The sequence below is a fragment of the Varanus komodoensis genome, unplaced genomic scaffold, assembly GCF_004798865.1.
Source record: "Varanus komodoensis strain SLA01 unplaced genomic scaffold, ASM479886v1 scaffold4, whole genome shotgun sequence".
In the NCBI taxonomy this organism is placed as follows: domain Eukaryota; kingdom Metazoa; phylum Chordata; class Lepidosauria; order Squamata; family Varanidae; genus Varanus; species Varanus komodoensis.
Window position 1 is genome coordinate 12,182,050 of NW_025335941.1, and position 71,083 is coordinate 12,253,132.

At 41.1% G+C, this 71,083-nt stretch overlaps 5 protein-coding genes across 7 annotated transcripts; 3 read left to right on the forward strand and 2 right to left on the reverse strand.

The window, feature by feature from the left end:
• Nucleotides 1-6,922: 6,922 nt before the first annotated feature.
• Nucleotides 6,923-36,455, reverse strand: LOC123029096 (SH3 domain-binding glutamic acid-rich protein-like). The gene is made up of 7 exons (XM_044441675.1): nt 36,253-36,455; nt 24,198-24,383; nt 16,711-16,791; nt 13,061-13,135; nt 11,921-12,022; nt 9,137-9,252; nt 6,923-7,395 (listed from the first exon to the last, which is right to left on the reverse strand). Exons 1-6 carry the CDS (start codon nt 36,295-36,297, stop codon nt 9,172-9,174), a joined length of 570 nt encoding a protein of 189 aa, XP_044297610.1. The 5' UTR covers nt 36,298-36,455; the 3' UTR covers nt 6,923-7,395; nt 9,137-9,171.
• Nucleotides 36,456-41,773: 5,318 nt separating this feature from the next.
• LOC123029095 (lebercilin-like protein) lies at nt 41,774-43,020 on the forward strand. The gene has a single exon (XM_044441674.1). It carries the CDS (start codon nt 42,140-42,142, stop codon nt 42,827-42,829), a length of 690 nt encoding a protein of 229 aa, XP_044297609.1. The 5' UTR covers nt 41,774-42,139; the 3' UTR covers nt 42,830-43,020.
• A 936-nt stretch (nt 43,021-43,956) lies between these two features.
• LOC123029127 (lebercilin-like protein) lies at nt 43,957-52,793 on the forward strand. Its single transcript, XM_044441743.1, has 6 exons — nt 43,957-43,965; nt 44,988-45,125; nt 45,283-45,376; nt 48,989-49,086; nt 51,057-51,186; nt 51,918-52,793. The coding sequence occupies exons 1-6, from the start codon at nt 43,957-43,959 to the stop codon at nt 52,592-52,594; spliced, it is 1,146 nt and encodes a 381-aa protein (XP_044297678.1). The 3' UTR covers nt 52,595-52,793.
• Nucleotides 52,794-54,296: 1,503 nt separating this feature from the next.
• Nucleotides 54,297-60,324, reverse strand: GET1 (guided entry of tail-anchored proteins factor 1). Of its 3 annotated transcripts, none has more exons than XM_044441679.1 (6): nt 59,545-60,324; nt 59,192-59,313; nt 57,651-57,816; nt 55,932-55,999; nt 55,011-55,125; nt 54,297-54,624 (listed from the first exon to the last, which is right to left on the reverse strand). In XM_044441679.1, exons 2-6 carry the CDS (start codon nt 59,309-59,311, stop codon nt 54,551-54,553), a joined length of 543 nt encoding a protein of 180 aa, XP_044297614.1. In that variant the 5' UTR covers nt 59,312-59,313; nt 59,545-60,324; the 3' UTR covers nt 54,297-54,550. The 3 variants fall into 3 exon arrangements, with proteins under 3 accessions (XP_044297614.1, XP_044297613.1, XP_044297612.1); XM_044441678.1 differs by having other exon boundaries at nt 59,192-59,387; XM_044441677.1 differs by lacking the exon at nt 59,545-60,324 and having other exon boundaries at nt 59,192-59,527.
• HMGN1 (high mobility group nucleosome binding domain 1) lies at nt 59,949-69,674 on the forward strand. Its single transcript, XM_044441744.1, has 5 exons — nt 59,949-59,963; nt 60,557-60,586; nt 60,675-60,725; nt 65,033-65,164; nt 67,981-69,674. The coding sequence occupies exons 1-5, from the start codon at nt 59,949-59,951 to the stop codon at nt 68,026-68,028; spliced, it is 276 nt and encodes a 91-aa protein (XP_044297679.1). The 3' UTR covers nt 68,029-69,674.
• Nucleotides 69,675-71,083: the final 1,409 nt, after the last annotated feature.

A 71,083-nucleotide genomic window follows, 5' to 3' on the forward strand; every position in this document is an offset into this window, starting at 1 on the left:
CGCGCTCTCTCTCTCTCTCTCTCTCTCTCTCTCTCTCTCTTGCTTGTTTTTGCATCTCAGACTCCAGGTTGGGAAAACATTCTGCCAAGGAAAGGCAACCCTGCTCATGACCTAAAGTTTTATTCAAATGCTTTCCATGGCTCCTTTATAACTGCTCTGTTCTCAGAACCTGAGTTCTCCCCATTCCCCAACAGAGGGACCAAAACGATGCATGGATTAAGGCTTTTTTCCAAACGTGTATTCTGACTTCATTTTCCCCTTTCATAAGAAGAGCCCTGCTGGATCAGATCATCTTTCCTAGCATTCTGATTACATGGTGGTCAATCAGCTGCCCATGGGAAGAACTAAACCCAGAACTGTACACAGCCCATAGGAAAACCGCCACATGACTACAGTAATGCCCTCCCAGTCATGTTCTCCTGGCATACAAGGAACGCAGCCTGATAGTGGAAGCAGCATAAAGCCATCAGAACCAGTAGGTATTGATAGCCTTATGTTCCAAGGATTTGTCCACTTCATTTTAAAGCTGTCCAGATTGATGCTCCTTGCTACATCTTATGGAAGTGAATTACACAGTTTAACTAAACACTGTGTGGAGTTCTTTCTTTTGACTGTCGTGAATCTCTCATCAATATACTTCATGAGATAAGCCCATGTTCTAGTAATATGGGAGAGAGAGAGAAAACTCCCTATACACTATTTCTGCACGGAACATAATTTAATAGTATTCTATCATGTCTCACTTTATTCTATGCTAAAAAGTCCCTGATTGTTACTCCAGAACCCTGATAATTTTAGTTGCCCCATTTCCAACTTCATATTGAACTTTTGTAAATGTGATTACCAGAACTGCACACAGTATTCCAAAGTTTAGTCACAGCATAGATTTGTATAAGGGTTACAAACCTTGCCAGTTTTATTTTAGCTTTCTTCCTATTTATTTGTTTGTTTCTATACTTCCTAGCAGCCAAATTACGCCTAACATGGAATTAGCCTTCTATACAGCAGCTGCACACTGAGCTGGTATTTTCATTGAGTTGCCTGCACCTACATTGTGGAGGATGCAATCGCAGCATAAGCCGTTAGGAAAAAAGAAAGGAGTTGTGGCTCTTTCCGCCTTCTTTCTGTCTCGTGCTGCCCAGTGATGAGCTGCACCTGTGAGAAATGGGCAGAAAATTTTCCTCCCCCTGCAGAAATTCAGTGCAATTGTTCCCCCGTTTCTCTGTTCGTAGAATGGAATATTTTGAGAGGCTGTTTCAACACAGCTCTAATATTTTTGTTAGATCAGCAATTTCACAGTTGAGTTCTTTAAGAACTCTCCGGTGGATGGTGTCTGGGCCCAGTGATCTGGTAGCTTTCAGTCTGTCAAAAAAGGCAACAATTCAACACTTGCCATTCTTAGTCTCAGTTCCTTAAAATCTCTTCTTGAAAACATCCACTCAGGCAGGAGAATCTTCTCAATTTCTTCTGTATGAAGAGTGACAACAATAATGCATTCAGCAACTCTGCAATCTTAGTTCTCCTTTAGTACTCCTTTTTCTGATATATGTATTTTAATTCATATATGTATTTTATATCTGTATAAAATACATAAAATATATGTATTTTAATTCTTGTTGTTTTGAGGAACCTCAACGACTTTGGAGAGGGTTGATCCTCTTGATTTACCCTGCTTCCTGTTTCCTACAGAAATGGGGTATATGTCCCACAATTTAGAATTCTTCCTTTAGCTGAAAAAGTTAGACACTTGTGAACTATGGATTGTTCTGTTCCTTAGCAAGTAATGGGGCAGAATTCAGTGACAATTAGTTGTCCCATTAGCTCAATTTTTCAGCTGACAATTCTAGGGTAACTGACATGGGATGCTCTGCTCTCTGTTTTGAGATCAGTCAATTTGATATGGGAGATCCTTTTTGGAGGAGTACAGGGTGTGGCAGAAATACCTCCGACATTTTAAAATTTCACCTACGTGTTGCTAATTAACTTATGCAAGTGCGAATGATGTCCTCATTTAGCTTATGACTTCCCTTTTTTTCATATACCCACATCTAGCAATATGGTTTGGACTGTTGCATAGTGTGCTTTTGCTGTAGAAATGTTTTTGAAGAATGGGGAATCTGTAATTGCAACACAGAGAACTTTTCGAACTCATTACATGTTAGGTCAGAATGCTGTTCCAGATAGAAAAACAATACTGCTATGGGTTGCAAATGTCAGAGCCACAGGTTCAACACTTAAAAAAAGCCACCTGGAAGACCTCGAAGCACTCAAACTCCAGAAAGTGTTCCAGCTGTGAGACTTTCTGTTACTCAGTCTCCTATATGTTCAACTCATAAACATGCTTCTGCCTTGGGATTGTCTGACCCTATTTTTTTGAGGAGAGAAACCACTCCATTACAGTAACATCTGACTGGTATGTGGAGCTGCTGCAGACATTTCTGGAACCAAAAGTAAGCAACCTTCTCAATCAGGATGTGTGGTTTCAGCAAGATGGAGCCACCGTGCACACAGCAAGAAGATCAATGGAAGCTTTGAGGGAAATGTTTCCAGGACATTTGATTTCCTTACGCGGTGACCTTGAATGGCCTGCATGCTCACCTGATCTCAACCCCTGTGATTTTTTTCTCTGGGGTTACTTGATAGCAGAGGTCTACAAACATTGACTGGGTACCATTGAAGAATTAAAGGATGCTATTCGTCAAAAGATTGCAGAAATACCACCTGGAATGACTCTTTGAGTGATGGAAAAGTTCAGAAATTGTCTACAACAGTGTATAGTGAATAGTGGCCACCATTTGGAGGATGTAATTTTTAAAACCAAATGAATAAAAAGTGTAACCCTTTGTTTAAACAATAGTGAAATTAATTTTTAATAAATGTTGTTTCTTTTTCCTTTTTTTAACCTTTAAAATGTGGGAGGTATTTCTGACACACCCTGGTTTTTCCAATGTTGTAAAGTTTACCTAATTTTTGTTACTGTTCCTTTTTACTGATTTGAAGATACCATGATTTTAGGATAAGGCAGTGTTGGAGAGGGTACAAAATTAATTTCTTACAAGTGGGAGCTGCAACAAAATCTGGAGTGTTCCTGTTCAGGTTTGAGCCAGCCCATTTCCAGGATATTTAATTCTACCTGCCCTCATTGCCCATTCTCACCCACAACATCCTTATTGTGCATTTCGGGGTTTTGGGTTCTGCCTGCTTTAGAGTGTTTTTTCCAGCTTCTTTTTTGGCATTTATGAAAATCTTGGGATTTCACCAAGCCTTTTGATACATCACTCTGCAGCATTTGGGGATATCCCCCGTAACACAGGACAATATTTCCTTCATAAGGTTCCTTCTTTCACAGCCGCCACAAATAGGAAAATACTCCTTGAGTGGATGGTACGATCTCTGAATGGCTGTTCCTTTGGGTCAAGCATAAATTGTGCCTTAAGATCTTGGGATAGTACATCACTAGAGATTAGTAGTTTTTGTTAAATTCACTTGCAAACAAGTAACATTGTGAGAATTTCCTATAAAGGTTTTTTTAGTCTACAACTCCATGCAATCTATATGACTCAGTAAAAGCTCGCCCAGTGTGGAATCTGCAGGTCAGATTCTTTGGAATCTGAACTTACCGGAATCCATTGTGGATTTTCATTCAAGCATCAACCTGTCCCTTTGCTGTCAAACCCCAACCAAATGAGCACTCTGGGTTGGTGAAGGCTATTCCAGTTTGAATTCTCCCTGTGTCCACCCTGTCTCCTGTGCCTTAAGACAGAAGCATATTATTTGGACATTATTTCCCTGACATTTGGAGGCCCTGCTGGGATTATGTGAGTTCAGATTAGTTATGCCTCTAATAGCATGGTCTTATTGGTTGGGGTTAACATTTCTGGAAGGGAAAAAGCTGTCTCTTGGGGGACCTGGACCAGTGACAGTACAATTTGTTGAGATACTGCCTTGTAAGCAGTGTGTCTACTCATACACCTGGAACATTTGTTGCCACCATAAAGATGCCATAAAGTATCATGTTTGCTTTTACTTGCACCAAACTGCTGCACTGAAGAAACTTGCACCAAACTGCTGCACTGAAGAAATATCCCTTTTGTTGGGGCCCATTTGTGGTTGGCAACTAAATGTTTAACATCTTTGTATTGATCTATTAAATCATCCTATCAACTGTGCTTGCCAAGAAAGAATGCTCTGACAACCCTAACAAAGTACCACTCCCAGAACTGGTTTTCGTACAGCTGGAGCGCAAGTACATTTGAGCTGTGCCTCCTGGTGACTTGACAAACTCTGTTATTCAAAGCTAACATCTTGAGCTTTAGAGACCCCTGTATAAGTCGAAGGTTTTGGCTCCTGTTTCAAAACAGAAGCTGTGAGATGGTGCCAAGTGAGTGCAAAAGTCAAATGGGTTATCTTCATTTATTTTAATTTTTATTTACTGCCCCATTCCCATAGGCTCTGGGTGGTTTATTCAAAAGTAAATTCATGTTAAAATCTAAAACACTGAGGTCTTCTCAGTTTTTAAGGGAAATTCAGATAATGAATGAAACTATTGACACAATGAAATATAGAACAATGTATTTACCAGTAGATCATAATCCAAGGTTTATATTCTTAGATTTCTTTAAAGCAAGCCTCATGTAATCCCCCCATTGCAGAAAGAACATCATTGAGCCTGTTTTCCACATAATGCTTTCTGCTGCTTGTTATTCTCTTCTTTGTTCTATGAAAATAAACAGAAACACAGACAGGCAAATAGAAAAGTTGTTCTTGTTAAATACACTGAGGTCTGGAAGAACTGTTACACCATACAAAGGACCTGAGGGGAATAAATGAACAACACACAGTGCAGTCATTACAGATAATGGGGCTGTTTCATTCAATATGTGCCACTACTAACCCAAGTTGAAAAGCAGGCTAAAGCACATAAGAAGGGAGAGAGAGAGAGAGAGAGAGAGAGAGAGAGGGGGGGGGGGGGCAGGCTAATAAACTGTCGTACCTGCGTGACAAGTCAAATAGGTAAACGAAAAAAGGGGTCAGCCATATTAACTTACATTTGGCATTTGGTTCTTCACTGAATGGGTTACAGGCATTCTACAGCCACCAGAATAATTCTGTAAGTCTAAGTCCAGAAATAGGCATCAACATCGCTCTCGTTTTCACAAAAATAAGGAACTCCTGTGCTGAAAGACTTGAGGGCTACAAGCACTCCCAGTACCTAGATACTTCTCTAACAAAGACAAGATCTTGGAACCTTTCACAGATGGCAAATGAGAACCAGTAATTCCATCTAAGGGACTGCATGTAAAATTGTGTAAGTGGGACCTGAACAAGACTTGGCCATCTTAATGCCTTCAGAAAATCATTTAGTCCCCTTTGTAGCTTGTCCAGTGAAAGTTCTTCAGTGCTTCTCAAACTGGAGAAACAATTGAAGTTTTCTTTCTGTTGTGAGCCATTTACTCTAGAGAAGTCCGATTCATAGTAATTGTACTGACAATGTATTAGTCAGACTTGTCTTGTACTCTTTATAAGGCACATAGGTCTTTTAAAATAAGAGTGGAGCCCTCTATAACCAATTCTCCAAAATCCCAACATGCCATCATTATGCCTTTGTATGAAAATTGCCTTGCTAGTTGATTGTCAGGTCTTGATTCCGATTCTCAAGCCTGAAGCACTCGTCCAGCTCTGTTCAGTATCTAAGGCAGGAATGGGGGAACTAGCAGACATCCAGATGTTGTTGGGACTTCAGCTTCCACATGCCCAAGCCAGCATGGTGGCTATTGCAACTGCAATCCAACCTCTGGAGAAACAAAGGTTCCCAGCTTTGAGCTGGAGATAACTGCTAGTGTGGGAGCCTGAGAGATCCCTGCCCATTCAGCAGGAAGGGGCAGAGTCAGTGATACATGAAAAGGATTTGTCTTAGTTTTTAAAAATGCACTGTGAGGCAGGGATGTGATCGGATCAGTACTCTCAGAAAGGGCATTTCTACCCTCCCTTCATGCACTTTCCCCCAGTTAAAATCCCTCCAAACCAGTGATTTCCCTTGCTGGGCAACAGCATACCTGCATCATGCAAGTGCCTATATTTTGCCTGGTAGAGCAAAGTGCACCTTCAGAGATGTAGTGGAGTAATCAAGGAAAGGGTGTAAAAGAAAAGGGGGTTTCCTGCACCCCTCCCTGATTCTATCAACTTGATTTGACCCATACTAGCATGGCTACTACTAACACTGAATGTAAATTGAGAAATCCTATTCCAACATAAATTTTGACCATCACCCATCTGCTACTGCTAACACAACCAACTTTTCAAAGGGCATGCTAGGTACTTGGGTGTTCATCATGTGCATGCCATTACTGTAATAACATAAAGTGCTTTTTGATGGCTCTAGTGAGTTTCACTGGGATCACCCAGGTCAGTCTTGCCTACTGAGTACCTTCCAAATGTCTTGGACTGAATTTTCGTGGCTGGGAATTATGAAAGTTGCAGTACAAGACCTCTGGAGGGCATCAGGCTGAGAGAGGCTGGCACAGGCAAATTTCCATTCCAAGTGAAGTTTTCAACAGTCTCTGGCAGCTTAGCGCACAACATGAACTGCACAGCAAGCACCACAAAATAGGGTAGTAGATGTTGCCCTACACCCACCTGTATGTGGCAGTCCTTGTTCATATCTAAAATGCCGGAAGAACTGAAAACAACTCTCAGCGGCATGAGGGGAAAACTCAGAATTAGTAGTTGTGGAAAGCTCTACCTTTATGCACAACAAAAGAAAAACTTTTATGTTGTGTGAAGCTAGTATAAAAACGTATTTGTGGAGGGTAGGCGTGAAGGGGTCCCATAAAGCACTTTTTTAAGTGAAGGCCCCATAGGTATTTATGTTTTCTCATTTTATCATTTACTGTAGTAAATCAATGCCTGTAGATAAGGAACAGACAGTAGACATGAAACTTATTTATTTCAACAGCTGTACATTAAAAATACCACCCATTCCAAAGGCTAGTTTAGAGATAAGCAGGATGCAGCACATACACAGGAAGTATCTTTGGCATTTCCGGTTCTGCATGGTGTTGCCAGTATTTTTCAGCATTTCCAGTGGTATGTGCTTGGCCATGCACAGACATGGAGACTGACGCAGTCCTTGCCTACAGAATTCTACATCCTAAATATCATAACTCACAATGTTTGCCAGTTATCAGTATCTGAGGCTCTTAAGACCCATGTGACACAAAGCCAGAATGCGACACACACACATATACAGATTGCATGTAGGGCTGCTTTTTTCCCCTTGGGCTACATCTATGCCAATATCTGGAGTTAGACTTCACAGGCAATGATGTTTTCATGAAGGGCTGGTGATCATTTTTATCATCTTCGCACTGTGGTAACTGTCATGGCTTCTTTTTCCTGTAGAGAAAAGATTTAAAATGGGATGTGAATATCAGTTTAATACACAACAGGACAAACTTACCCCAGGAGACGCATATAAAAATGATGAGGAAATGGAAGGAAGAAAGGACACCAGAAAACTTTTTTCCATTTGGATTTGATGAACTTTTCACATATTTCTGACCCAATGCCAAAAGTAAGCTGAGTTGGAGTTTTGGTTTAAGCTTCCCCAACACGTCTTGAAATTGGTGCACACATTTGGAGATGAGAACTGCAAACATCTACAGCAATTTGTCCCAACTGCTTAAGTATATCAGAGCTGACTTGTTAGATCTCAGTTTTTGTTGTTCTCATAGTATGCCATATAAGACATATGGAAACATCATCCTCTCCAAGTGTATACATACATTCCACTTTGGCCACCTTGCATTTTCTGACAGTCAATTTCAGATTTGTACAAAATTCAGAAAATTTTACACAAATTTGTACAAATTGTGGCGGTCTGAATTTTGCACAGATTTCCCCAGGTTTTTTTTAAAATACATATATTGTGTCCTGTTTTAAGTCTGTGTGCTGCCTCAACTCACACCAGATTGAGTTGGTGCTAACACGGGGTTGATGGAATAGAAGAATCATAGGAAACCCCAGTGAAAACTTTTCACCCTGATATCCAATTCTTCACACATCCCTAGTTATATTCTTAGAATTCCTCATAAACCAATGATCAGGGGAGCAGCTATGCCCTAACTCAGGTGGCTTCACCGGGGAAGTCCCTTCTCTTCAGCACAGTTAGTTCGGATGAGAGACAGTTTCCAGCAGCTGCCAACTGCGGCTAAGTTGCCTTCCTCTCTGCCCACCTTCTCTCAGTAGGCCAAGACAATTTTATGTAATCAGGTCTTTGGCATTTGCAAAGGTCTAAGTGGTTGGATGCTGTTTTTATTCTTGTATTCTTGTGTTTTTAATATAATCTATGATCGTTTTTATTCTTATTATTTAAATGTTGTCTTCTATTACTGTTAGCAGCCTTGAGTGTCATATGCTGGTAGAAAGGCAGGATGTATGTTGAACAAATGAACGACTGAATTATACTGATTTCTTTTAACAAAGTGTGCTAGGAATCTTGCTTGTATTTACAATGGCAATTCAAAACACTGGATGGCATTTGTCTGCCAAATGATTCTTGTTCTTGGCATCTAGGATTGGGGGAGAAATTCATATGATTCTCATTCTACTGTGGTTACCTAATTCCACATGCCTGAAACCTCATGCTAATGGAAACTCAGTTATGATGTGAAATTCGCACATGTCCAAATTTTGCAATGAATTTCTCCAAATAAAATTTGTGCAAAATGAATATATTGTTGTGTTTCTGTACTGGCCGATTCATGAAATTCTCTGTTAGCAGTATTGTAATGAGTAAATATTATGAGAATTAAGGTTAAAATGCATTGTATAAGGAAAGCTGCTTGCAAAAATCTATAAAGTGTTTTCTTAGGATAAATACACAGAAAAAAGCTTATGGATTTTCATGCACACTTTAAAAAAAAATCTTAGTGTTTGGGTTGGTGTTGTGCCTTGCATTCCTTGCAAGAGGGAAAAAAACAGGATAAAAATTCAACAACATTTAGGTGCGGGTAGAAGTAAACTGATTGAAGTGGCCTTTATGGGGTGTCCAGCTGCTCTGAACTGGGAAAGAATGTCAATATCAAGTAGGATTTTTGGATGGAAGCTGAAATCAGATGGCTGTTAGCATACTTACCTGAACAATCTTTTGAAGGAAGTCATATAAAAGTACTAAGACTCCTCTTCCTCCTCCTCCTCCTCCTCCTCCTCCTCCTCCTCTTCCTCCCCTTCTTCCTGTGCTTCTTCTACTTCCTTATTTACATAAAAAATAAAAGAGTGATTACCTACTGGAACTGAAGGAAACAAAGCATTACATCTGGCATGTTAATTTCTTACCAGGAAAAAAAAGGACCCTTCCCCCACATGCACAAATAAACAACTTGAACTGAAATTTAAGAAGACATCAATTATAAAGGTAAGCACATGTGAGATTCTTCTCTGAAATGTGGTCGCAGAAACCAGGTGGCACATGAAAGCCCTCCATTGCATTCCAGAGTTGCTGTGTCCAGGACAACCAGTTCCTGCAGCAAGCCTGAGGCTGTCAGCCAGGAGTCCTTGGGCGTAAGTCCCCAGCCCCCTGAGAGAGATTTTCCGAAGGGACTTGCCCTCCACACCAGGGGAAACAAGCTACCCTGTCCCTGCTGGCTAGCACATGAGAGCGCTAAGATGGGGCAACAGTGCTTGGTTCCGTGCCACTTTCAAGTCTCTCCAGTCCTCAGGAAGCAGGCAGAGACCAGGTGAGGTTGGCTGGACGAAGGGGTCATTTTCACTCCATGACCTACAGGAGTGAGATGTTTGTTCTATCAAACTTGGGACTCTTTTTATTATTGGCTAGAGAAACGGGACTTCGCATAGATTTAAATATGCTTTTAAGTTATCATAAATAGAAAGGAAAAAATGTGGGGGCTGACCCAGCAGGCCCAATGTTTTTGATGACTGATGCCGTTTTTCATTTTTCTTTGTTTTTAGAATTATAATTTCAAATAAAACTTATTATTAAAAAAAAAGGCGTGAGATGTTTGCTTGGAGCGACCTGATGCTTCCAGACAGCCTAATCAGCGGTGAAATTCTATGTGCGTTTGGGCAGAAAAAACTCCTACAACTCCCAGCATTCCCAGCCCTTTGAGTAGGAATGTTTCCACCACCTTTAGGTGTTTATTGTGCCCCATGGAAATGCTGCAAGTCAACAGGCCCCACACATGTGTGCGCATGCTCACACACATATGAGGAGGAAAAAAATCTGAGTGTGTGCACACGTGTTTAGTGAATGAGGTTTAAGGGCAAGCCACTTTGTTAGGGTAGAATAGGCGAATATGATGAATTCTCTGCAATCTTTGCTAGACTACAATTTTAATGAGGATTCATTACTTAGGTTGGAAAAACACAACTGTTAAGAGATAGTTGAAATGAATTTCTTTTAAAAATGGAATAGAACAAAAAGAAAAAAGTGCTAATAAATGTTTGAATAAGTCATTGTGCTTCTGTCACTGGCTGTTCATCACCTTCTTCCCGTAAAAGAGAATATTAAAATCTTTCTTAAAAACAGACTGAAGAATCAATGACAAACATATTTTTGAGACGAGACTAGAATCTGGTTAATTGAGGAATGCTGTCCACGGCTATTTGGAAGTATCCTGCTGGGTTCACTCCAAGATAAGGATGCATCAGATGGACCCCCAAGTGAGCCACAATGAGCCGTGCACCCATCCTTCATAGTATGAGGCAGCTAAAGACATTCTGCCTTTACCTCAAGGAGGAATGGCAATGAAATGGCAGCAAAGCACGCAATCTCCTTTTGTCTTCATGGTCCTCATAAAGCAGTATAACGCTTGCTTCATATAGAAGTGCTATTTTATACATAATTTTTAAAAATTTCTAATATCTTGCAGAAGAAACTGCTCTTCAGTGCTGAAAAACAAGTACATCTTTTGAGAATCCCAAATTGCACAATGCAAGGACAGGACTGCATAGAGAATCCAGGATTCTGCGAATTGCTCCTCTTTTCTTTTTAAAAAGGAAGCGGACTTGAACATTCTCTAAAATGGGGCATCCAAATGGCAAGGAACTGGGATGGGGAGAGGTTCAGCTCCTTGCCTCTCCCCAGGACTAACTGGAAGATAGCAATACATGCAAAATAAGCTTTAAAATTATCTGTTTACTTTGTGTACCTCCATTCCAGGATTCCACTTATATTGGTACTGTTTTTGGTTCTCTTGGTGCCAAATTTTGATTTCTATTTAGGACACAATACAAATGGTCTTGTTCACAACTTCTACCATGGCATTCATGCGTAAGTGCATTAAGTGTTCACATTTTAGGCTTTAGAAGAGGCTGCATTCCAAGAATCCATACTGGCTGTGAGAAGGATAAAAGTTCAACTCTAAAGCAAGGGAGCTTCCACCAAAAAACCAAGCCAAGCCAAGCCAATTCTTAACATTTGTGTTAAGAATTCTGACTGATTACTGTGGGACAAGCAAAAGAACAAACAAAGGTGGAGGGGAGAGCCTGACAGCAGCATTTTGCTCCAGGTTCTGTCCCAGACATTTTGCTGCTGAGGTAAAGATCAACTGGCGATTTCCTCCCATTCCATCTACAGAAGCCAGCTGGGCTGGCAGGTTTTCCCACACCAGTGACAGGACAGTTTCTCCCCCGCTCCCCCGAGGGAACCAGGGCTGGGAATGCAGGACAGGACACAGGGAATACCAGTTCTCTCTCCCCAGCCTCTGCTGCCTAAGGTTCCTTCCATGCCCTGCCTAAGAATAGGGACAGTCCTGTTCGGTCACAGGTCTCAGTGGTTCCCAGAGATGCGCCAAGAGAGACACACCAATGTGCCTCTGCTTCTTATGCCATAAAATTTAGTGCAATCAGGCATGGGAAGTTTGGAACAAACATGGTAGGGAGAAAAGGGAAAGAAAATTACTTGTTGTTCTTCTGTCGGCACTTCAGCGGATTCGGTATTTGCCTCTGCATTGTCTTCTGTGTGCGCTTCGTTCTCGTCAGTTGCTTCTGATTTTTCAGTCTCCTGGCAACAAAGGAAAGGACAGCACATGAGTAATAGAAGAAAGCTAGAGAAGAAAATGAAAAAAAGTCTCTGAACAAAAGCAAGTTCAAACAATCCATCATTTCAAAAACGTGTCTAGTAAGTCTCATGGAATGGTACTCATCAGACATTTATGACCAACACCTTTAAAAGAATAAACTGGTCACCTGCATTTCTTAAATGGGTAACACTGCTGCAAATTTAAAATGTTTGCCTGCAAGGTCATGCGCCTTCCTCCATAGGATGTGAGTACAATAAACTCCAGCCAGGCAGTTCAAATCATGTGGGGATGCTCCATGCATACAATATGTGAGATGGCAGCACCAGCTTCTCAATGACCAACCACAGGCTGCTAAGGATCTTCTCAGACTTGTTGGCTTATGAACCAGCAAGGAGAAAGGCATTCCACCATGGCAGAAAGCATTTGCTGTGTCCATACTGTTCCTCAAATGTTCAGTACCACATCCTCATTACAGGCAAAACGGCGTACCCGTGAAGCATATGAGCACATGGCCCTTCAAAGCTGTTATTGTCTTTCTCTTCTTACCGCAGGGTCAGGAGCTTCTTTCAGTCTGAGGGTCAAGTTTCACTTTGGAGACGCTCCCAGGAGTCACATTTCAGTGGTGGGTGAAACCAAAGGTAAAAAGGGCGAGCCAAAATTCCAGCCCATTGTTGCTTAAAGCTCTTTGTGCCTTAGGCTTAGTTTTACAAGACAGGGAAGTGCACAAGAGCCAAGAAACCACAGAGCAATCCATGGTTAGGAAAGTGGGTGGGGCATGGGGATATGGATAGGGCTTACTGGGGAGGTTCAGAGGGTCAGAATGGGACCCCAAGGCTGAGGTGCTGCACCCCTTTCCTTGGTGAGGTAAAGCCAAAACAAAAGGCAAGTTTGAAAAGAAGTACTGAAGGGTGTAATCTTATGCAAATTTGGTTAAAAAAAAGTCCTAGAACTCCCAGCATGCCCCAGGCAGAACAGGACTGCTGTGTAAGTTACGGAAGGATAAATAACACTTCTCTCACTTCTGTAGCTTTGTGCTCTTCTCCTGAAACTTCACCATTTGGCACAGACGGCACCTCCTCAGTAATCCTCTCCTCCTGAGCAAAGGAATGCAAACAATATTTAAAATGGTAACAAAGCTATGTTGAAGAAATGGAGTGATGCTGTTGAAGGATGCCCATTCCAGCAGCAAACTCTGCAGTGATTGCTTGGGCATGCCCAGGTGCCCAGTTCTAAGAACACCAGTACAGCTTCCGTCCCCAGTGCAGCAGGTGCTGGGCCTTCACTTGTTCGCCTCCCCATTCCTTCTCCACTGGTTCCCAGCCTGGAATCCTGCTGCCCACAGCAGATGAGGCTGGGGAACAGAGGACAGGACTGCAGAGGGAGCAAGCAGAGGAAGTCCCAGATGCCTGGACTCCTGCTTCAAGGAAGGGTGCACTTTCCCTAGCTTGTGACCAGGCCATCTTTATGTGGACTGCATGGGTTTCTAGCCTTGCTAACATTTGGCTCAGCATCTCCGTGGTTAACGTCTGATCAGGCAGATAAACCCCAAGGGCCCTTGATTCAGAAGAAACGTCAGCAGAGCCTTATGGAGATGTTCATGCATTTGCTGCACAAAATCTGAGATAGGGATGCTTCAACGGAAACAATTCTAGAAGCTTATTCAAATTTAATACAAGGCTTTGATAAAATGCCAATATTTTTATATTTAGATCATTTAATAAATTAGTTTTGTAAATGTAAATATGTGAATTACCTGAGGCAAAGATTCAAATTTGAAACAAATCAAGGAACAAAAAAAAAAAATTAACAGAAGCATCACAGTTGGTGATCGCTAAGATCCATTCATACATTAATTATATTCATTATTTTAAATAAAATATCTTTATTGACTGGATTACATTCACTAAAGGCTACTAAACTTCATCAATTTTCCAGTTTTGTATGAAGAGAATGCAACCCACTATGATCCCTGGTTTATATAGTACACTGTTTTCTAAAAAGTGATGCCTTTTATTACATTTAATACACTTAAATAAAGTTAACAAAGCCAAAAGGCTGTATTGCTCCACTGATATAAATATGCTGCCATATATGAAAAACACAGTGCCCTTGAAGTGAGGAAGTAATTTTTCCTCAGTGGATTATAAATATGTTGAAATTAGAAATTTACAATATTTTTAAAAGTTAGAATAACAACAGTACGGATTTATATACTTTTGGTACATTTCAATGGTTTAGCAATCTGAATAGCTGTTGCTTCTTAAGGTTTCTGCTTCTTTTACTTAAACATTTCTTGAAAGCATTCTTACACACACACACATTCCTTTAAGCAACTTATGTCATTGTTCAGGACAAGGGAAAATACATGGCTGGGCCTTGATAGTCCATGATTAAGAATCTTGCCAACAGAGACGTCACTCCATTCTTTCAGCACAGCCAGCTGTCCCACATGACCTCTCTGCTTCAGATTACATATTTGTATTAAAAGTTGAGGGGGGAACTCTCAGGAAGAAATCTCCCTTGAAGTTAGCAGCCTAGCTTGGTGACAGGTCAAATTATCTCTCATTCAGTTGCCAAGAGATAAATGGCACATCCCAAACTATTTCTCTTCCTATTTTTCCATTCTTCTCTTCCTCTTGGCATCCTGCAACCTGCTTTGTTGGTTTTCTTTTAAAGTATGAGGTGTTTTAAGTGATGCATCGAAAGGACACTAGGTTTGGGAAGGCTGATTTAAATAGTAATATTTCTAGGCTCTATTTCTGAATCACCTCCCCTCCTGCTGCAGGTGACGGACATTACAAGTTCAATTAAAATGTAACCTAAAACACTGTAAAGGACACTGTTCCCAAGACAGTGGGGGTTGGAATAGCGCCTAGCACAGATTCTCAGTGGGAATACTCTTAGTAACCAAAAGTGCACACTTCCACAGATATGAGTGCCTATAAGCTAAATTCCTAGATTGTGACTTGGAAGATCTGAGTCATAGTATTGTCCTCTGCAGAGGCACTGACAGGTTGTGACCTGGTCTACATGATAAAAGCCCACAAAGGAATAATTTACTCATAGGGTCTGTCATGTTCAGCACTATGGAAACCATTTTTACATGGCACGTGCAGGAGCCTGGCTTGCCATGGCTTGTCCTGCAACCAAGAAAGAAGTTGCCTGAGGATTAGACAACCCTAAAAAAATTCCAAGGCTTGTTTTAGGGTTCCTTCAGGGTTATCTAACCATCAAGCAACTCCTGCACCTGGGTTTTCATGACATAATACGTCATGGAAAGTTGTCACAAAAATGAATAAAAAATGAATAAAAATGGCACCCATGGGAGTCTGGCATAAATCCCCCCACATGGCTGTGGCTGCCATCTTGTGGCTGTCACAAATTAAGCCATGGTGGCTGTCAGTGTGGTGTCGTGGTTAAGACCATGGGACTGAGACTCAGACAACCTGGGTTCTAGTCCCCACTCAGCCATGGAGCCAACTGGATGACTTTGGGCCAGTCACAGACTCTCAGCCCAACCTACCTCACAGGGTGGTTGTTGTGGGGATAAGATGGAGGAGGAGAATGATGTAAGCTGCCTTGAGCCCTTTGTAGGAAAAAGGCAGGATATAAATGGAAAAATAAATAAATAAATAAACAAATCTTGTGCAAACATCCCTACTGAGTATCTCAAAGGGAGAGACCACAGCTCCATGGAAGAGCACCTGCTTCACATGTAGATGGTTTCAGATACAATCCTTGCCATCTTCAGGTAGGCCTGGGAAAGACTCCTGGCCTAACCTTGTAAGCGTCTGCCTGGCAGCACAGAAGATGCTGAGCTAGACTGACCAACAGACTGCCTTCGTGGAAGGCAACGTCCTATGCTCCCAAGGCATGGGAGGAACATGGCTGCAACTGACTGGCTCTGCATTTACAGACCGGGTGCAAATTGCCATCATCAACATTAATCAACCGTTAAGTTTGTCAGGGGATGTACCTCACACTGGTCACATGAAGATACATTGGGAAGGGATTCATGGAAGCTGCACAATGAGTTATGATGATCTGGAGATTTGTTTAATCAAATTTAAGAGGCACTAATGCACTAATGCATTGGACCATAATGCAAATCATATAGCCTTGATATGATCTAGTACTGAGGATTACATTTGAAAGCAAGTTACACATTAGATGGTTCACCTAACTGGAAATTTTTGTATCTTTATATCCCTGCTATATATGGACTAAAAATTCAGAACCTCTAATAAAATTTCCTCCTAAAAACCTCACTGCTGAAAACTAGTAATGTTTCAGTATTTAAATCTGTAGCTCCAAGCACAGTTGCCTGGAAGAATGTTCCATTGAAATGAAATGGACTGCATCCGAGTAAATTCAGATATAAATGTTAGCGTACCATATCCTATTGGGTAGGACTCATATTTCATAATTCATAATAATCCCCAGTGAGATTAATGGCTCAAGATGCATCCATTACAAAGTAATTTGAATAGATAGTTCCTAAGAAATTCATGGCAAGTTATTTTTATTGCAAAAACTGAATCTTAATAAGCTTTGTTTATCTTATTCAGGGTTAAAACCTTTTAAAATCTGTGTTGCTTTACATGATGACAATAAATCTAATTTATTACCAAATTAAAGTGAGTAATTCCCAAATTATATAAATTCATACCATTGAGCCTGGTGGAGGAGCAAGGCCTAGGAATGAATAAATAATATTTTCTTCTTTTGCAGAGAAAAAGGAGTCAAAATCCTAGAATGAGAATAATAATGAAAAACAAACAAGATTGATTGATTAGTAACTAAAAACAAAACCCTTCCAATCCATAGTCCTCTAATGCGCACACAAAGTTTTTATATGCCTAGCTTACATGCACAAACAGCTGTCCTTCTGCACACATCTTATGACGCACAGCACATGAAATCCCTTCCTAGTAGCATCAGTAGCTCCACTATTCACTGGTCTCACTGCTAGAGTTATTCTAGCTTCAGCCTCTCCCTAAAGCTTACTGCATAATTTGTAACTGCTAGACTCTAGCGAACATGTATGAAATGTCAGTACAAATGTGTCTAGTCCTTTCCTCCATAAACTACTTATTCATTAAACTCCTCCTCTCTAGGACAACATAGGACAGATTAATATCATTGAATTCAACAATGTGTTATTGCCCCAAAGGCAACAGGATCATTTATTACATTATTAGCTTGTGCGTGATTTTTCCTTTAAACAGCTAGTAGTTATGGTAGTTTGTGGAGGAGGGGGCCAAAGGCTGTCCCAAGACATGTTGCTGCCTAAAGCAAAGGATAATATGGCCCCTTCCTACATACGCACATTTCATGTACAAAACTCACTGGACTGCCAAGACAGGGCAGTGTCCTTCACCACCCCAGAGGGCAGCAGGCTGGCGGGAGGTGCAGGCTGGCGGGAGGTGCAGGCAGGCCATGTGGGACACACAGATCTGTCCTCTAACACCTCACTACTTCTCCTTGGCCTGCTTTGCATGACTTGACAGCTCAGTGTGGCTTAATTTAGCCCAGGGACTGTTGCAATCATGTGCATCAGCTGTGAATGCCAAGCTACAGTAGTAGCTCGCTGTGTTGTGGCAAACCCAGGTGGCGTTGCTTGTTGGGGGTGGACAGCAACAGCCCATGGGTTGTTTAAGGGTTGCTGCCCACTCCAACAAACCATGGCGCCCAGGTTCACAATACAGGACAACCCATAGTAGCAAGGACAATTAAGAAAGTCATAATGGCACAAGCAGTGGGATAATGCAGTGAACCTGCAAACCTGGTCCTAGTCTCACTCTGCCCTGTGTCAGGATCATCTCAGCTGCATCCTAAACACTCTTAATAGGCAACAAGACCCATGGAACTCAGTGGGGTTTATTTTCAAGTAACCATGCCTAGGACTGTACCATATGAATGAAAAGTGCTTGATGTAGGACTGGATCATATGCAATATTTTCCATGGTTTACCTGATTATATCCAGAATCCCCCAAAAATTACATATGGAAAATTAGCTACTAGAGTATGCAGGTAAGCATTCCATCAGCCAAATACCAATATCCTGCAGAATTTGTTCATTTGTATTCATTTTATTTAAAATTATTTCTAAGTCAACTTTATTTAAAATTATTTTGAACACAATTGCTCTTAATAGCAGGTAAGGGCGAAAATGCAAGCAGGTGGATATGGGAGAGTGAATTACATTCAGATGCTATGATGGATTACTGAGGCATGGAGACTCAGCTAGGTTTGCTCCTGATTGGACTCGACCTGAAGATGACTGCAGAATTCTGGAAATGGGACAAGTGGTACAGCCAAACTACACCAGCTGCTGTGCTTTACAAATGGTGTTGGACAGTTAGACAGCGAAGAGCAAAATCTGGAAGTCCACATTGCAAGAAGGAGACTCAAGTGTGAAAATTTGCATTCTGGAGGTATTTGCATACTTTTGGAAGACATAAGCATTTTCAGAAGCGTGAATCTGCATAAATTCAAAATGCAAACCTGATTCTGTCAGTGAGTGGATGCTGAAATGAAAAATACCTGGTAATCCACAAACCATAGCTGGAACAGATTTTATAGTGCCTAGACAGCCACTATAAGTGGCACCCCAGGAGAAAGTCAGTACTGTGCTTGCTAATTAAGTAAGGCTGGGGATTAGGAACAATTTTCAGATGGGAATCCTGGTAGGACGATGATGATCAATATATTTAGGAAATGGCTCAAAACTTAGGTGTTACCTGTTAGTAAGAAAAGGGGGTTACAAATTATACATACATTTGCTACAGTGAGGGGTTTTTTTTTTTAAACACTATTCAAAATATACAATTGGGGCCCAAACTTCAAGCACACCTCCTAGTTAAAGTAAAACATTTTATGGTAGCACAAAAGCATTGAGCAGAAAAGTAGATAAAAGAACAGTGATATGTTGTGGGATGAAACCTTTCAGGAACATGCACTAGAGAATTCTTTTGATACCGCAGTTCTAAAACTTTAACATTAAAAGATCTCATTTACACGAGAGCGAGTTCTCAGATCTTTGCCTCTTGCATGTCTTCTCTCTCTCTATCTTCTGTCTTCTATCCTTTATATGGGGGTGGGATGTCATGCACTTGGTGCTGCATTGCCGCTTGTGAAAATATAATATTAAGACTATAAAGCTGTGGTTCTTTTCTCATCTGGGAAAGCCCTTAGACATGTAGCTTTGATATGTCGACTGCGTGGTGCCTAAAATAGCATCATGCAGAGTCAGAGATACTGTATATTTCTAATTTAGAATCTATGCAGACGTTCCATAGCAGGTGCGCCTTGGCAATATATATTGTGCGGGATCACTCTCTCTGTTACCAAGCATGTGAAAAGGGAGTGTTTCAAAGAATTTTTGCTGTTGCTATTGATGCCTTGGGGAGGATCTGTATTCAGTGCTGGAAAACACTCCAGAGAGGAATCAGAAGGGGAAGGCCCCTGGCTGAAACAGACTGGCAGGCCTGCTGCCAGTCTGTAATAGACAATGAGACAGTAGGTGGACAAGGCAGCCTCAGCTTTCCATGAAGGATAAGTCTATCAGTGGCTATTGATCTTCATGCTATATACGACTGCCTGCATCAGGGGCAGTGTATCTCTAGATGCCACCTGCTCAGGGGCATCCGTAGGAATGGTTGGGTGCTCCTGCATTCCTGTCTCGCTTGCAGTCAAAGGCCACTGTGGTTGGTGGTGGTGTGCACAGAAAGCTGGATTAGGTAAGCGTTTGATCTGACCCAGTGTGGCTCTTTCTGTTCCTGTTAGACATTCCAATATTCAAATTCCTGAATTGCTGCATATGCTTCTACCATTCACAGTAGGAAATCTACGTGAGGAGGCCCAAAAGGATTGCTCTCAGAGGCGTCTTGGACAGAACAATTCAATGACGTTTTACTCAGAGGCCTGTTCCATTATAGTTAGTGAGATCTACCTTGACCTAACTGCATGTCTAGGTTGCAGTCCTCAATTGTTCCCCTCACCCTCCCCACAAAACTCTGGCTGTCTTCCACCAGCATAATGCATGTAGTTGCTCTGCATGAGGACAGGATGAATTTAATCTACACGACTGCAACCCACCCCTTTTGTTGGGCTGATCAGTGAAAATGGCTTGCTATAAAACAGGAGGTAGAAAGTTAAACCCACCTTCATATTAGAGGCAGGGAGGAGCATTTCAATCTGCATCTGAAAGTACTTTTGCAGAGTGAAATGTACTTGTGATAAGACATTCTATAAGGATTTTGATCTTATGGGGCTAGCCTGACAGGTGATTGAGAAGTATAGAGTACTGCCTGGAACCTCTGCTTTAATTCCAATTCTAGCTAACTGTGAAAAAGCAACACTTCAGTTGTTTGGACTCAAATATAGAAATCCCCTTCAGACCAAACAAGACTTTCTACGCTAGATATATCACATGCAGTGATATACCTGGTTTAACTTTATTAAATAACATGCATAGGGCTGTGGGAGAGAGGGAAATTCTTGCTAGAAATGCAGCACACAGGGAAGGGAGCTTATCTCTTCCCACCCCACTGTGATCAGAACTGAAATTGCCTTCCTCTGCAGAACACTCACAAAATAATTCCCCATCGGTGCCACACAGTGGCTTATCATGGTCTCTTGAATGGCCTTCCACCAGAATATTATTTTTGGCTCAGGGACAGAACTCAAGAATGCTGTCTAATCTCAGTCCACTCTACTTCCCAAACCAAAAATATCGCCATGCTGGAAGGGAACAAAACACCGTTGAGCTAAACTGCATGGATTATAGGAGTTGTAGAACAGCCTATCTGGAATTGTAGTCCAGCCCATCTAGAAGGAACCAGGTTGGAGAAAGCTGCATTATGCCAATGATGTCCACAGAGCAAACAGATCCTGATGACAGACTCAGAGGAAAAGTATGATGACACTAAACTTTTTAGGGTGGTTAAAACCAAAAGGGATTGCGAGGATCTTTCCAAGATGGGAGAATGAGCATCAAAATGGCAAATGCAGTTCAATATAAACAAGTGTAAAGTGATGCATGCTGGGGTAAAAAATCCCAATGTCAAGTATATGCTGATGGGATCTGAGCTAGCAGTGACTGGGAAAGAAAGGTGTCCTGGGGTGGTAGCGGGCAGTTCAATGAAAATGTCAGCCCATGTGCAGCTGCTGTGAAGAAGGCAAATTCTGTGCGAGGCCTAATTAAGAACACAGAACTGTCAAAACCTTACTTCTTTGGTGCAACTGCACTTGGGATATTGTGTTGCCCAGATGCAAAAGAAGACCATCTTCCAGATCTTTACATTTGGGTACAGGGCAGCCATCTACTCACTGCTAAAAAAAAAAAAAGGTGTCACCAAAGAAAGAGGACACCACTCTGCCTAAATTTTCCACATACAAATCTAGAAGTATAGCTGCAAATTAGAAATAATAAGTGCACCTTAAATAGAAGCACAACATATCTCAGCATCATTAAGCTGTGTGCCTGCTCAGCCAGCTGTCTAGGTGCTGACTGATGACTGTGGGACACTTCAAGACCCTCCCCTGCTTTCCCTTCTAACAGTTCTTTGTCTCTAAATTAGGGATGTCAAAGAAATCTGTGATTGCCTCAAATGAGTTCAAATTTCTAAGAATCTGATGCACAGATTCTGGAACTGCCTGACTTTCCTGAATTGCATGGATTCCACAGACTTGCAGAGGATAACTAACAGGGACATCTTCAAAAAGAGACCTGTCTGTTGACTGATTTTCGGAATAGTGCACTATGTAACACAGGATAGCAGGGCAGCCTAGCTGGGTAGAAGAGGGAAGTTCAGCATGTGGAGCATGAACCTGGCCATCCTAACAACATATGCAACAGCAGTCAGAAATAGGAACTATCACAACATCCATATATTATTCACAGAGGCGTAAGATTTGTTGAGGAACTGCAAGAGCTGGGGATAAGGGCTATTTTTCCCCCAGGGTGCAGAAGGTGTTTCTAAGGTCTGCTATGAGTGAAAACGGTATAATTAGCATGGCCACCAGGCTCCCGAGCCTCTGCATCTTAGTTCTACAGAAGCATTTCTATCCTGTTTTTGGGCCCTGAACAGACTCCCAAGGAAGCTTGCAGTCATCAATTTAAAAAATGCATTAATCAAACTGTTCAAACTTAACTAAATAGTAGGAAGCAATCGTAAGACGGTACATCTAAAAACCAAAGCAGAATAGGCCGTTCAGCCTACCTAGGGAGGGAATTCCAAAATATTGATTAAATAGAACCTTGCAATCAAATGATCTTCAAAATGGCTTACAATAGATTGCATCGATATACAGACATGCATATTTGCAAACTTCAGATCTGTACAACCCATCCAGCTCTGGTCCTGGGGCTGATGGATGGGGCCAAACCATGCTTTCCATAGGGGAAAAACAGACATTACCTTAAAGACATAGCTAGCAGCTATGTGTTTTATATTTAATGTTTTACAGTAACTGAAGAGAACTGATCTATCTCAGGGAGCTGTGCCTACAATTCCATTAAATACGAATGATCTATTTGTATCTATGGATCACTTCTTTGCAGCAGAAACTGTAGATATGGCACTTCATCTGTCAAATCTGAAATGGGAGCTTATGCATGCATGAGGCGGCGAGGGAAGGCTGTGAAGTCTACCCAACCTCCCACATGAGGACCCCAATGACTGTGCCTTCTCTAGAGTGAAAATGAGGTGTGGGGTGGGGAGAACTGTAGCTCCAGCTAACGTCTGTTTTGGCCTGTAGCTTTTTGCACCTGCATGGCAACTGGCAGGGGGGAAGTGTTCTTGCACATAGGGAGAAGGGAAGCAAGCTCTCTGCAGTTGCTCCCTCTCTGGCGATGGACAGAGCCAGGCTGCTTCTGGATGTTCAGTTCGACAGAGCGTATCAGCTGAACGTCAGGTGGTGATGGGGTACAAAGATTTAATGCAGGAGAAGACGAATGACAGAGCCCTCCAAATATCCTGGTTTCAATTCACAGTTAATTAACAATATTTATACCCTGTCCTTTACAAAACGTCCCAGGACAGCTTACAACCTTAAGAGGTTGTGACTTAAAGACATTATTGCAAATAACCAGCAGCCTTGAATTGAGCTGGAAACAAACTGGAAGGCAGTACAAGGTCAACAGATTTTCATGGTTTACACTAGAAAAGCATTAGATATTTATTTACTAGTTTATTTGATTTGCACCCCATCTTTTCACCAAAAAAGGTAATCAAGGAAACTAAATGACATTTGAGCTATTCATGCTGCATACTGCACTAGGTAAAACTTTGCAGACACTTTAAATCTAGGATCATGTAGATTGCATTGCAATAATACAGATGTGTATTATAATAAAATGTGCTGGTGGGTAAGAAGAGAAGACATGTATCTATAAGTCTCCCAGTTCCTTTCCCATCACAACATGGGTGAATATTCATGTTCATGTGTACAGTGTAGTGGTTAAAATTGCAGGACTGGGACTCAGGTGGTCTGGGCTCTACTTTCCACTCTCAGCCAACTGGGTGACTTTGGGCCAGTCACAGACTCTCAGCCCAACCTACCTCACAGGGTTGTTGTGAGGATAAGATTGAGAGCAGGAAGAAGAGAATGATATAAGTTGCTTTGAGTTCTTTAAAAGAAAACAGAAAAAAAGGTGGGATATAAATCTAACAAAGAATAATCTGATTTGGTTGTGACCATCATATGACATGCACATGGTAGGCATGTCATGAGTGGAGCCAGCTGGAGCTGGGGGTCAGACTAGATGGTCCAGGAGACCCCTTCTGACTCGCTCTGTTTCTATGAGTGACGGTGGGCAGATCTGCCTTTTCTAGCAACTGACGCTAGAGTAGATGGGCCCCATATGAATAAAGAGGAGAAAATTAAGCACAAAACCTAAGGATACTGTCAGTCTGCTGTCCACGTGCAAACTGTTGATTGGCAACAATACTTAAAATACTTTATCTTTAATCTAGAATTGGACTAGATAGTCCTTTGGATAGAGGACTTTCAATAACGGTCTGTCCTCTCTAAAAGAAGACACGTGGCCACAAACTAATGTGAATGGTAGAACAAGAGAAGCTTTTAAGGACTTAATTAAGCAGATATGTTCTATTTTCGAAAATGATGAACATGCCAGCTTTTCTTACCCCACAATACTGTTCCTCATTGAATATCTGTGGAGGGAGGGGGATTCCATTCTGAGGCTTCTTTTCACCTGGAACATTCTCTCTCATCCATTTCCTGTTGTCTTCATCACCGGCTATGTCCAGTTCCTTAAAGTCAATCTTGTTGGCCTCTAAAAAGCCCACTACTTCTTGCTGTTTCTTCTTAATCTGGTTAGAAGGAGAAAATTGTTCTGTGCTTACTTAGTGGCAGAGATATATCCAATTTGACCATTTAAACAACAGTTGCCTTGTGCCATTCTGTTTTTTGAGGGCTTTTGCATATGACACCTTCAATTGATTCCCTCCCTCAGTGAGTCTGCCTGCTCACCACCATTGTCAACAGCTGCTATAATTTAAAGACACAGTATCATAAAATCATAATTTGGGACATGAAATTTTCCAGTATATGCAATTGCAAAGAGGAAAAAAACCATAATATGCAGCACAGTCAGTGATTCAGAATACAAATAAATGTCTGATGATAATAATAATGTCTTCAGCTGGCATCAAAATCCTGATAAAGAAGATGCAAGGTGAAGCTCTCTGTGGAAAGCATTCCACAGGGAGGGTACCATGACCAGAAAGACCCTCTGTATGACAGCTACTCACTTCCGGTCACTGGACACAGGGCACCACTCTGAAGAGGACCCCAAGCTTCATTTATGAGGCAAGGGGTTATTTTTGTAACCTGGTCCCAAGCAGTTAAGCTGGTCATGTACAGTTATCACTGTACCCTAAGCTGAGACTGGACCAACTTCTGGCTCACCTCTGCAAAGAAGCACACACTGTCCAAAAATCTTGGTTACTAGGAGCTGTGGTGGTCATGAAGTTGGTCTCTGAGCAGGAAGGAAGCTTTCAACATTATAGGGAGTGGTGCATAAAATGACCGGTGGGTGGTGGGAAAATTGTCACATGGGTTGCTTGACACAGGTAGGAGGACAGATGCAGAACCTTAGGGAGGACTCCTTGTGTCCACACTCTCCTGGTAGATCATATTACTCCTCAACCAGTGCCCATCTCTCCACCTCAGAACTATGTCACTGAGGATCCTCATCATTGCCCATGCCTTTGACCACAGACAGTAATTCCTCACAACTAAACATCTCTAAATGTCTAGCGAGAAAGAAGCTAAGCATTATGGGCAACCTGTCTTGTAATTTTGGTAATCACAGAAAAGGGCTGGCAATCATATTCATCTGTGCAGGCACCCTCTAACTTAAAGCAGTATGCAGGTGCCCACAAGGAAGGTTAAAATGACACCATGAAAATGCCAAGGCATCATTCTGCAAATCATACCCACAGGCCCTCAAATTGTGACCAGAAACGTGCACTATATTCCGAAACTGTACTTGATCTTTGTGCCAACGTTATAGCAACTTAAATGACATGAGCAAATGTCATCTTGGATGAGGTCATAAAGATCATTTTTGCTTGTGACTACATCATGTGATTAAAAATCTGATCTCCCCAAACAAGACGTGTGAATGACAAAGTCCATGAGGTCATATACTCAGTGAAACCATGAGAAGCAGCATCTGAGCATTCTCTCAGGAAACCTGATCTGCCTTTACTTTCTTTTCACTGATGCGGTTCCAAGGAAGCCCCGGATTCCCCAGAACTGCATTTGTATACTACTGTTTTGTAGACAGGACACTACATGTCCCCCTCAACAGCAGGGCTCACCAAGCTGTGTGGGATGTGGTCAGGATAAGCATAAGGGGGAAGAAAAGACCTCAGCCAGAGGGGCACTTATGAATAAATAACCAATCACATAATTACATAAGGAGTAAAGAATCACTAACACATCAGCCAAGAACTAAAATAGCAGCAGCATTTCATGCACAAGTGCCAACTGCAAATGCCTCACTAGATAAATGGACGTTAACACACCTGCAGCATCGCATTCTCAGCCCAAGCCAAAGCATGTCCACTTCACAGTTATGTCCTGTGCAGGTCTAAATTGAAGCTGGAGCAGAGCATGTGCTCTAAAGCACAGCCACACTTCAGATCCTCTCCTGCACTGCACCCCAACAGGCTCCTAGGGCTCCGTTATAGGGTGGCCATGTGATCTCTTCTACAGAGGACTGTCTTCTAGCTCGAAAGCAGCCAGAGGCCTGCCCTCTATTTTGAAATAAGCTACTATGTAAAGGGCTATCCAGTCTAAGTCCAAAGTATAAAGTTCCATTAGACAGAAGAGCAAGGCCATGAGGTTGTTCCCCAACAGAAGTCCAGAAGTCATTGGTCACAGTCTTCCACACCATGGAGAGATGAACTATTTGTCTCTTTAAATTATAATCATTTAAAAACACTTACAGAAGCCAGCTAGGCTTATTTCAATAGTACCCCTGAGAGAGTCAGTTAGTTTAAGCACACGAGGATAGTTGTGTAGGTCCATGTCCTCCAACAGAAGGGAACTGCCAGGGAGTTCAGGAGGAACACCTGGAAGGTTGCGACTGATGCCCCCTGGAACCAGCTGCTTGAGGCAATCGCCTCATTCTGCCCAAAGACAGGACTGGCCCTGGAAGCGGGAACAGCCACAGAAGCACCACCACTCCCACTCCTGGCAAGAACATCTAAAAACCAAGCTATGCCTTGCATGGAATGCGTTGCTTATATTAGCTGCGTCTCATTCTTTTCAGGAATGCAGTGTGCAAGGAGAGCCTTAGCTCTTCACTCCTTAATCACGATCTGAATTAAAAAAAACACTACCCCGTGGCATGTAGGAGGCCTGTTTTTCCTAAGCACGCAAAGATTGAGAAGGTAGGACAATTTTCATTCTGACTGTAGTTGGGAAGAGAAAGGAAAAGACCACCTTCCTTCCCATGTGCTACCTTCCTGGTAAGAATATCCCCACTTGCTTCGCCAGGGTGCTAGTAATTAATTAAATAAAATTAAGATGTAGCTACATATACAGTGGTACCTTGGCTCACGAACTTAATCCATTTCAGGACTCTGGTCGTGACCCAAATTGGTCATAAGCCAAGTCAAATTTTCCCATAAGGGTCAATGTAAATAAGGTTAATCCGCCTGCAACTATTTTTTTACTCACAAAAATCTGAAGCAGTGACAAAGAACAACAAAGATTGTGGCCATCTCCCCCCCGCCACCAACGATTGTGCGGGGGGGGGCAAGGGGAGACGGGTGTGATCGCGGGCGCGTGGGTGGAGGTGGGCACGGGGAGGCAGGGGTGGGGGGGCTTGGGCAGGGAACACAGGCGCAATTGCGGCCATCTCCCCCCCCCAGCACAATCGCAACCATCCCCCCTGCACGTGCCCGTGCAGGGAAGGTGGGCGTGCTCACGATCGCCACCAGATCCAGAGTTCGCAACCTGCAGCAAAATTTTCATGAAATTTCTGTTTGCAACCCGATTTGGTTTTGAACTGAGGCGTTCGTGAGCTGAGGTACCACAGTATTAACATGCAATAGCTATAAGGCCAGGGGACTGGGGGAAAGGGGCATTTCTCTTCGAGCCTTCATAGACCACTACTGCTTTTTTTTTAAGGAATCTTATGTTCATTATGCATTAATTTCTACTTAGCAGCAGCTGCCTATTGTCAAGTAGAAAGATGGAATGTGGATATTTTTAATAAATAGTTGGAAATGTTTCTGGTGAGATTGCTCTTCTATTTCTCTTGGGATGCAAACTTTGTCCTCTGACCCACTGACTCTGTACATTTGGACTAACTGATATTCATCTAGAATCAAGTTTTGTAGTAGCAGGAACATTTAAATTGGCATACAAAGTTGATGTGGCTCTTTGATCTGGCACAATAAAAATCTGTTCTTGACTATGTATGATGCATAATTTTTTCTGCTGTTGCAGCTCTCCTTTCTTGAGTTACAAGCTAAAATGCAGAAATGATAAAATTCATCCTTTAACTTATTCCTTTGGAAGCCAATGTCTTTTCTTTCTTTCACATTAAAAACAACCACAAAACTACACATTGCTATTTCATCAGATTTCTACAGAATAATACGTCAAATCATCTCTCATGGATGAGAACAGAATAAGCAAAGTAAAATTTATGAGCTCAAAGGTTCAAGTGCAGTAGATTTTCATAGGATCACAGAGTTGGGGGAAAAAAACAAATGCTATTTAGTTCAACCCTCTCCCAAAGGTGAAGCATAAACTACATAACACAAACCATTTTGTGCTCCTCTGCAGAAAGAGGCTTGCACAGCATATGAATTCTTCTGCTGTCCTCTTGTGAGTTGTGAATCTAGGGTGTCCATTTCAAAATAATGTTTATTATATGTTGGCGAGTAATAATATTCTGGGTCATGAGGACTTAAAATACAGAACTTAAAATATATAAATCTTAAAATAGAGAACACCAATCAAAAGGCTATTAGTAAACATTTGTTCTTGTATATTGTGTCATCAATGTATATGGCAATTTACAGAGCAACAGAAAGATAAACAGATCCCACCTTAAAGATAAAGAGATCCCATCTCATATATGTCATGATTGTTTTCAATCTGGCCATTTTGAAGACAATCTACCACAAGCCTCCATTATTCCTAACCAGATTAGTCAGTTGTCTGAAGATGATGGGAATCATAGTCCAACACATCTTAAAGGTACCAGGTTGCAGAACACCAGCTAGGGGAATACAGTGGTACCTCAGCTCATGAACGCCTCAGTTCATTACTAAATCGAGTCGCGAACAGAAATTTCATAAAAATTTTGCTGCAGGTCGCTAACTCTGCATCGGGTGACGATTGCGAGTGCACCTGCCTTCTCTGCATGGAAGCAATTGCAGTCGTGCTGCGGGGGGGGGGGGGGGAGATGGCCATGATTGTACCTGTGTTCCCTGCCCGAGCGCACCCGTGCCTGCCTCCCCCCCCCCAGTGCGCCGGTGCCCATCTCCCCATCCTGAGCATGCCTGCAATAGTGCCCGTCTCCCCCGCAGTGCACCCGCGATCACACCCATCTCCCTCCCGCACGATCCCGGGGGGGGGGGGGAGTTGGCCACGATTTTTGTTGTTCTTTGTCACTTTGCTTCAAATTTTTGTGAGTAAAAAAAATAGTTGCAGGATGGATTAACCTTATTTACATTGACCCTTATGGGAAAATTTGACTTGGCTCACGACCAATTTGGGTCACGACCAGAGTCCTCGAACGGATTAAGTTTGTGAGCCAAGGTACCACTGTACTGTCTAAACATGCATAGGATTATGATATGTACAGTTACTGTATATGTACTTCAGTTTCATTTTGATTGAGCATTTGAGTGTGAGGACCAAAGGTTAAATTAAAATCTTTATGAAAAAGTATGTTTTGAGCAGAGATTTAATAACCAGAAGGCGTTTTTTTCCACAAACTTTCTCATTGTCAGAAATCTAAATGACTACAAAAAGTGAAAAACAAAAGTCACAAAAAGAAAACACTCGATTCATTTCCGAAGAAGAAAACTTGACTTCAGTATAGAAGTAGTTGTCATGGGAAAAGTGTCATGTGTCCACATGTCTATTTGCACTGTGTTCCTTTCCCCAGTTATATCTGCGATCTTTTTCTGGGTCAGTATTTCCTAATGCTTGCAGTTTGCATTTTTCAGGTCAGCATCTGGGCTCCACTGAATGAAGGAGAAGCAAGAACACCGTCTCTAGATATTCCAGTTCACGTTTTATGATTTAAAAAAATATTCTTAGTAAGCTGACAAGCATCTTGGGGTCAATAAAAATATCCAATTTAACAAGGGATTATAATGGGATATACCAAAGGTTCTGAAGAGCCCTGCCAAGATCAAGAGCATTAAACTGATTCTTTATCCTCTCCCTACTGCTGAGAAAATCACACATGCTTTCCCCCACTGAGGGCTGCATGATAATAATCATTTTTAACAACACAATCCACTATCCATTTAAGTGCAAAGACTTGGATATAATTCATTTCACCCCCTTATGGGCACTAATAAACTAGCTTAAATCCAAGGTTGTTTAACTGTTTGGTAGACTTGGCTTGGAACAACAGACTTAAGAACATAACAAGAGCCAAGCTAGATCCGACCAGGATCCACGTGGTCTGGCACTCTGTTCACATGGTGGTGAGCCACCTGCCCACCAGAACCCACAGGCAGGACGTAAATGAATCAGCCCCCTCCTGCTACAAACCCTAGAAAAGGGTGCATATAGGCATTCTGCCCCTGATGCTAGAGGCACCACATAAACAATCGGGGCTAGTGACCAATGATAGCCTTCCCTTCCATGACCAGATCCAATCCCTCTTTAAAGCCCTCAAAATCACTACATCTGGCAGAAGAACAAAACAAACAGCATATGCTTGCACTGTGTTACATGCAGTCAGTCTCAAAGGCTAGTGTTTTAGCTGTATGCCAGCGTTCAGTATCTATGATCACTATCAGATCATGGATGGACTTTGTAGTGACCTTCTCTGTATTTTGGATTGGCAAGATGGTATTCATATCCCTCCCTTCTTAATGGCAGCTGTGAAATAAATTTTTGTCGGTCCTGAAAACTGTGAGTTTAAAGATTTTCTTAGTTCATTGAGGCTAAGACCCTACCTCTGCCCTGTGCTCAGTCTTTTGGACAGGTTACTTGTCCTTTGTCACAGCTCCCATGGCAGCCATTTTGTGGTGGTGCCCAGAATAGTTTTACAAATATGCTCACAGCCCAAAAGATCTGCTTTTTCTTCATACTTGCCATAAACGCTGGTCACTCAGGGACAACATGATGCACACCAAAGCTTCAGAGATGAATCGGTTTGGCTAATACTGCCCTTGGGAATATGTTTCTCATGTATCCTATGTATCACAACTATCTCATGCAGATGCTTGGCTTGGCTTATGTCCTTGACCTAATGCATGGATTATATACTGAACACTGACATTAGCACAGGGAACTGGATGCCTGATCCCAGCAGTAAGTACTTTAATGCTTTTACATTTTTTAAAACATAGCTATTCTGTAAGTGCACAGTTTGGTTTTTTGGCAGTTGAACCAAGTAGGACAGTGAGCTATGCCCCTTAGGGCTGCAGATGCAGGTACACGCTCACAAAATCCTCCCCTTCTCTGCCAGTAAAATATGAGGATCTCAAAAATAAATTTGCACAGAGTTGTTCCATAGATTAACACTGGATGTAATCCATTAGATCGGGAGTACGCAAGCACTGGAGGCCTAATCTGCCCTGTAAGGACTGCCCAAAAGCTATTCTCCTGCCCCTGAATCACAGATCATTTGGTGGTTCCCTGGCTTTGGTAATTTTCTCCCATTCTATCATGTTGAAATGCTACTTCTAAGGCTGATTTACTGGCAGGAGAGTTTCAGGGTGCCATCTTATGATGTTTAGACAGAAAAATGTCCTACAATTCCTAGCAGACCATCTAGGACTTTTATCTGTCCAAACATGCATGGGATTACACTCTAAAGCGAAAATACATTGGCATTTTTATGGTCTTGCCCTTCTGGATTTCAGCCCTGATCACTACTGCAGTTCAGCCCCACACAGTTTCCCTGAGATGCCATCATTAGTATTTGGCACAAGTAGCTGCTGATAGCCTTCTCCATTAATGTATTCAATAACTGAGGGCAGGTGGGTACTGCTGTGCCATGGCAGAGGCAGGGGAGGCCTCACCCCCAGGTATTCCAGGGAGATGAACAGAGCTCCTGGAGCCCACAAATGCTCCCACCTTTGGGTTTGAGTGTAAAGTATGGATATAAGCAACCCAGGTTGAAATTTCTGCTCTGCATCTTACCTTGTAGGCTAGATTGACTGAACTAGCAGAGCCTGCCAGGATTAATCTAAAGCTAAAACATTCTTTGGACTTGCAAGAGAAGCAGTGGGATGCAAATAAATGGGCACACTGCACAGAATCAAATTTTTGGACAACCATCCATGACTTAGTCTAGTGGGCCACCAAAAGAATGGGGTGGTATTTTACAAGCATGTTTTTAACCACTTTAAAACTGTACCTAAATCAGAATGCGAGCAATCTGAGCTGTCCTTTTACAAATAAATTAAAACAAAAGTATATATATTCTACTAGAAGAAAGATTACTAGACAGGAATTATTTAAACATAACATTGTAAATGCCAATAGCACTAGCTGAAGAACCTCACTGATTTATGGAACTAGCAACATTAGTGTCGCCTCACTGACATCCAGAGGATTTCAGTGGTATATATTTACATTTAACTGAAACTGAAATCTCCATATCACAGAAAGAAAGAATTAACAATAGGATGGATAATTTTTTAATAACCATTTTACTTTTACACTTTTTGGTATTTGTATCAAACCTTTTGGAATAAAGTTGAAGGGGTAAAAACTGTCCTGAAAGATTGCATAAATTTGGAAGGGAGGCCAGATTATTAAAAAGTATTTAAAATACTATTTTCCTATTACTCTATTGGAGATCAATTTATTCCCAGATAAGTTCTATATACCAAGATTTGAACCATGATCAATTTAACTCAAGATTTCACTCAAACATTTCTCAGCTTTACCTGGCAATGCTGAGGAGCTGAACATGAGACTTTCTGAAGACAGAGGCCACTGAGCCGCGACTCCTCCTTGTAAGGAGAAAGCTTGCCAAATAACACAGTGTGTGTTATGCCAGATCAGTAGCCTGTGAAATATAGACTATAATTGTTTGCAATAAGTGCCACAAACCTGGCTGCACACATTTTTTCTCCCTAATAGCCTAACTTCACATCTCTTACATGAGCTTTTAGAATGGGGAAGAAACATCACAAATGCTGGGAAGTCAGCCAGCAACAGTTGGCTGGAGCATGTAGAGGGGAGCACTGGGTAAGATGAGGAAGGCAGAGCAGCCATCTGGAGAACCTTTCATGACTGGACTGAGACCCCAGGTGAGTGGGATTTGGCTCCTGGGACTGCGGTTATTCCTGTGATAAACGCACGTGGTTACCTAAGCTGAAGGTCTTGGGAAGAGTCCTTGGTATCCATATAACCCATGGCTCTCTCTCATTCCTGAAAATCCTTGCCAAGGTTCTCATTCTCGCCCTTTCCTTGACTTCTGCCCACTCCTTTAGAGTGGCCTGGCACAAGCAGCAATCCTGTCCGATCTGCCTTCTGAATGAGTCCCTTATCGTGCCATTTTCCTGCCTCGTTCATGGCATTTTACAGGGTTAAAATGCTGTCATCTTCTCCATTGTGCAGGGAGTCAATGCAAGAACAGCAGGGTACCCAGAGCAAATGTGTGCCCTCCAACACTGGGGCTGGTGAGAGAGGGGTGAAACTAGCGCATTACTCTCCACTCATCCTTCTAAGGTTCTAATCATCTGGGGGAATTTGAATGCTCACTGGGACTCCCTTTCTTCCCCTCTAGAGGGCTTCTTCTTCAAAAGCAGTCTTCAGTAATTCTCCTTGCAATTTGATGTGCTGTGCTTCATTAATAAAAGCCATTTCTAGGGAAAAAAGAAACCAGCTTCATCTTTGTTTCCCCATTCCAGGGATCTGATGAGGGGTCCACTACTTAGGCTAAGCTCCCTAGAATTCACCACACTCTGCTCCTGCCTATTTGGTAATACATTCTAATTTCTGGGCCATGGAAAGAAGAGTCTCCCTCCAGCATCAAAATTACTTCCAACTTCCTCCAGCATTTGCATCACTGGAAGGCTTATTCTCTGAACACAAAAAACACATTCCAGACATGGAGAGGTGCACATTCAGAACAAACATGGTAACACATAAGGGACCAGAAATGTGCAACTCTTTCTTCCTAATGTTGCTTGCATGGAGTTGCTGCATGGAGTCTCAAAAGAACACATTTTCATAATGGTGCAGAATCAACACACTGACACACTGAGCACACAGATAAGCCATGTTGCTTATCCTGGGCTATGCTGCATTTCTCTTCTGGTGCATTGTCACCAGAAGAAATATGTGATACTAGCTAGGGGACTTTCGTTTCTCTCTCTCTCTCGCTCTCTCTCTCTCTCTGATTGTTTTCAGAAAGGTGGCATAGAAATACTACACACACACACACACAGAATCAAACCACTTTACAGAAAGTTGAGAAAATAGAAACCATAATGAAATAATAACATCCTAAAATATTTAAAAGCTACCTTAAACATCATAATGTCCACTTATGTTTCTTGTTCCCCCCTTCCTGATTATAGCATTAGCTACCAAGAACTTTCAAATGTAGATGCCTCATGCAAAGATGGGCACTCCTATTGACTCTGAGTGCTGTAGATTGTGCCAAGCAATGGAGGCCATGCATGCATCCATGCACGCACACGCAAACACAGGTATGGGATTGCAGCAGGAGGCTGAATGAGTAGAGAAGCACCAGCCTGGTCTGCTTCAGGGATGATGCAGAAGGCTAAAGTTATTGTAGAGGCAGCACCTGCTGCTGCACCAGCGTAATGGAAGGCCGAGTTAAAGCCATTAGCACAGTAGCAACTATATTAGCTGCTTTAGTGCATAAATCTGTGGCTGAGTTAAAACAGTATTTCTGAACCATGAAGCATACTTTCTTTGCTTCTAGATGATGCATGTCTATCATATCAGACATTGTCCTATTGAAAGATTTATCCTGTGAGAAAAGGAACACCTCTTTTAAGATGGGTCTTGTCAGCCACAATTTTGAGACCCATACTAAAGATTTCATTATATAACCAGAGACACTTTTTAGTCAGTTAGAAGTTTTAGGCAGCAAACTAATTCTGCAGACGCAGAATTAACTCCCAGTGAATCCAATGTGTTATTTTCAATTCAGTGTGTGCAGAATGCAGCCTATATGATGATGATCATGATGACAGTATGGTATAGCTGCAGTCCTAAACAACCTTATTAGGAAGCAAGCTCCATTGAAGGCAGTGGGGCTTACCTATTAGTAAAAATGCACGGGATTGGGCTGTAAGTGTTGCAGAAGAGTGGAACAGCATTATATCATGGAAAAGAGTGGAATGATCTCATCTGTGATACAGAACTGAGAACCACAAATGGCACTAGTCTACAGTAGTGGTGCTTTCTGATGTATATGTACACAGAGCACAGCCTGCGAGGAGGAGGAGGGGCAAGTTTTCCATCTACGCCTTTGCCTTCCTTCTGCTCTGGAAGCTTCCTGAGGTTACCTTAGTGTCATCCACTTAGCGAGGCAATCACAGAGTTATGTGCAAGCAGCAGCCAGTTTGTTTAGAAGTGTCACTGTGACTGATGGCTCAGCCAGGGCTGCAATTTGAGCCCATCTGGGAACTGGATATAAAAGGAAACAGCTCATTCCCAGTTCCTACCTTTCGATCTTCTCTTTGCATGCCCTTTGCCTCCTGCAGACAACTTAACGGTTCTGATCACCGAGAGCAAATACATTCAGCACTCACCAGAGAAAACACTATGAATACAGGATTTTTCAAAAGAATGTTAAGATACCATGTGCTACATTTCTGCTGCGCTCCCTATTACCACCAAGAGCAGTACTCCTTGTATGATCATAAATATCGAAAGAAAGAGGCACTTCTCTCCATCAGGGTGACCAGATTAGGCCTTAAAGTGTTCCAAAAATGCTTAAAATACAGGTATGAGTTTGGAAAGCTAACAAAATTAAGGAATATTTTCAGAAAAAAAGTTTTCTATACATTTGGTCAAATGTAAAAAAAAATGCACGGGTTCGTAGGGCAATTCTTTGTGTTCTTGGAAGTAAATCTCATTGTTTTCAATCCAGCTTATTACTAGGTAATTGTATACAGAATTCTATCCTTTGGTGTAATCCACTGCACACCGAATCACGTGGAAAAATTACGAAGAGGCTTTGCTGAAAAGACTTGTGGCACCTTAAATTTTGACAAATATGTTGTGCAATGATTTTTCTGTGGGCTCGAACCCACTTTGTCGACTGCATTGAACCCAATTACAAACGGACTAGAATATGTATGATAAATTCCATGTTTCAAATAACGAGAGCATGTCCTTTATCCTCCACACTGCGGGGTCATAGAGCAGGACTGAACCACGCCCCTTCCTTAAGCAACAAGTCGCAAGCTTGTGGAAGCGCTTATGCCCGTGAAAGCAGCAATCACATGGAGAAGGAAGCAAAATACGTACCGCGGTAGACCCCGAGGAAGTGGCTACGAACACCTTGATCACCATTTTGACGACAGCCAAGAGGGCCTTAACCGAGCTCGCACACCTGGCGTGTCAACTGGTCGCGAGAACTGCAAGTAGCCCGGGCATGCAGAAGCTTCCCGAGCGGAGAGAATCCCGAGTAAATATCCACCTCTCATCAGTTCAGCGGGATGCCTGTCCCTCCCGCACTCCCCCAGTTCATTGGCTCCCGGGTCTTTGGGGAACACACAGACCAGTGGACGATTGGCTAGCAAAAGTATCCATTGCAGGGAGACTGGCACCTGCCGCCGGGCTCATCACTGTAGATTGACCGGCTGGCAGCCCTTAAAAGGCCAGGGACTGTAGTGCAACACCAATCAGGCAGTACAAGGGACGTGGGAGGTGGAGGAGGGGTGTATGTGATTCATTACAGGCACAGGGAGAATTCATTGCAGCGAAATGATTGGCAGCTTTTTTCTCGAGCAATGATCTGTATGTGCTCTTGTCAAAATATAAGTATTTTCTGCTGTAAAGTTTTGCGTAGATCATCGAATAAAAGTTTTATTTTTCCTTTTAAAAAAGGAAAGGAAAGGAGGTACTTTGAAAGAACAAATTCGGAAACAGGATTCCTAGGTCGATGGCGCTCCACTTCCAAATATCTTAGATTTTAAAAGAGGGTTTTAAATATATAGTGGGATCCAAAATCAGGACATGCCAAAATGAATGACTGAGAATGGCCATAGAAATGCATTGATTCCAAAGGGTCAAAGCAATACCCCAAAGTTCAAAATGGGCAACAGAACATGTTAATGTTTAACGGTTACATTCTAAGTTGACCAGTTATTAATGTAGTGGACTTTAGGGAGTGTGCACAAATGTCCAAAAGAAAAAGATAGCTCGTCCAAATGGACATGCGAATGCACTGAGGTGGGGTTTATCCTGCCCACTGACCTGCAACTAGGCTCTGAATATACAGCATCTGTGAATCAGCCTCTTTTGGAAATGGTCCATGGAATGCAGTGTTGGGTGGGATCCTGCTGCTTCCCTCCAAGAGTTCAGGCTTTTTTTGTATCTCAGTGCTAGCAAGTGTTGAGACTGTCTATTTGGATGGTAAGTTCTCTAGCACTTCATCCATTCTGCACTGTAAAGGTCTAAAACAAAGATGGAAAGTTTGATGGGTTTTTTTTTATTTTAAAAAATGAATGGTTACCCAATGCTGCCCAGAAGTATAGACTGTTTTTCCCCAACTCTAAAACAAAACTGAGGGAATTTCTCCAAACATTGCATGCATGCAAGAGAGCCTTCTTAATTGAAACTGTTTGTAGAGATGCTGCAGGGGAAAGCAGTACAAGTGTCACCACTTAAATATCTTTGAGCCTCCTGATGGCAGAAAGAAACTACCTGCTGTTGCAGTCTAAACAAACTGATGTAAAAACCCATCTTTTTCCTCTCTGTTGATTTGGAGTCCTGAGCTGGGGAATGCTTGGCAAGAAGAGAAGGTGCACACACTCAGTGCTATTCTTATTGGTGTGGCCCTTCAGGCTGCTTGGTGTGCTGCTGCAAGCCTATACAAACGTACCTGGAAGTAAATTTAATTGTACTCAGTGGGACTTACCTTCGAGTAGACATGCAAAATCCGATACTGTCATTCATTTTTGCTCTAACTAGAAAGAAGATTCTGTACTTATAGCAACCCTGTGGGATGAGTGATCGTCACCAAGCTGTCCATGATGAGAATGTTTTTAAGATCAGAGAAAGACATGCCCTTTTTAAGCTACCCTGTTTTTCACAGTTGCTATATGAGGAACAAAGAGCACAATATGAAACCAATGGCTTGGCTCCAGATCTAGTCGTACTTGAGTAGTCCCGCTGAAATCAGTGGGATTGCTAATCATAGCTAACTGACGTTCCATTGATTTCAATGTATCTTCCCAAAGCGTGGAGCCAACCCCATTAATCGACGCACAAATGGGGTGAAAGAACCGCGGCGTAGAGATCCTTAAATCCATGCTTCTCTTTCTTCTTTGTCCTACAAGACCCATGATGCTCAGCGAAGGCGTTCTCCCGTTGCCTTGGCACCAAAGATCTGAAAACAACTTCTTCCGCCAGGGCAGCGAAAGGAAGCCGGTAACACGAATAGGGTGGGTGCTTGTGTGTACGTGCGCGCGCGTGTGTGAGCCGCTTCTTACACAGGACCGAGAAGGGGCGTTTCAACCCTGCACGGTTAGCGGGGCGCCACCCTTCGATTTGTACCGGGGAGCAGAGTTCCGCCGGCCCTCGCTGTGGATAAGAGGCGGCCGGGGAGGACGTGGAGGATGCCGAGCCAGGAGAAGGGCTCCGTCCGGGGGCAGTAGGGCGGGAATGGCGCCGTTTGCCGAGCCCTCCTTTTGCATGTGTTCGCATCTCTGGGGAGTCACCATCTTCTTTTGCCCTGCCCACTTCAAACCAGAAAAACGGGTATCAGTGTCACAGCGTGTAAGCTCCCCTGAACTCGGTAGGGCTTGCTTCTGCTTAAGTCGATGCATAGGATTGCATCGTGTTCTAAAATGCAGATGTCCCCATGTTTGCCAACCCCTTTTTGACACGCAGAACAACAGAAAATCACTTTGGTTCCTTCCAGATGGACAGCTGCTTGCACTACCGGTCAAAATACACTGCATGACTATGTTGTTATTTCCTCATTACCAATATTCTGTGGTAAGGAAAAAGATGGGGGTGGGGTGGGGGAGACACAAGATAGCTGTGAATGGAAGTTGTCCTGACTCCTTGTAAAAATTCTCTGAATGTGACTGGGCCATTGAACAATGCAAGCCTCATGTGGAAGTACCTGTTGATTGAAAAGTTGACATTTTAAAACTTGTTTTAAAATGTGTAAACTGAAGCTAATGCATAATATTCAGGCTCCTGATTCTTTGTGAGCTTCTACAATAGCAACAAATAATTTACACCCTTACCATCTTCATTGTTCAAGAAATATGTTCCTTTGGTCTATATAGTATTTTCATGAAGGCAATCAGGTTGTGAGAAGACTTATCTATGTAGGTTTTCCACTCCACAAACCCATAATGTCAATATTGTTACTTTTGTTTTAGCTTAATTCCTTGGGAGAAGTGAAAGCTCAAGTATACCATCCCATGAATCACACTCTGTGAAAGACAATGTTATCAATGTAACGTAATTTATTTTGTAAGCACATCACATTCTCAACAAGTAAATAATCTAATAAATGAAACAAACTGAAGATTTGTTGGTGCAAAGACGGAAACAACTACATAGGAGAAGACTTAGAGCAAGCACTTTTCATTTCTGGCTGAAGCACAATTCTCTTTTCATGGTTTTGAGTATATGTGACAAAGCTCCTGACTTGGCAGGCCATGATTCTCTAACAAAGAAATGATGGCTTCAGATGAGTGCTTTATTCATCTTACACTAGAAGATGATAAATGCGAGTGTACAAAACATAGGAGCCCAGCTGATTCTCCCAAAGGGGTCTGTAAGGGCACCCAAGGCAACAGTAACAACAAAGTTAATAACTGTAGTAAATGTTCCAGTCATTGTGGAAGTTTTCAGCTTGACTATTCCAATGACTTTCATGCTAATACTTCAAGGAAGGCTAGCTGCAGTAGCAGCAGTATTTGTTCAGAACAGAACAATTGTGGAAGTTCTCAAAACTACTATTATGAAGACTTTCATACAGACTCTCTAGAAAGCTCTAGTAGCAACAGCAGCTGCTGCAGCAGTCCTTCAGAACGGCCAGAAACCAAAGAGGAAAAATTTCCCGAGAAGGAAAAAGGAGACAATCACCAAGCCAAAGGTAAGAAGACAGTTGGTCATGGGCTACATTAGTTCACTGGTGATAAGATTATGATTGCACTTTGATGAAGACCTAACAGTTATGGTGCATCTCTGCTTTTCTAGTTGATGTTTCCAATTGCTTCAAAATACTGTGCTGTTTGGAAACCACTTGTATGTAAGGAAAAGCACTGAAACACTGTGTAAATCATCAGATATAATGAGCGCATACCTGTCTTTCTCTTGTGTCACTGGTAAATGGCTGGAGAGAGGGAAGGAATAGGGACCAAAGAACAGTGGGGCGATACTAGCTGGGAACTGGAGCTGGCACTTGTTCACTCACCCAGCACTTTTTTTTGATGCTGTGTTTTAATACACATTCCCATCCCTTGAGGGACAAGCCTTCTTGCTAGTATTTGTGTATGGAATACATTCTTCCTTTGTGCAGGAAATAAGTTTACCTCACTTTTATTTTTAAGCTTTATTGTTTTCTTGTGTACCAGAGACAGAAAAAGCATTATGAATTAATATAAATGATACTGCAGCAGTATCTTTTATCTTAATTTTATGATATGTATTTAATGTGATTCATTATTGGAAATGCTATTAAGTAAGGTTGGAAGATATGTATGTACTAATCCTAAGAGACTCACCCCAAAGAAGTTCAAATTCCAAATGTAGCCAGTTTGATTGATGTAAAAGCCGGCGCAAAATCTGGTTGGACATTAATGCTAATGTAAATCATGTTGTGCCAACATGACGCCTCTCTAACTCAATGTCAATAACATTAGCCAGTGTGATGGGACCTTAGAAAACCCGTCATTTCAGCTAACGTTATTAGGGTTGTGCTAGAGGTCTCTTATGCTAGCAATAATTGACACTAGCACTTACGTTCAGCTGGACACTGTCTGGAGTTAATTGGGAATTAACTGTTTTCTTTTGCCCCACAGATAAACCTCTCATATCTGGGAAGGTGGTAAACAAGTATGGTCACAATGAATAATCAGTTTCAAACTTGCTTTTTTTGTTGACATGCCTTTAAACAAAATTGATACACAGTATATTTCATCTATTATATTATTGTCCACCAAGGCCAATACTAGTTCACCTGTATCTTACTCTTTATCGTTCCCCTCCTCTCATTCCACAGTGTACTAATTTTGCTTTTCTCCTACCTTTATCTAGGCAATCTCTTCTTCTATTCATTCCTTCTGTTTTCTTTCCCTTAATTTAACCACCCTTTTAATTCTCATTCCTCATCACAATTCTAAAATCACAGTGTGCACATACATTCTGCACTTTTTATATGTCAAGGTGGAATTCTTCCTAGGCCCAGCATCAGCGCATGGCATCTTCAGGCGGCTTTTGGGATCCCAGCACCCTGGAGGAGTTCACAATTGAAAATTGTCCAGCCTCCCCCACTGAGCAGTTGTCAGCCCTCAGAAGGGATCTGAGAGCCACCTTTTTAATGTCCCATAATGCTGCAGGGTAGCACTACCTCAGGAGCATTGAAGGAAATTAAAATGGTAGTGACCTGGCATTAAAATGCTGATGCCCATCACTACTAGGTAAGCCTACCAGAAGAGCTGACTGATGGAAGAAGGCACATTCTCATGTGTCCCCTCAAGTCTGGAGCTAACCATTCTTACACTTATGAATATGTGTGGATATAAGTCTTTGTAACTCTATAACTGTGAATTTTTGGTACAATAAAGGCTTGTTTGAGAGACATGCAATACAGCCTTACTTTAAAGCAAGGGTAAGCCCATGGAATACATGAAATCCCTGCCACACCCCAAAATTCAGGTGTACCTGAAAGAAATGTTAGAAAACATATTTTGACAAACAAAAGGGTGCCTGAAGCAGCTACAGAATACCAAAAGGATCAGGATCAGTTTGTCTGGAATCTAGTTTTGACATTTTTGGTGTGACATGGATGCCATTTAAGGTCCGCTTGATGTTTCAGTCTCTAACTCCCAGGATCCATCATCACTGGCTATGCTGGTTAGGGCTTATGGGAGTTTTAGGTCAGGACAGTTGGAAGAGCACAATTGTTCATGCCTGTACTGAAATATTTATGTAGTGAAGCTTGGACATGGTCTTCATTCCTGAAGATTGTATTGAGATTCCTGAAATTGTATTTAACTTTGAATCACTGGGTATGGTATTCTTTACAGATTTATACATATTTTACTTTCTCCAGTCTGATACTATGTTTGTTTGTTCTGGTCTCAATGTAGGGGCTACGATTTTACCTAAGAAGAAACAAAAGCAAAAGATTGATTCTAGTACTGACAGTATTATAAATTCCCAGAAGAATAATGTGGCATGCCGCTTATTGTCAGCCAGACTCCACAAAATTAAAGAGCTGAAAAATGAAGTGTCTGTTTTGAAGAATAAATTGGAGGCATCTAATATGGAAAATCAGATCTTGAAGCGACTTCAGTATCGACATTTGAAAGCAATAAGTAAATATGAACATGCAGAAACAAATCTGCCTGATCTCATGGCAAAACATGTTGGTGAAGTGAGAACTGTAAGGATACTTCTCAGGAAATCTCAGGAACAGGAACGCAATGCATCCAGGAAGCTTAGAGAAGTCGAAGCACAACTGTTAAGGACAAAAGATACTTTAAAGATTCTGCAAAAACTTTCTGAAGACAAGAATCTTGCAGAGAGAGGTGAACTTAAAAGAAGATTAACAACCCTCACACAAAGAATGGAAGCTAGTGATAAAAAAATTCAGGTAATATTCAGCATATTAAATCATTGTCTAGAATTATAGCAAGAAATGTACGCTAGGATCCTGCTGGATTCCTCATAAATTCACCTGTTGCTTGGGTTCTTGCTTCAGCTATAAAGTCTTACATGGCTTAAGATCACAGTACCTTTCAGAGCACCTCTCCCAGTCATGATCTACCTGGACACTCTGGGGTCTTCCTCTGAGTGCCAGCTCTGAGGGAAGTTTAGAGTGTCAACAAAAGGGAGGGCTTTCTCAGAGGTGCCCCCACTTCTATGGAATAACCTCCTCACTGCAGCCTGGCTGGCATCAAATCTGCCACCTCTTTGGTGCCAGGTTAAGACGTTTTTCTGAGGCTTTTAAAGACTTCCTCAGCCATCTAGAGGCTTTAGGGAGATCACCAGGCATTGTGTAGTGTCACGTTCTTTCTTGTTGTTTGTTATTCTTTGTTAATGTCTGTTTTATTATCTGTTTTTAGCTGTTAAAACTTTTTATTTTTTCTGATTTTCTGATACCAATTGTACTTTTATCATCTGTTTTCGGGTCTGTGTAAACCGTCCAGAGAGCTTTGTCTGTAGGGTGGCATATAAATAAATATACAGACAGACACATAGATAAATAAAATTTCTTTAGGCTTAGTGTGTACCTAAAGCTACTACACGAGGACAAGTGGAGATAAAATTTGAACATAATTTCACTTTGAACACATTCTTGAGGGTATCACAATGAGTGTGATGTAAACATCAAGTTTTTCCCACAACAGCTAATTTTGGAACCAGAAACTTTGTGATGATCAGTCTTGAGATAAAACATTCAATTAATATATGACTGTTTAAAAAAATCAGAAATCACTTCCTGTTAGGCCAACAACCACTATAGTATTAACTTTTTTAGGACTGGACTATTGAAAGGGCAAGTGGTAGCTGGAGTGGTTTCAGGTTTATTAAGCAATTGTTCCATGCTGTACCCTTCTAAAATGTCCTAAGTTAGCCAATGTCTCTGATTTTTATATGATGTGCATAGTTTGCATAACATTCATAGAAGCCGTGGAAAAGATACAGTGATGTGTATTATTCCTTATGTTGTGATAAATGACCCAATATTAATTTCACTCACTATGTTGGCAGCTTGTTGTCCTGTTGCTTACTCAGGGTGGGGAAATGGTCACCAGCATGAGTGAGGTATTATCACCTCAAAGGTGCTGGTTCCTGTTACTGGCTGCTGTGAATGGATCCCGTTCCTTCCTGTCTTCAGAATTGTGCTGCAAGATGTGGGATAAACAAGTGCTGCAAACTTCTCCGGTTGCAAACAGTTCTAGCTACTCAGGCAGGAGTATTGCAACTCAAGCCTGGGGGCAGAATCCAGTCCGCCTGGAACCCCAATCTGGCCCCCTCTGGAGCCCCAGAGATAGTCATACCCCCTTTCCCATACCACCAGGTGGTTCCTGCTTCACCCCCCCCCACCCACTTGTTTTTCTGCATTCTCACCATTGCCTCTTTTCCCCATTCTGAAGTGTTAAAAGGCTTCTTCTAGTTGCTGACAGTAAGAGCTTTAAACTAAAATATATATGCTGCTATTTTAACATTCTGACCAAAGCTCCTTTTGACTCAAGAGCCCTATGGCACCCAAGAGTTTCTTCAAAATTTAATTGGTCTCTTGGACTGAAGGAGGTTTTATTTTATGTTAAGGAAAGAGAATGTTCTCCTTTAGTTTATTTTTTTTAAAGTGTAGTGGAAAGGTGGTGTCTGAATTTAGGGATATCTTCCTTGACATATTCCATGTTATGAATGGAAAATAATTTTTATTATGCTTCTCATATATCCTAAACAAGCTCAGGTTAAGGGAGGGGGAGCAAGTGTCTCTTCCTCTAATGAACACATATTAAAACTGTAATTAACTGAAGCCTTTCTCCATGAGTTTTTAAAAATCTGTATTTCTGATTATGGAAACTTTCATTTCCTATGTCATTATTCTCCCATTTTATAGCATTCAAATTTGTATTTATACAGTAGGATAAGGGGCTATAGTAATTCAGAATGCGGATTAAAATCTTTCTAAATATATGTATAAAAATTCCAATGTCTATTGAGTTTTTAAATGAATATTTTATTTACTTTGTATTTGTATATTTGCATTTTTTATATTTGTACATTCTCAAGTAAGGCAGAGTTAACATAAATAGTCATATTTGTAATATGTTTAGGCCCTAGAGAAGCAGCTGCTGTTGAATAATACTTCCTTTAGTCATCAGTTAGCACTTGAGAAGAAAAAGACTATTGAAGCTCAGTTGATCACTACAAGTTTACAAATGGAAATCAAGTTGCTTAACCAAAAAATTAAGGTATGTAAAGTTTGTGGTTATTTTACTGCGAAAGAGAATTACATTGCAATCTTAAACATGTCTGTTTTTTAGGACATCTCAGTTCAATTGGAGTTATTCCCTATGATTGTAAATTCTATTGCAATTTAAAAAAATTTTTTAATACAATATTTTATAGGAAAAAGAACGAGAACTTGGTGTAAGAAATATTTATGCAAACCGGATGCTTAAAGGTCAACAGGACAAAGGTATTTCAGAGTCTTCCCCAAAAGGTAGCACAATATTTGTAATGTAATATAAATACATGTAATGTAAATACATCAAGAGTTTCAAGGGACAAAGACATTTAACATTTGGCAGTATTTTTAGAAAGCCATCCTTACCTCTAGTGAAGCACACTGCTAGGTGATTAGGCTTGAAAAGGCTTGTGCAGTATTATGTTGGGTTCAGGGGGAGAATAAGGTGGAGAAGAGTTAGATGTTCAGGCTAACCCTGTGCATGTTTATTCCAAAGTAAGTCCCACTAAATTCTCTGAGGCTTATTCCCAACTAAAAGTGCAGTCCAGCGTGACTGCATGGAAACCTATGAACTCTGAGAATTATGGGCACCCTATGAAGGACAGGAGGAGCACAGAAACAAAGTTTGTTTCCATGTTTCTCCCACTCTGCAAAAAGAGTTGGATGGCTGATTTTGTCCATCTAAGTCTTTTGCCCTGCAGCTTGAGGATGGGAGGCTGAGGCACCACCAGGATACCATGTGTGCTGCTGGAGCCTGACTCCTCCCTGCTCCCAGGAATGACCAGAAAATGCCATCTCAAGGTTGCAGCCAGTGTGGTTCTTTCCATGATAGATATGAAGGCAGAAGGAGGGTTCTCTAAATTCAGTGTCCCAGCTTCAATCTTGAAGCATGTTTCCTAGGTCAGAGCTGGAACTTGGAATTGTTTTCTGGCCATCTAGACTCTCGGTTGGTTTGCATACCCCTGTGGGAATTCTTCCCACATACCCCACCGAGCAACTCTGCATGGTTACCACAGTTCATCATTTTTGCCACAATCTACCTGACAATCAAATGGTTTCTACATTGACATGGTTTCCATCCTTGCTGCTTGAACTTCCCACAGGTGGTACATACATACAGTAGCTATCTGCAATTCAATCCCAAGTTGCTGAAATACTGCAGCTGAAGCTTCTCTTGCTGGTGGGGGCATCTAGTGTTCAGATGATGGTGGAGGGCATAGTGTACAGAGGAAGGATGTCAGATGCGCTTGCCCAGATAGAATACAGATCTATCCTTCTGGAGGTTCCTTCAGGGTAGCAGGGAACAGGAGGCTGCAGTACTTTGGAAGAAGAGGCCAGGTATTGAGGAGTCAGAGTCAGTACCTTCCCTAGTGTCTATTCTGCCTGAGAGCATAGACACCTGTATGGAGCAGAGTATGTCCTGCTTGGAATAACTTTCCAGAGGCAGCATCAGTGCGTAGCTCTTGGGGACGCTGATAGACTGACTTTTGAGGAAGTGTTTGTACTACAGGTGTGTTCCAGAGACAGTGCAACGTGTTGGTACTCTTGAGATATTTAGACAGCATACAAGTGTAGGAGAGTAAGGGAGGCAGAGAGGAGGATGCATTCTTTTGGGGATATGCCTGCTTCTTAATGCCCCATGTGTTGCTCATGTGCACCATTTGAAAAAGCATTTAAAATAGGGGAGACAAACAAACTTAGGGCTGGGACAAACTCTAGAGGAATCTATCCCTCTTGTATTTGCAGACATCCTCTTGTACTTGGCCTGGTCTTGCAAAGCAAGCCAAGCTGAAGGGATGTCTTGCAAATGCTCATGGAACTAAGTCTGTGCAACTGACAACCTTCCTTCTGTATCAGGAACAAGGGCTGCTGCAGGTGGTAAGGAAGAGGGGCACTGCTTGCACAGTGATCATGCAGAGCTCGATTCCTGGTGAGTTTCATGCAACCAACCTCCTTCCACACCAGGTGCAGCAAACCAAACAGCTGCTACATGTGGTGCAGGAGGACACTCTGTACAGTTCCATTCTTGGTGAGCCCTGGTCGACCAGCCTTCTTCTGCATCAAGTACAACAGCCCAAATGATGACTACATGTGGCACGGAAGAGGGATCCTACTAGTGGTCACATGGGGCTCACCAAGAATGGAGCTCTGTGCAACCACTAGCAGCATCCCTTTTCTATGCCATGTGTAAACCTTTTTTATTTTCCCAGTATTTTAAGGTTTAAATTGCTATTTTAATTGGGGTTTTACTGTATAGAAATGATGCTGTGCTTTGTTTTGTTATAAAACCATCCTGAAACTATTTGGTAAGAGGATGGCATAGAATTTTTTTAATAAATAAATAAATACCAGCTGTTTGGCCTACTGGTGATGGTATGGAAGGATACTTCTTGAGCGACGTGTGGGACTTGATTCCTGAAGAGTGCCCTGTGAATGTTGGGCACGGTTACCAGGAACTTGGATTCAGGGCCACTGCAAAGCAGACCGGAACCCAGGGAGCCAAGTCCAAGGGAATCCACCTCCAGATGGATTCTTCACACATCCCTAGACAAACTTTGGCCTAAAAACAAAAGGTAGGGCAACTCAGAAGTGGAGTCCGTGAGGACGGTAGTGCTTAGTACAACTGACTCCCAGGTTGCTGTTTCAGGTGATACAACATGCTTCTCTATCGCTGGAAAACACCACCACCAGGTGGACATCTCAAGGAAAGCAGAGAAGTCTTAGGGGAACAAGATCAGAGAATAGCCTGTAGGAGTAAGGCAAACAATGGTGTGTCTGTTGCTAGGCAGAGCAGGATAGGGGCTCCTGCAGCTGTGACTCTTTCCACCAGAACCTGCAGTAGTTGTAGTCCAGGACCATGGAAACCATAATGCCAGGTTCAATGTTACAAGAAGTCATTGTGCTATGGAGAAATTATAGATCAAACCATTGTTTCTTATTGTGGTTTCTAAGGACCAAATCTATCTTACAGCAAGATACCATGCCTAGGTTCAGACTATGCAATAGACAGTGGTAAAAAGCCACTCTGGCTTGTTATGAATCCAGTCTCTGTCTAGCAGCTAAAAGATTGCAGCTGAAATGTGTATATGATTACAGCTGAAAATGCACTTCTACTTACGTCCATCAGGTTGAGGTAGGCTGGTTTAGCATTCAACCATTTCTATTTAAGCTTCACTAAATCAGCAATTTATTCAACTGAGATCTCAGCAACTTAAGTCTCAGCAGCACTTTGGTATTAAATACATAGCCTGGGAGGCCCCTTCTGACATGCTTTGTTTCTACATCCCAAACTGTGTTACCACTTTTTCATAGACCACAGTGTTTTTCATAGAACACAGTGTTAAGACAAGTTTGGTTGAAGGGGGTGTTAGAATTAAATAGATCATTGTGTTGAAAGAATACCAGGATTCATAATCTACATTTGTGTGAAGGAAATACCTAGGCTATACTACATACATTTAAACAATACAGGTCCCTCTAGCAGAGACCAAAGAAAAACTATATAGCTTACTCTCAAACTGAGTGGCTTGGACAAGCTGACATTTGATGCAGTGCCAAGGTGAGGAGGACAGGGATATAGTATCAAAGTTTCCCCTGTAGATATCAAGAGCACATACTGGTATTCATTTGCCTGCCCACTGGTGATAGTCCTTGTGAGGCATTCTGTGCCACTCATTAGGAAGGATGAACATTATGCTCCGGCATCCATCCCAGTATCCCTGATCAGACAAAGTACCTACCCACAGTACTTTTGCCTTGTCAAGCTGAGTTTCAGTTTGTCCCTGAACTAGCCGATCACTGATGCCAGACGTGGAATTTCTTTGTTTTAAAACAAATTCCTCTGTATGACTTCCTGTTTCTTCACAGATAGAAATGTCAGCAAATCAGTACAAGTTAATCTAAAGCTAGAAGAAATGACTCTTCAAAAGCATGAGACAATGAAAACTGCAGTTGGTTTAAAAGAGGTATGGTAGATATGAATAGTCTTTACAAGCTCTCAAACATTTGTTCATAAGCTTTGTTTCTTCTGTTTTGTTTCTTCATATAGCCCCCCACATGCTTCTAATACTTTTCCACTTTATAGCTACCCTGTAAGAATAATATTCTTCTTTGCCCCTATTGAAATTTTACTTCAGAGTTAAGGAAGAAATGGAAGATCCAATTCTAAACCCATTTACTTTTCTGAATGAACATACTTAGGATTGTGCTGTTAGCTTTGATTAAACCCAGATCTTAATTACGTTCCAAACATGTAATAAGCAAACAGTTGTGAATAAGAGCTAGATATGACCTTGAACAAGGTGTTCGACAAAGGCAACCTAACATCGTATCATAATGCTGCTATGGATGGATCAGCTTTGATGTAACCCGAATAACTATTTCTCTGTACATTGAAGCCTGACTACTAGTCTTCCCCAGTGTAGCCCTCCCTCTCAACTACAGGTCCCATCATTCCCCCTCAGCTCCCCAGACTTCGTAGTTTAGCATATCTGGATGGCACCAGATTGGGGAAAGCCTTTGCTCTAGAAGGGGTATCAAAATAGTAATCAATTTGCAGCAACATGGTAAGGAATAAAAAGGGGGTAAGGGTCTGACATCCTTGCAGTTTTTCTTACCATCCTTATACCTGATAAGGACACAACGTGTAGGCTTGCCATCACGTTGCCATCACGTAGGCTTGTACGCGTAGTCCTTTTGACCAGATTCTGCTGCATTGTCCGAAATAACAGGCCTTTTATAGGATGTGCCTGAGTTGTGCCATTTCCATAGTAGCATTTGAAAGGTCAAGCTTCCGCCTACTCGTTTATGCCTTTCTTTGCACCTTGATTGGGCCATTAAGCAAAATCTTCATGCTCCTCAGTTTGTTTTTGTGATTTGTGGTCTGTAATCAACTGGACTTTTTCCCTGCAGAAGCCACTATTCTCTGAACTTTAGAATGTGGTCAGACTTATGAGGCTCTAGTACATGGGTCCTCAAACTACGGCCCGTGTGCTGGATCCAGCCCGCCATGCCCATTTATCCGGCCCGCCAGAGGTTTTGGTCTCGCCGCACCCGTGCCTGCCACCACCTGTCTCACCCTGCACGCAGGGAGGCAGCAGCTTGCTCGCACAGAGATAATTTTGGACTCGCTTGGAGAAAATGACCTCCAAGCAAGCAAGCAGCTGCCTCGCGCGCCCACTGCTGCATTGCAGCGCATGCCCACCCCTCCTCTCCTTGCCACATGTACCCACCCCTGCCTCAATGCGGACACCCGCACACCTTTCCGGCCCATGCCCGGCACCAGCACCTTTCAACTGGCCTCCTGGTGAAAAAGTTTGAGGACCCCTGCTCTAGTGGCTCAGGGCTTGCAGGTCAATGCACCAGGACTTTCTGATAAGGGATATCTGCCACCCTGCTAAATTCATGCAGTAGCTGAGCGGAGGGGAGGGGAGAAAGTTACAATCCCAGGAACAATATTATTGTGAGCTGCCCCTTTTTGCAATAAGGTATTTTGGACTGGCTTCATCTGGAAGATGCAGGCCCATTAGGCTTACAAAAGACCTGTTCCTGGCAGAGATGAAAAATGACACAACTGGTTTGTTGATATGATGAAAACAGTTGCTTGCATGATTGAACTCTCCTTTCTAGTATGACTGTCATCACGAGTTTCTGCAGTCAAAATTTTACCACAGCATCACTTTCCTGTTAATTTGTAGACTGTTTCCAAATCAAGGATGTGATTGAAGGCAGATGACCTGCCATCTTGGGAAAGTTCAAATAAATTCTTACTTTATGGAGGCTGAGTAGGGTCAAGGTTTGAGAACTCCTTAAGACTGAGTTCCATATGAGAGTGAGGCTATTAACAGATAATCTGTCACAATCTTCTGTAATTATTCACAGATGTTCAAAAACTAAAAGGTGAACATTCTGATATGGGCATTTTTTCTTTTTTTAGGAATTGACATCCAAAGATAGAAATGCAAAAGACACACTGTGTGATATGCATAAAGAGACACTACTAAAAACAGATGTTCATTCAGCTGAAAAATTACCAGTGCAAGAATTTCCAAAGGAAACATGCTCAGGTATTTCAGGAGTATTTCAGATCTTATATGGCTTTCAAAAAAAATAGAATAAACAAGCTCTAAAGTATATAACATTTGAAATTTCAAGTCATATCAGCCCGATACCCAATTCCATAATAGCTCAATGGTACATTTGTAACAGATATTAAAATACTTTGTGAGCATGGAGTCTATAAATGTTTATTATAATAAACCTCTGAGCTCATGAGGAAATTTGCTGTAAAATTGGTTGCATATGAAAACATAAACCTTTATTCTATTAATCTTTGCCTAAACTTGAGAGATGATGTACTGGTTATCACTCACTGAAAAAAATTCTGGAATTGAACCAGCCAGCTGCTATTGGTAGCATGTACTTTATCTCATACAGCAAAGCAAAGATTAGGAGCAATTGGAAATTCTTTAAATCAGTCTTCCCCAACCTGACACCATCTATTAGCTGTTCTGACTGAGATTTATGGGAGCTGCAATGTAACACATTTGTTGAGCACCCAGTTAGCTAAGACTACCATAGTTTCTACAAGTGCTGTTGCTTTTTCTTAGTAGACAAATGGCATATTCCATGCCCACTACAGTTCATTCAAGGGTACTACTCTAAGGGTGTTCATAACTACTAAATATATAGATGTACCCTCTGTGTATTTTAATTTCTCTAAGCATACAAATTGTTATATCATTTAAATGGCTTGATCTCTTAGAAAGAAATTTATTGTTGACACATTCCTTTGCAGAATTCCTAGGGGAAGAGATTTGTTCAAGTGCTGAACAGTATTTCAAATATGAAAACACAGAAAGACAAAAGAACCGGAGAAAAAGGCAAGGGTTAGACCTATTGAAAGAAGAGTTTGAAAAATTAAGGACTGAAAAATCATTTCAGTCTAATGATGTCCAACAGAAAGAGAGCAACCTGGAAGAAACTTTGAACCAGAAACAAGAAAATAAGGAAAGCAAACAAGTTGGAAAATCGAAAGAAGCATTTTATGATAAACTGGCAACAGTAACACAAAGACACAGAACCCCATCTAAATTAAAGAAACACTATGTATTTACAGAAGCTGTCAACAATTTGCATCAGGGATTACCTTCGACAGGTCCACTATCCAACATGAGCACTACATTCAATAGTGGACAGGTGAACAGAAACCATACTGAAATAATGGAGTTTAAGGCAGGAGATTTGACCAATGTCTATGAGCCATCATTTGGTAAGGCTACCAAAGCAAGACAAAAGGACATCAGTTCAATACATGCTGAAGATCACATTCCTACATTATCAGTTGATAAGAAGATCACTCTTATGGAAGAACTCTTTGGTCAAAACTGTATCTTAAAAGACAGTCATCCAACCTCAAATGTAAATGAGCTGGGTAAAGGGAAAAAAAACCTCACAGAGCTAAAGGATATATGATATTTCATATGCAAACAATGGTTTGCAACATGGTGATTCCAAAGAAGCCCACATAAAGGTTTTCCACACAGTTGCCTTCTTGGAAAATTTTAAATAATTTAGATTTTTATGTTTCCACCTTAAAACATACTCAGCATTTTAAACTCTTGAAAAGTAATGTATTACCTATTGAAGACAGTATTTTTCTCCTTGTATTTAATGATTCTAGAATTATTCAAATGACTGCAGCTATATCAAATGTTTAAATTTTTGACAACATATATGAATGATATGGTATATATCTTTAACAATGACAGATGCTTCATAATACTGTATTGATGATCAAAGCCTGTTCTACTTTTGGAGAATCTATAAGAGTTAGGAAATCTGTTGAAAAGAGTACTGAATAGTTTACTGTAAAAAAAAAAAAAAGGAAATGACTATTTAGAGTTGTAATGTTAGGTTCTATATAACTTCTCTTGCTGATTCCATTGCTCAAAGCCTCTCACATGAATGAAACAGTCAAACATATCCGCATAGCTATAGTCAATAAAGTGATCCATAAGGATTGGATGAAGTGGGTTCCAAATATAGTATATTGAAGACTGAAAACGTTCTAGTAGGATTTCTGCAGTCTACGATACGGACATATTTAAAGACTGCCAAAACTTACTGTTGAAGCCATAGCCACAGTTTATAGCTGGAATCTGGATCCAGATCAAAGGGCTACTGCCGGAAAACTGGCCCTTCCTTTCAGAGTTTCTTTCTTATTAATACACAGCCAAACTTGGCAGCCTTTAGATGATGCTGGCAACTTCATTTGCCTTATCTGAACCATTCAATGCAAAGAGTTGTGTTGGTTGCAGTAATTCCTGTACTTATAATTGGGGTGTGCACCTTGTTTTCTCTCATTCTTGCACCCCAAACTTTCTGGGGAACACCATATATTAAATGCTTTTCTAATCAAACAGTCTTGGTAATTCAAACATTGAATACTGTGCTACCCACAACTTGGTTATCTTTGGTTTTGCTCCTGACTTTTTAAAATCATGAGTTATGTGAAGATTTCCTCAAGCTGGACTGTTGCTACCCTTCACAAATGACCAACTACCCTACTGGAAAGTTTTTAAGACAGAAAGGATAGAGATGAGCAAGGCCTCTTTCAACTAGACTGTCACTTTTTATTCTTCACTCTGGTCCGTTAAATCTATTATCAGTTTACCAGGAATGTAAACCAGTTTTGATCCCTCTTGACCAAATTTAGCAAGGAACTGACGTTTAAAGAGAGCATGATTAAAGTACAGAAGTCAGCACAGAGGAAGCACATGAACCTGATGGTTGTCAGGTTAATTATAGTTTACTAAGCCAAAAGGAATATCCAAACCAACCTATTGTCTGTGTTTTATGGTACAGGTGAACCATAAACAACCATCACATACTGAAACTGCAAGAGGGGGGGAAAACATGAATACAACTAAGTCAGGCAAAGAAGCTGCCTTATACACTTCTTAAAAAGTCATTCCTTAAAGTTTTATAATGTGAGCCTCTTGTGTCCTAAATGCAAAAACTGTATTTCTTATTTTCACTTTAACATTTGTAATATATTCAGCCAAGCACAGTACCAAAATCTCACATTTAATACCTGTCCCAAGTAGTTACTCAGCAAAAAACAAACAAAAAAACCAAAGACTTCAGAATATAATATTAAGGCAGTACAATTACATGCATTAAATTACTGATTTTAATAGAACATAAACATGTTTAAATAGGTTCAGCACTGAAGTCAACAAACTGAATTACGTGAGATAGTACAATATGTACATAAATATTAATAAAACTTTACAAAAAGATAATTTAGTTATGCTTTATTACTTGGCCCTTTCCCCAGATACTGCCTTTTATAAGTTATCGAACTCTTTTTTTAACATTGTGACAATAGACAGGAGAGTTCAGAACCGCTGAAACTGGAATTCTTTCTCAGCTGAAAGGGTGAAGCATAATGGCCACAACTTTGTTGCAAACTACCAACCAACATGTAATGCCAACACCACCTAAAAATTAAGCAAGAAGCATGCTTTAAATTAATATAATGCAACCATACACATTTAGGCAAATATATAGAGTTTCATTTTCATAGCAAAACAGAACAAGTAACTAAATAAAACAACTGTGAGAATACAATTTATATGCCACACAGAGAATTCTATGGAACCTGGTACCACTAATGTTTTTCCTATTTAATACTTGTCCCTTGACATAGGAAGAAAGCTGTAGCTTCAGGCAACATAGTGAGCCATGGACAATCACGCTCTATCACTGCTTGGGAATCGTGGGCAGAGCTGGGTGGAGGAGGGGAATACTATTAAAATGTTTGGGAACTAGGGCAAATGAACTCATACTGACACAAAAGATGCATGAAATTCATGAAAAATCTTACCTGCAACTCCTGTTGGGAAAGCTACTAAGCGTTCTAAAGGGGCTAGCCATTTGCTTGGGAGCACTGTAACTGGTTCAGAGTAGTATTTCCAAATCAGTGAAATCATTAAAACAGCCTGGAATAAAAGCAGTTGTTGTAAGACTACAAAAAGTGAGAGTGCTTATATTTATTTAGTTGCACAACCAACAGTTTTGATGCCCATTAGGTTCAAGATCCCTGTGCTGCCATTACAATAATAATTATATATCTCAAAGTCAGTATTACAAGGCTAGAATGATGGTCCCTGGCTCCATCAGAAAGAACTGATATAATCAGGAGACCAATTTCTCTGCTGTAGAACTAAGCGTGCATTTTAGATGTAGCGAAATGCTCAAATCATTAAATCCTTCTGCAAGCAAAACAATACCCGACATAGAAAACTAGAACATCAGAGAGCAGGTTAGGCTATTTTCCTTCTAATCCAGGAGTAGGCAACCTTCCTCAGCTATGGGCACCTTTGGCAATTTGAGAGACTAACAGGCACTACCACAAAATGGCTGACATGGAACATTAGACAAAAGTAACCTTACTGAAACAGAAGAGTTGGTTTAGGAGCACCAACAGAAATCTACTTCACAGCAAAAAAAAGTTAAGATGTGGGAAGTTTATAGCATCTTCATGGCCACCAGAAAGGGTATCTGGATACACACTGGTGCCTGGGATAGTGTAAATTAGTGTCCTGTAAAAGCAGGGGGTTCAACCCGATGGCATTCCTGACCTTTTCAGCTCTACTATTCTGTGATTCCCCTTGCTTGATATATTAAGAATGTTGTTCTAAATATTTAAAATAGCTTATTGTTGTAAATGGTTGAAGATCACTATTCCCTTTATAGCACTGTCACAAATATAAGATGCACTCTCGTATAACTAAATTACACTTACTTGCAAAATGTAGAACACAATATTTATTATCCATTTTATTTTAGCTAGTTGAGCTGTTCGTGTTTTCACTGTTAAAAAAGAGGTAACATAATCTGCATTATTTATATACACATAAGTCACATTTGTTTTTAAACAAATACTATTTGTTGTTCAGTTAAAGGATTTTGTTCATTGGAAATGTCAATGACAGAAAAAGATAAGTCTATTCTTTTTCCCCTTCATATTTATTGTATTATTCCAGATATAAACAAAAATCCACACAAATCAAGGACAAAGAAATATGTCACATAGTATATAACTAAAACTGAGCATCATTATTAAACATCCCCATAGAATTAACAATCATGCACAGTGTATACAGAAGTCAGGTTCTTCCAAATGTTTTGTTCTGTTAGAAACTAAAGATTGTCAGTGTGTATGCAGTAGACCTGTTACTGAAATTTATAGGCAATTTTTCTGATTATGGCAATTCTAAAAAAGAAAGAAATTATAGTGGGAATGATCTATCCATTTCCCAGTGCTAGCACTGATGATGTGTTGTTGTAAATGCTTGCAACTAGTGCTTGCTAGGGCAATGGAAAATCACTACTTTCCTTCATTGCTTTGACAAGCACTTGTTATATTGTACAAAAATGAGTTTACAACAGTGTAACATCATTAGGCCTAACTTTGGGACACAGTTGAATCCTTACCACTGGCTATATCTGAGTTTTTGTATTTATTATGAAATCTGTATTATACCTTTCCTCCTTGCAAAGCACCCAAGGTCTATATGGTCCTCTTCCATTCTCAAGAGACCTGTAGAGTACGCTGACAGTCTGTGACTGGCCCAAAATCACTGAATGAACTTCATGGCTAGGTAGTCACTAGAACCCAGATCGCTCATGCCTCCAACGAGCCAGTGTGATGTAGTTGTTAAGAGCATGGGACTGGGACTCAGAGGATCTGGGTTCTAGTCCCCACTCAGTCATGGAGCCAGCTGGGTGACTTTGGGCCAGTCACAGACTCTCAGCCCAACCTGCCTCACAGGGTTGTTGTTGTTGTGGGGATAAGATGGAGGAGGAGAATGATGTAAGCTGCCTTGAGCCCTTTGTAGGAAAAAGGCAGGATATAAATTGCAATATAAGTAAAAATATAAATAAACACTCTAAGCTCCACACTGCACTGACTGCCATTGATATTTGGCAGCTAGGGCTATAATTTGGGATTGGGGAAGATCCCATCTCTGAATGCTCAGCTTTCATTAAAATAAAGTCTTTAGCTTTATCATTATGGAGAACCTACAAGGTAATCCTTTAACCAGTTGCTCAGTAAAATTAAACTTGTTCCTGGATCCGTCAGTGTGTTCAGTTCAACAACTAGCACTTCAACTGCATTTTCCATTGGAAGGAGGAAGCTGAAAAGCTGTCTTATTTGAAACACATATCCAAGGGCTTATAATTAGAAACACAAAATGAAATCTATCCTCCTTGACCACTTTCCTTGCCTTCCCCAAGCCCTACCAAGAAGTTTCACCGTTTACAAAGTGCACATATTTAGAAACATTAGTAAGTGAACCCTGAAGCATCTGATTCAGAGACCTGAAACTTTATGTTGTAGACATTATTTTTTTTCCCAAAGCCACTATCAACAATAGAGGCAATCTTGAAAAATATACAAGATTTTTTAAAAAAAGGTTACCAATGAACAGCATGCAAATCTGAAGGAGCAGCTATCTACCGTGAGTTTTAAGCTTGTCAGTCATTTTGTTAATTTTCCTTTCTAGTCTGGCATATCTGGCAAATTCATCCATCATACTAATGGTAGAAAGTTCTTGCTTCATGTTCTGAATTTCAGATCTCATCAGTGATTCATGCTCAGCATCCTTTTGTAGTAACCTAGATATCTGACAAAGAGAAGGACAACTGTGAATAGCTATTTCATTCTCATTTTGCTTTAACTAAAACACATGCATTTTGGAAATTATCGATGAAAGTTATTTCTAGCAAAGCAGCCTTTTAGTCTCTTTCCTAAATAACATCATCTAAGTAAATGCAACCAGAAGCATGGCTCTTGGATTTTTAATGCTCAAAGCAGACTTTTCCAGAAAATATCTTTGCTAGCAGGATTATAGCCAGTTTCTCCCCAAATGTATCATAACTGATCAGTGACAATGTATGTGCTTCTACAGACTGTACCAATACAAAACTGAAAGTTATGCCATCAGATTCTGGTGCTGGGGGTCAATAAAAAGCTTCAAACAAACCTTTCTCTAATCAAGTGGGATTTGACAGAAGCATAGGCAGACTAGGACACTGTTCTGTAGCTTTAAGTGCTTCAAAAGTGTGTCAAACACCTCCTTCCCTATTACTCAGTCCATATGCCCTACCAAGTAGGAGAAATGTGGGGGCAAAAAACTACTTGAACCCACGGGTGGTTTCATGTTAGAAAGCCAGGTTTATTATTAAGTTCAGTTCCTTAACAAATGCATCTGTATAATACATTGGAAACATTCACACCTCACTTTAAGGTGTAGGCTCTCTGAAAAGTGTGAGGAGGCTGTGAGTTGAGCAGCACTCCTATTGCTTATTTTCTTTGTTATGGTAACTTTACAACCATAGGACTTATAGTATAGGTTGTCCCCAAGTCCGAATCTGATGGCCAAATAACCCAATGTTTTTCTTACAGCCGCAGTCCACGATTCACCCTGTAAACCTCGGGTCTCTGTCGCAGAAGCCCAACGGTATCTTTGGCTCCGGAGCAAACGCACCTCTCATTAAAAATGAGCGAGCAGAACATTCATACAGCCACCATCAGAAACAGTTCCTATTTTCCACGTGAGCGCGATGATTTTAAACAGCCTCATTTTTTAACTAAAGAAACTTTTAAAAACTCTCCTTGGCCTTAATTGTTTAAAACACCTTGGCAATGGCTATAAAAGAACGGTTAACACACCTAAGGGTGCAATGCTATGCACGTTTAACCTTGAAATGAAGTCCTATCGGGGATACTGGAAATTGCAAGCCTTTTACATTTCGCCCTGCGGCGCTGCGAGGCAGCTTGGCTTCGCATGGAGGAACGCTTGCTCGGGAGTAAGCGTGCCGTGAGCAGAATTTAGGGCCGGGTTCACGCACACGGCGGCGCCTGCTTGTAAAAGCTCGACTGCGCGGCTGGAATCGAGAAAAGGGAGTCCCACCCGCAGCAGCCACTTGTGATTCAAGACGGGGAAGGACGAACCAGCCTGCCGTCGTTAGGGAAACCAGGGGGGTGACGTCACTTACAATGGAAGAACAGGAGGGCAGGAGGATTTTGAGGAGGTTGCACAAGAACACCGAGCTCAACACGAGGAACCACGCGCCGCCGTCCGCCCGATGCTCCGTTTCCACGTGCAGCTCGTGCATATCTGAAGGCGGGGGAGGGAAGAAAGACGAAGAAGCGCTACCAAACTCTCTCTCCCGGTGTTTTCAGGCTAACTAGCTAGGGTAGGGAAATAAAGGATCCAGGCTTACGCAGAGTTGTCAAGGGGCCGTACGCACACATCGCCGCCCCACGGCTACGCCCCGTGACTATTACGACCAGCCAGCCCACCCACCCAAAGCTACCGTGCGGGTCTTTCGTACGCATGCGCGCATACCTTGCCTGCTTCACTTCTGTTGTGACGCAACTTGGGAGGATCAGGCCTCTTTAAGGCCCGCCCTTTCAACTGGGCCGAGGAATGGTTTAAGTGGTCCCGCGAGCGGGGCTGCCCAACACAAATGAGCGCGACTAGTCATAGGGGGCGGCGCCGGACCGCGCTCGCGCTTCTGTCCCCGCCTTTCAGTCCAGCTAGATCCTGCTGCGGTGCTGCTGGGATGGCTGCGGGAGGGAAGCTGGGTGTAACAGGGGCAAGCGGACAGTCTAGTCCGTGTGTATTAGGAGTCAGATGCCCTGTAGGTCGGAGTGTGACGTAGGAATCAACGCCGCTCCTCCCGACGCTAGAGAAAAGCAAATCGCAAGAAAAGCCGAGTGTAGACGTTCGCCATCGCAGCTTGTTCCGCCATGCCGAAGAGAAAGGTTGGCGACGGGCGCGCGCGCTCCCTTCTCGCGCTCGTTCCTTTTCTTCCTCACGTCCTTTATCTTCTTAAACACCAATCTAGGTGAACGGTCCGTTTTGTTCTGCACAGAGGGGCGTTATTTTCTGCGACGGCCCAGGTTTTCGCGCTTACATAGTTCCTAGACGGGCAGGAGGGCTATAAATGGCCGCGGCTTTCGCTGGCCTTCGGAACTGGACGGCAAGTCCCTCGTCCGTTCCCTGCAGGCCACTCGGGGAGAGGGTGAATTAGAGAGCCTTTCGCACGTCCCAGCGTCTGCACCTTTTTGCGCACGTTGCTACAAGCCGGACTCCGCCTCCAAATCTCGGCAAGGCAGTGTGAAGGGGGCGTGTTGCGCGGCGGCGTCACAGCTCCCGGAACCGTGTGGCGCTTTCTTTAGTGCGCATGCCCTGCTCTTCTCCGCTCGCTCCTCTGCACTCTCATCATAAACTTCGGTGAACCCTGCCGAAGAAGAGGTAAGTAGTAAATGCTTTGGTAGTGAAGTAGAAAATGAGAAGGGATGGTAGCGTTGATGAAGTCATTAATACTGCACTTCTTTGGTTTGTCTTGCTTTAGCCAAAGAGGCGATCAGCACAGCTGTCAGCTGTAAGTAGAGATTTATGTGTATTGGTTTCCTACAGTATCTTACAGAAAGGGAGAAGACAGTAAATGTGTGTGTTTTTTTCCTCCCCAGAAACCTGCTACTGTCAAAGCTGAAAAAAAGCCAACAAAGCCAGCTTTCAAGGTGAGGTTCAGAGATGAGGTTATATATGCCTTTTAAGAATTCAAGTTGGTTCAGCAGTTCAAGATGTGACTTGATAGCTGGATGAAGGGGGGGGGACCCTTTATTTTAAAAATGGAATGGTGTTACTGAATCTCTGCATGAATCACTGTGTGAAGATACTGCTAATATGGTAATAGATCTGAGGATTCTCCTATTATGCAGATTTGTCAAGGTGTAAAAATTACTGCTGTTAATAGTGCAGTGATGGTGCTATCAAGCAACCTGTGATATTGAATGCTTATATGAGTTACAAGATCAGTGTTTTGCCACCTATATATTTTGTAAAACCATGAAAAATAATGTACTTACCAAACATGTATAGACTTTCATATAAATAATGTATAGGCCAATAGTATCATCTGAGCACATGGCATTGAACAAATAACAGGTGCTATTGATTTGTACTGTAAGGGCTTATAATTTACAGATAGATGGCTTGAATTATACTGTTACCATTTTTTGTATGAATTAATTGCCCACAGCAAAACTAAACACTGTGTTACATGGTTTTTGGGCAAGGACAGCTTTAATGAGATCAGTGTTGTTGTTGTTGTTCATCGCGAAGTCGTGTCCGACCCATCGCGACCCCATGGACAACATTCCTCCAGGCCTTCCTGTCCTCCACCATCCCCCGGAGTCCACTTAATCTCATACCGACTGCTTCAGTGACTCCATCTAGCCACCTCATCCTCTGCCGTCCCCTCCTTCTTTTGCCATCTATTGTTCTCAGCATTAGGCTCCTCTCCAGTGAGTCCTTCCTTCTCATTAAGTGGCTGGTTCTCCCTATTCTATTGTTTTCTTCTATTTCTTTGCACTGTTCATTTAAAAAGGCATTCTTATCTCTTCTAGCTATTCTCTGGAATTCTGCATTCAGTTGGGTGTATCTTTTTCTTTCTCCCTTGCCTTTCACTTCCCTTCTTTCCTCAGCTATTTGTAAGTTTCCTCAGACATTCATTTTGCTTTCCTGCATTTCTTTTTCTTTGGGATGGTTTTAGTTGCTACCTCTTGTACAATGTTTGACCTCTGTCCATAGTTCTTCAGGCACTCTGTCTATCAGATCTAATTCCTTAAATCTATTTGTCACCTCTACTGTATATTCATCAGGAATGTGATTTAGGTCATACCTGAGTGGCCTAGTGCTTTACCCTACTTTCTTCAATGTAAGCCTAAATTTTGCAACGAGAAGCTCATGATCTGAGCCACAGTCAGCTCCTGGTCTAGTTTTTACTGACTGTATAGAGCTTCTCCATCTTTGGCTGCAGAGCACATAGTCAATCTGATTTCTGTGTTGACCGTCTGGTGATGTCCATGTGTATAGTCGTCTCTTGGGTTGTTGGAAAAGAGTGTTTGCTATGACCATCGTATTCTCTTGACAACATTCTACCAGCCTGTACCCTGCTTCATTTTGTACTCCAAGGCCAAACTTGCCTGTTATTCCTGTTATCTTTTGGCTTCCTACTTTGGCATTCCAATCCCCCAGGATGTTAAGGACATCATTTTTGGGTGTTAATTCTAGAAGGTGTTGTATGCCTTCATAGAACCTGTCAGCTTCAGCCTCTTCAGCACCAGTGGTTGGGGCATAGATTTGGACTACTGTGATGTTGAATGGTTTGCCTTGGATTTGAACTGAGATCATTCTGTCATTTTGGAGATTGTATCCCAGTACTGCTTTTCCCACTCTTTTATTGACTATGAAGGCTACTCCATTTCTTCTGAGGGATTCTTGCCTGCAGTAGTATACCTGGTGGTCATATGAATTAAATTCACCCGTTCCTTCCCATTTCAGTTCACTGATTCCGAAAATGTCAATGTTCAGTCTTGTCATCTCTTGTTTGACCACGTCCAGCTTGCCTTGATTCATGGATCTTACATTCCAGGTTCCCATGGAGTATAGATCTTTGCAGCATCGGACTCTCCTTTCACCACCAGATATATCTGCAACTGAGTGTCCTTTCGGCTTTGACCCAGTCGCTTCATTCTTTCTGGCGCTACTAGTACTAGCCCTCCGCTCTTCCCCAGTAGCATATTGGACACCTTCCGACCTGAGGGGCTCATCTTCCGGCGTCATATCTTTTTGCCTTTTGGTACTGTCCATGGGGTTTTCATGACAAGGATACTGGAGTGGGTTGCCATTTCCTTCTTCAGTGGATCATGTTTTGTCAGAACTCTCTGCTATGACCTGTCCGTCTTGGATGGTCCTGCACAGCATAGCTCATACCTTCATTGAGCTACACAAGCCCCTTCACCACGACAAGACAGTGATCCATGAAGGGGATCAGTAGCCTTTTGAATATTTATATTCTTGATTTACAGTCGAATGATATTCAAGGTAGTTAGCAAGCAACAATAGCAAAGCAAAAACAAACAGTTAAGAGATTAAATTTTAATACACAATACTAAGCCTGTTCCTTTAATATTGACTTAGTGGGCTTCAGTACATCTATAGAGACCATTATATAGTAGTTAGGCCTTTCTGTGTAAACGAATCTCTAAACAAAGACCTATGGGGATAGTTTTTTTTAAAGGCCAAAGATTATAATTGCAACTCAGTACATTGGCATAATAAGCTTTCATGGATATTTAGGGTCCTGTTTGGGGGACATCTGTCTTAATTTTTTCCCAGAATGTTGCCCAATAGTGGAATAATGCCTTTGAACGGGCAGATTTAACCAGCTGACAGCCAGCCCATTGATCCATAAGTTTTCTTTCCAACTGATGAGATCTTGAAAAGTACAGACTGGTCCATTTGATACTTGACTCATATTTTCATCTTTGAATGGTCTGATCAGGCTGGTTGTCAACTAGGTCAGGCAGCATTTTGAAAGATGCCCTTCTTTCTACTTGTCTGAATGATCCATAGTCATTTTTTCCCTATCAATGATCTGTGATGGAACAGATTTTCTATTCCAGGTTGAGCCACTGATTTCAAGAGATGGTATTCCATTATAACACTAAAAGAATCATTCTCTGTATTTAGCAAAGTGATCATATACACTATTTTCATCCTCTTAAGAGTTCTGCAGTTGGTTCTGAAACAAGAATATTCTGCAATACAGAATTCCATTTCATCTTACAAGAATGAGCACTTTTGTCCAATAGCTTAGCAGTAGCTTCTGGAAAGTTCTGAGCCTCTGAATAATGAGACATAGAGAGGGAGACACACGTGCACTAAGCATAAGTTCTGTACTATTACATACTTTGTGTTTCTGCAGTGAGAAGGGAATTGGAGCAAGATGTTGTACAGTGTAGGATATGAAACAAGTGGAAAGCAGCCAGAGGAAGGAATTGAAGGTGATATAAGGCAGTGATTATATACTTATTTCCATCTACCACAGAGAGAAATACTCAGGTCAGGCTATCATTCATAAGGAGCCATTTTCAGGTCATTTTAAAGACATTTAAATATAAGCAGTTCAATAAATATGAGCAGTGCCTTCTTGTGAGTGAAATAACATTATGAAAATTGATTACCAGAAGAAAATGCCCACATACTTGAGCAATTTAGATCAGTTGGTTCATAAACTTCAAATCTTTTGAGGGGACTTTCTCTGTATTTTAGTACTTAGTGCATCAATAGTTAGATTTAATTTATAGGAACATATCAAACAAGTTAGGAATTTACATGTGTTAGGGCACAATGTACATTGTCACTACCTATAACCTTCCAAACCCTCCACCAATTGAGCAGGGAAGGAGTATGGAGCTAAGAATTGCTTCCATGCTCTGCTTGCCCTCAAGAGCATTTAGACAGCTGATTTGCCAGCAGTTTTTAATTAAATTGCTATAATTTGGTACAGATTTTCAGAATTCACTAAGAGTGTTCATATAGAAAGATATGATTATTTTTAAATGGTACTTTTGTGATTAGTTGTTTTTAACTGAAACATACATTGTTACAGATATGTCTGCTTGAGTATGACATCACTTTAGGTTTCTGTTTTGATAAATTAGAGCATGTAGTACAAACCATGGAATAACTGAGCAATGCTTATATATACCTTTGTCAATCTAGCAGCTGTATTTTTAAAGTCAGCACAACATTGAGAGTACAGTAAATAAATAAAAACTTCTCTATGTACTTAACCAGAAATATGTTCCATTGAATTGTGGGTTGTGCTTTAGAATAAACATGCATAAAATTGTACTGTCAAATATTCCTAATGGCTTCTTTTTTTAATACATTGTCTAAATATTACCTCTTTATATTGTGCTGAATCTGGAGACTATTTGAAGACTAGATGCTGATTGTTTATTTTAACATACTGTAGGAAAAGTCTGAGCAAAAGAAAGCCCAGACAAAAGGGAAAAAAGAACCAAAAGGGAAACAAACTGAAGAGGTTAACAAAGAGGAGATAAAGGACAAATTGCCTGAAGAAAATGGAGAAGTAAAGCATGATGAGGTAAATTTGCTGTATATTTTCATAACTTTTTTCATTTTCCATGTGATTTTCCAAAAACGCTTGCTGGCTTATTGCCACACAGTAGGATGGACATATTCAAGAATTCCCAAGCAGTGCCTTGTGTGGATGGATGTTTTTTACTAGAATCCTCAAAATGGATTATGATTTATCTAAGATGCTCAGTTGTGTTTTAACATGTGTTATTTGATGCAACCCAGCCAGCTCTAGCGGCCTTCTCATAAACCAATTCTAAAGGTTATTTGATGTCAGATAATCTGTTGTGGGAAGAGTGCAGTGCAAGTGGAGCAGGCTCTGATGGTCCCTGTTAATGTTGTATGAACATTTAAGGTGTTTTCCCCATATGCCAGGGTAAATATTTCAATTAATAAAGGGGGCTGATCTGGAAGGAAGGAGGATTTGGCACTGGTTTTCAGGCTACAATGCTGTCTTCAAGATAAAGCACATTTTCAGTAGTCTTGTTTCCTGGTTTAGTACCAGAAACACATGGTTACCAAGCATGATTGATCAGGTCAACTAGATCAGTTCACCAAATATATGGAATTTAAAATCATATCTCAGTTTCATGCTAAATATAATTTCTATATAATTAAAATCATATGTTTGAAGGAACTTAATTTTAAACAACTCAAAGATAGATTGTGGAAAAATGCTGAACATTTGACATAAATAACACTTGACTCCTTGAAGTGAAAACAAACTGTTCTTTATTAATTAGTAAATGAAGCTGAACAATGTAACATTTATTTTATTTATTTATTAATTAAAACATTTTTATGCCGCCCCATTCGCCGAAGCCTCGGGGCGGCTTACAACAATAAATAAAAGTCATTATAATATAAATTACAATAAATATAAACATTAAAAATCCAAAAAATACAATATAAAATAAGCCGCCCTGGCCAGATAAGATCAAATAATACTAACAGTTAAAAAGGTCTTCGCCTGGCGCCGAAAAACAAATAACGACGGCGCGAGGCGGACCTCTCTGGGGAGCGCATTCCATAACTAATTAAATTTGCCTATTTAATGACCTGATTTTATCCTATTTAAGGATTCAGGTCTGTGTATGTCTTTTTTCCCCCTTACATTATCTGAGCAGACTTCCATTAGTGCAGCAGAATTTCATTTTACACTATCTTCCCCACATTCTACTGCATATCCCCAGATCTGCTTTGAAGGATCCCCCAAACCTGCAGAGCAAATATGGTAGCTATTTGGGAGGTAATTGCTTACCCCCACCTTGAGACTTCAGTAGTAGGCAGCATATAAATGGAAATATAAAGATAAATAATCTGGAGCAGTGTGCATATCACTGATGGAAGGGCAGCACTGGCTAACCTATGTTCATAAATAATGTACATTACTTTTGTGGCTTTATGGAAACTGCCAAGTCCTGGATAGAAAACAAGTGTTCCCTTGTCTGAATATAATGTATCCTTTTCTAATCAGAAAATAGTCTATAGTGTGATATGGGTATCAAAACAATCTGTGATATGAGTATATTGTAGATTAACATGTTTTTTTAGTGAAAATTACAGTATGCTGGTGAACCATTGCTGCAATTTAATAAGAATCAGTATGATCTAAATTAAACTGCAGCTCTAAAACATCTAGCGTAAAAGATCATGGATCTTGTCAGTATAGGGTAGTGTTCATTGTTTGCTTTTATTAGACTATAGCTGGGGTCCCCAATCCCTCTGGACCCATGCTGATAGTCAGGAGTTTGAGAAACTGGTCTGAGTGCCACCACAAAATGCCTAAACAGCAGATTGCTGCTTTGGTGGCTGTCAAATCTATGGAACTTATGCAGTGACTTGTTCAACAAGAACTTGTTTCATGTGTATTGAACGTTGCAGTGACTCTGTAATAATGAATTACCTAATACAGATAACTGCTACTGGTGAAATACAGCTAACATTTCTCAAATTTGTGTTTTGGCAATGTCTTGTAGATGCTTCTTTTGGGGAATAGGTTGTTACAGTTTGTACTGGAACCGTTTTTAATATTCATTGAAATACATGTTCTCAATTATTTACTTACTTTGTTGAAATAAAAAAATGGAAGGAGAAGTTGATTCTCTGCACCCTTTTGACAGCTTAAAAGACTGATATTCCAATATTGGAATATAACCACTTACTTAAATTGAGGATTATAGATGCCACCTGTAAATGAATAATTACTTGAATATTAATTCTACTTTGTTGAAGGCTTTGTATAGTTGCTAGAAAGTTATATGCATTTCATATAAATCCATGTATGTATTAAAAATTTAAAAAATCAGTTGGGTGCCAATGGGCACCACATTGGGCTCTTCTACTCTAAACTGAATGCTTTCCACATGATTGAATATGTTAATTGATTCAGGCTGCACATAAACAGGCAAGTGCAACCTTGTTCACCACAATCTTCCAATACAATTTGACTCAGGTTTTATTTTATTTATATCCCACCTTTTTCATTCCAAAGAACTCAAGGTGGCTTACCTATTTTTCCTCTTCCTCCTATCTTACCTTCACAACAACAGTTCTGTGAGGTAGGTTGGGCTGAGAGTTTGTGACTGGCCTAAAGTCACTCAGTTGGTTCTATGGTTGAGTGGAAACTAGAACCCACATTTCTTGGGTCCCAGTCAAACGCTCTAGCCACCACACCACATAGGTTCTCAGTGTGATTAATGGCATACAAAAATTGCATTAGCCCTAAGTTTCAAATTTGGCATGCCAAATTTCTTGTTACAACATTATAGTCTTTATATATGAATTGGAAAGCATATTACATTAAACTTCTTCTTTTTTCAGGTCCCAATATCCCATGCAGCAGGAGAGAAAGAAGCAAAATCTGAGTAACAACTTTGTACAAACTCTTTAATTGTTGGTTCTTATACCGTTACCTTGTACAATTCAGAGGAATATTTTTATCAACTATTTTGTATATCCAAGTTTTTTTAGTAGATTTAGAAAACACATTTTTTTAAACATGAGGGGATCTGCCACATACTCTATTTAATGTAGTTCGGTGTCAATGCTTTATTTTAAAAGGTTATGATCATGTACCAGTTTATGCTGTGCATACAACCAGCAATTAATGGAACATTGAATTAAGGAGATTTTTTTTAAAAATGGCTACTTTATGGCAACATTCTGTGCATGTTTACTTAGAAGCAAGTCCCACTGAGTTTAGTGGAACTTACTCTTTCCCCGATTTGCATAGGATTGTAGCAGCTTAACATTCCATAGGCCAGGGTGGGCAATTGTAATTTACTTGTGTTGCTTGAACCTATCTTTATGCAGAAATTCACTCATCCTGAATTTAGCTTTGTTTCCTTAAATGTTTAGCCAATGTACTTGCAAAGATAAATTTGGAAACACTTAGTGTACATAAGTATCATCTCTCTGAAGGGAAACAAATTGCTCACCCATGCTGCAGCCTGAAGGACCGCTTTTATAAATTGTTACCAGAAACATGTCACAATGGCAAAATGGTATGTGCTAAGAAAATGCCTTCAAACTAACTTAGTCAATTTGTCCTGAATAGGAAGCTTGCTAAGTGAAAACTGTTACCTAGTATCAGATCTCTTTTTCAGATTTATTTTTTCTGGGGCAGTTATTTTTAGTAGAGGTGAAAACTTTCTTCCACAACAGCTTTCCATGAGGGGATGCTGAAAAGTTCTCAACCAAACCCACTTCTCAAAATCTGATTATTTTGTCACTGTAGGAAGAAAGTGTTATTTTATATTGTAAAATGCCAGTGTGCAGGATTGTAGAGCTAATTTTTGAATGTTGTTCAGATCATTGGCAAAAGTGTGTCAATGAAATATGTGGAATTTTCAAGTGTTGAACTCCAGGTCATCATGAAGTTCCTGTTCCAAAATGCCAAAGGAAATTCATGAGTGTATGATGCAAAGATTGAGAAGTGCTCATCATACTCAACTGTGAAGAAGTGTTGTGCCAACTTTCAGCGTGAAGGTTTTGAGCCTGAAGATGCAGTGGGATCTGGAAGGCGTTCAGCAGTGTCAACTCCTGAAATTGTTGATCATGTTCAATCTGATTTTGGCAGATTGGCAAATTTTGGCTAAAACAATTGCTGAGACACTTGAGATATTCAGGGGATGTGTTGCATTTAAACTTCATGCGTAGTGTATATGCAGAAGCTCTCTCAGCCAAGTGGGTTCCAAAATGTTTGAATGCTGATGAGAAACAAAACCATGTGTTGTGAAATATCTTGATGTATAGTATGCGTGCTGTTCAAGTACTGAGTAGATAAATTTTCTGGTTAAAGAGAGGTAACTATATATGACAGCTTTTTGAGACACTGGTACTTTTCTTCTTTGAATGAAAGTTGTTGTAACTCATCAGATTACTGTCTCTGTGGTTCAGCAAACAAGATGTAATAAAATATTGGTTACATTTTTTTTCAACTTGACTGAAAGCTATCTTGCATGGAGATATTAAAAACATGCAAATGCATATAAAAATGGTTTTCTCTTTGGAAAGGGATGTTTTCATTCATTAATCAGAAAATATAAGTAGCAGGAGTTGATTCTTGTATGTTGCAAGGCTACTGTTTTAAGTAATTCATGAAAGAGAAATCTCTATTTCCTCCAGCTTTTCAAGACTTATAATTGTGTTGCCCTGATTCCAAATGAATGCCTGCTATTGCTTTTAACCTCCTGAGACATGACCACACACGACCACTGAGTCTTATGTCCATCAAATTGATTGAATTTGGCCATTTGGCTAGTGCAGGAGTCATGATGAAAGGATATGGTGCTATTCAACAAATGCAGCTGGTGCCATGTTATTGTATGAATAAGCCATTTAGCCAAGATCCTTGAGTACAATAGCCATTTAAGATATAGATGTGATTTTGTATCCCTTTCAGGCAATGTATCTATACATGGAACACTGCTGCCCTAACCCATCCATACATGAATGTTGTGCAACTATTTCACTGGGGCATAAATGTTGATGTAGCAAAAGAATGAGCCGAAGTAGAATAAGTAGTATCAGACACATAAGAAGTAGAACACAGTGACCAACTTTTGAGTTTACAGACCTGGTTCATATGATCACTGTAGTTTAAACAAGCACTGACTGGCTGTGGCTTGTTATCAGAACCTGGGAACATAGGCTTCTTCGGAGAAAAACCACAATCCATATGTTGTTGTTGGATTATTTGAAGGTTGGTTCCCCCTCCAATGAGCCATGCTACTCACGTTCAGATGATGCAACAACCTGTGAGTAGGCAGGTAAGCAAATAGTGCCCAAAATACACCAGTGTAAACAAGCTACCATGACTTGTTCAAGTCTTGGTGATTGTCAGAAGTGGTTTGATGACTCGGAGTTCTCACACAGAACAGAATTAACTTTTGCTCTTAATGATCCATCTGACCTCTCTAGCCAGACTGTAACAGTTATTGAGTCAAGAAACCCTATGAAATCTGTCCCTTTGGAAGCTCAGTATAGCACCGACAGTTCAGTTACCATTCTTTACCTTCCAGCTTCAGATCTGAGGCTTACATGTCTTGGGGTGAAATGATGGTCTCTGTTTAATAGAGTGCTATAAAATCAACCAGTCTACAAGATTATTCAACTTTTACTGTTTTGCATGGAAGTGCACTTCTGCCCTACGTGATAGGATGTATTTGTACCCAATGTAATACAAAATTCCCATTGTATGGCTTCTCTCCTGAGTTTGCCATAAAAATCACCAGGTTTGGAAATGTGCAGTGTACTTCTACCTCTGCCAACTCTGTCAGCTATTAAGCAGCAAAGTTCCATCTCCTTTGATCCCTGAGTGTTGTCTGCCTTCCTGACAGTTTTCTCCAAATGCTTTGCACAGTGCAAGAAGATGGGTGAAGTGAATGTGATTAGCCAGAAGGGACAAATACTCCAAGGGGAT

Excerpts from the sequence above, each read along its gene's own strand:
- LOC123029096 (XM_044441675.1), bottom strand. The coding sequence starts at position 36,297 with ATGGTGATCAAGGTGTTCGTAGCCACTTCCTCGGGGTCTACCGCG. Across the intron at positions 16,792-24,197 it reads ATGAGGAACAGTATTGTGGG|GATTTTGACTCCTTTTTCTC; the intron begins GTAAGAAAAGCT and ends TTCTCATTCTAG. Across the intron at positions 12,023-13,060 it reads AAGAGCACAAAGCTACAGAA|GAGACTGAAAAATCAGAAGC; the intron begins GTGAGAGAAGTG and ends CTTTGTTGCCAG.
- LOC123029095 (XM_044441674.1), top strand. The coding sequence starts at position 42,140 with ATGGTCTTCATTCCTGAAGATTGTATTGAGATTCCTGAAATTGTATTT.
- LOC123029127 (XM_044441743.1), top strand. Across the intron at positions 45,126-45,282 it reads TGCTTAACCAAAAAATTAAG|GAAAAAGAACGAGAACTTGG; the intron begins GTATGTAAAGTT and ends AATATTTTATAG. Across the intron at positions 45,377-48,988 it reads TTCAGAGTCTTCCCCAAAAG|ATAGAAATGTCAGCAAATCA; the intron begins GTAGCACAATAT and ends GTTTCTTCACAG.
- GET1 (XM_044441679.1), bottom strand. The coding sequence starts at position 59,311 with ATGCACGAGCTGCACGTGGAAACGGAGCATCGGGCGGACGGCGGCGCG. Across the intron at positions 56,000-57,650 it reads TGACAAGCTTAAAACTCACG|TGAAAACACGAACAGCTCAA; the intron begins GTAGATAGCTGC and ends CTTTTTTAACAG. Across the intron at positions 54,625-55,010 it reads TTTCCCAACAGGAGTTGCAG|GTGGTGTTGGCATTACATGT; the intron begins GTAAGATTTTTC and ends CTTAATTTTTAG.
- HMGN1 (XM_044441744.1), top strand. Across the intron at positions 60,587-60,674 it reads GATCAGCACAGCTGTCAGCT|AAACCTGCTACTGTCAAAGC; the intron begins GTAAGTAGAGAT and ends TTTCCTCCCCAG. Across the intron at positions 60,726-65,032 it reads CAACAAAGCCAGCTTTCAAG|GAAAAGTCTGAGCAAAAGAA; the intron begins GTGAGGTTCAGA and ends AACATACTGTAG.